Here is a 72089-nt window from a genome sequence, read left to right as displayed (position 1 = left end):
CTATCGGCGGTGCATTTCCATTGCACTCAAGCTAAAAAAGTCACCGATGGCCAGAAGATTCGTCGCTTCGGCATATTTTTCATATTTCCGATGGGAATAAAAGCAAACCTTTTTTGGCAGAGTGTTCGTAACTTCGCCTTTATTCAATTCAGCTCATAATAACTACGAAGGAGGCCGCAGGTAAGTAGAAATTAAGCGCTAATGAAGTGCCCCTTAAGCCTTTCGTATAGTTTCTTGAACGCAACGAAGGATACCTAAATGTATTCCTAGTTGAGCCACATGTGCACTCGTCATAAACTCAGGCAGTGAATACATGGCTGGAGGTGGCGCCGCAGTCGCTCTCCATTTTCTATCTGCGGTGTATTTCCATTGCGCTCAAGCTAAAAAAGTCACCGATGGCCAGAAGATTCGTCGCTTCGGCATATTTTTCATATTTCCGATGGGAATAAAAGCAAACCTTTTTTGTCAGAGTGTTCGTAACTTCGCCTTTATTCAATTCAGCTCATAATAACTACGAAGGAGGCCGCAGGTAAGTAGAAATTAAGCGCTAATGAAGTGCCCCTTAAGCCTATCGTATAGTTTCCTGAACGCAACGAAGGATACCTAAATGTATTCCTAGTTGAGCGACTTGTACACTCGTCATAAACTCAGGCAGCGAATACATGGCTGGAGGTGGCGCCGCCGTCGCTTGCCATTTCCTATCGGCGGTGCATTTCCATTGCGCTCAAGCTAAAAAAGTCGCCGATGGCCAGAAGATTCTTCGCTTCGGCATATTTTTCATATTTCCGATGGGAATAAAAGCAAACCTTTTTTGTCAGAGTGTTCGTAACTTCGCCTTTATTCAATTCAGCTCATAATAACTACGAAGGAGGCCGCAGGTAAGTAGAAATTAAGAGCTAATGAAGGGCCCCTTTAGCCTTTCGTACTGTTTCTTGAACGCAACGAAGGATCCCTAAATGTATTCCTAGTTGAGCCACATGTGCACTCGACATAAACTCAGGCAGCGAATACATGGCTGGAGGTGGCGCCGCCGTCGCTTGCCATTTTCTATCGGCGGTGCATTTCCATTGCGCTCAAGCTAAAAAAGTCGCCGATGGCCAGAAGATTCGTCGCTTCGGCATATTTTTCATATTTCTGATGGGAATAAAAGCGAACTTTTCTCTTCAGAGTGTTCGTCACTTCGCTTTTATTCAATTGAGCTCATATTAACTACGAAGGAGGCCGCAGGTAAGTAGAAATTAAGCGGTAATGAAGCTCCCCTTAAGCCTATCGTATAGTTTCTAGCACGCAACGAAGGATACCTTAATGTGTTCCTAGTTGACCCACATGTGTAATCGTCATAAACTCAGCCAGCGAATACACGGCGGGAGGTGGCGCCGCCGTCGCTTGCCATTTTCTATCTGCGGTGCATTTCCATTGCGCTCAAGCTAAAAATTCGCCGATGGCCAGAAGATTCGTCGCTTCGGCATATTTTTCATATTTATGATGGGAATAAAAGCAAACCTTTTTTGTCAGAGTGTTCGTAACTTCGCCTTTATTCAATTCAGCTCATAATAACTACGAAGGAGGCCGCAGGTAAGTAGAAATTAAGCGGTAATGAAGCTCCCCTTAAGCCTATCGTATAGTTTCTTGCACGCAACGAAGGATACCTTAATATGTTCCTAGTTGACCCACATGTGCAATCGTCATAAACTCAGCCAGCGAATACACGGCGGGAGGTGGCGCCGCAGTCGCTTGCCGTTTTCTATCGGCGGTGCATTTCCATTGCGCTCAAGCTAAAAAAGTCGCCGATGGCCAGAAGATTCGTCGCTTCGGCATATTTTTCATATTTCTGATGGGAATAAAAGCGAACTTTTCTCTTCAGAGTGTTCGTCACTTCGCTTTTATTCAATTGAGCTCATAATAACTACGAAGGAGGCCGCAGGTAAGTAGAAATTAAGCGGTAATGGAGCTCCCCTTAAGCCTATCGTATAGTTTCTAGCAGGCAACGAAGGATACCTTAATGTGTTCCTAGTTGACCCACATGTGCAATCGTCATAAACTCAGACAGCGAATCCACGGCGGGTGGTGGCGCCGCAGTCGCTTGCCGTTTTCTATCGGCGGTGCATTTCCATTGCGCTCAAGCTAAAAAAGTCGCCGATGGCCAGAAGATTCGTCGCTTCGGCATATTTTTCATATTTCCGATGGGAATAAAAGCAAACCTTTTTTGTCAGAGTGTTCGTAACATCGCCTTTATTCAATTCAGCTCATAATAACTATGTGACATTCCGTGTGTGCTACGAGGATCCACGTTCGACGGCGCGGCGTAGACGGAGACCCGTGACAGCGGCATCATCAATTACCCAGCCATGCTCTTTGAGTGACGACCAGAAAAACCGGACCCGCCGCCGCCCCGGGGAAACAGGCTTTATCCTCCCCAATTTCCGGTTACATTGTAGGACAAGGGAGCTGTCAGCGGGCCAGAGCGCGCCGTACCACAGCCGACGCTATGGGATACCGCGAAGACGACATTCTTTCCCTCCCCCCCCCCTTTGTCGTGGGCTATCGCCGGGAAGGCACCCACAGCTTCCCAGAAGGGCCGCGACGGACACCTGTCATGGCGGACAGGCAGTACTCGCCAAGAATGTGGAAAGACAGGCGCTAGTGAATTAGCTCCGAAGAGAGAGCCTGTGTATACTCTCACTTGAGAGAGAGTGGTGGCGTTTTTGTTGTTTATTTAGTTTGTATTGTTAACAGACTCTGGGTTCGAGGCTAAGCCCAACCCAAAGGGGTGGTCCCCATCTCGCATGTTATTTTGGATTGGAGAATTGATGCTTTGGGCGGGCCACTGGAAATGACCGCCCTTAGTCCTTTGTTAATCAAGTGCTTAAAAGCACATGTAAACGGATGCAGTCCAGTCTGAGCTGGGGCTCCATGCTTAGCATGTAATGTGATGCTACTTAGGCACTAACCTGCCCGGTCGATGAGTAAAGTAGTGCAAAGTTTGTTCTTTTGTAAATTCAGCTCTGCTTTTTCCAGTTTAACTCTCTGTATATGTATGTTGTAAAATTATGCTCTGCTGTCATCATCTACAAGCTCGCCTCCTGTTCATCTTCCAAGCCGAACGACACTAGAGGAAGGGTTTGTGAACCATCCTCGAAGAAACGGACGACTATTGAAATTCTACTGCATACACGCTGAGGACGACATCGTTCGCCAAGAGAGCCTTCAGTGCCGAAGCCCGACGGCGTGCAGCTTCTGCCAGCAACCGCTCGAGCCCAACTCCGGAGCCACTCCATCGCCCCCATGAAGTCGTCGGCACGTAAGCTCGGACGCCCCAGCCTCTGATGTATAACCTTAACCATGTGTAATTATTGAATATACCTGTTTGTTTAAACTGAGCCATACGGTGTCTCTTTGCCTCTCCGTCCCGTGTGGACCTGCGCATTATGGGGGTCATCACACTGGTGTCAGAAGTGGGGTCTCAAAAGCAAATGTCCTCTGAATGCTGTGACATTCATGACTTCAAAATTGTAATCAAAAGGGAATCACGGGACTGATTGTGGGACTTTTACCCCCATTTGAGAGGCTTGAGGCACTGGAGGGCTTGAAAAAAAAAATGACTGTATCTGAGGGAGCTCCCACTCCACAGCCGTCGCTCGGAGCAAGCATGCTGGCATTAGGAAGCGTCATTCCGACGTTTACGGGAGATAAGACAGGGGTTCCAATCTGCGATTTCTTTTCCATGCTAGAAGAGATTGGGAAAATGGGGGGATGGTCCGATGCTCAAATGCTGGGAATGGCGAGGTGTAAGATGGCAGGAGCTGCTCATGATTTTGCATGGCGAGACGAAAAAGTAAAATCCACAAAATCATTTGCGGAATTTAAGAAGCTCGCGTTTGAGCATTTTGACACTGAACCACGTCACGTGCGAGTACAGAGGTTCCGTGACGCCGGACAGATGGTAGGGGAGGACGTGCGAACGTTTGCGTCGCGGCTTCAGCGCTTAGCGCGCGATACGTTAAGCAGGGAGGAGGAAGGAGACCAGCTTAAGAAGAAATACGCGGAGGAGAGGATATACTTAAAGAGGAAATGACCGCTTTGTTCGTGGCTGGTCTGCAAGACCCCGTGCGCCGGTTCGTGCTCTCGCGCAAGCCGAGCAATTTCGACCAAGCCGTGGAGGCCGCATTGGATGAGGAACAAAATGAGGCGTTAACGACAGCCGCAGCGAGAGTACGCGTCATAGAGAGAGCGGTGCTCAACCCTGAGGTTGCTCTCTTGACAGAGCGGTTAGATCGCTTAGAACAGCTGCTATCTCAGCAGGTAGAATGCCAGGTTGAAGCGCGCGCTCAACAGCGCCCATTCGCTGGAAACCGGAGACCGCCACAAAGCTACAGGCGCGGTATGCGAGATTTTGAAGAAATCGTATGCTTCGCTTGCCAGGGTCGCGGACACATCGCCAGGTTCTGCCAAAACGTGCGCCGTGGGGAGCCACAAAGAGAAGCAGGCGAGACACGCCCTAAGCAAGCCTACAGCGGGGCTCCAGATACCGAGTCAAAAAACTAGTTAGTCCTCCCCAGCCTGAGGAGCGTGGGGAGGGAGCAGTAGATGATGAGGTGGTGGTAGTTTGTGTGGCCGACGAGGCATGCCCTGTTGTGCGTTGCAAGTTAAATGGTTGTTGTATGGAATTGTTGATAGATACGGGGTCAAAGGTGACATTGCTTAAGGAGAGCAGTTTTAACACGCTTCGAAGGAAGGGGGACCGCGAGGTGTTGGAAGCGTCTGGTGGTATGGCAACCAAATTTGTAGGCATAACGGGGGATCCTCTTGGCATAAGTGGACTCTACCGGTTACACTTCTCTCTCGGCGGAATTGCATTGGAGCACCCCTGCTACGTATGCCCGGACACGGTGTCTCTGCCAAACGGAGTGTCAGGTATATTAGGGCAGGATTTTTTGAGAAAAGGGAAGGTAGTAGTCTCATTCTCTGAGGAAGAGGTTAATGCGGGCGGCTCAAAAGTTCCGTTTTTGAACAGGAGAGGGGCTGAGATTCGCATTACCGATATTGACACCCGTCAAACAGTGGGATCATTGGAGAAGGTATATTCGCGGGTTGCCGTCCGGCTGGTCGAGGAGGCGGTCGTCCTTCCTTGGTCGGAGCACATTTTGTACGCGTTTGTGCCTTCAGATGTAGAAAGCGGCGCCGTGGGAGTGCTTGAGCCGGTCGACTCTCTCAGCAATGGCCTGAAGGCAGCCGCGTGCCTCGTGACAGTTAATGACGCCCACAGAGTGCCCCTACGGGTGGTTAACTGTAGCCAGCAGCCACTGAGCCTTCCCAAGAACAAAACATTGGCTTTCTTCACCTCTGCGATAGAGCAACGTGAGCCCACCGATACGGTACTCGCAACTGTAGAGCATGCTAGTCCTTCGGCTGCTCCAAAGGTGTCGTTCGATCTTTCTCACGTAAAATCCAGGGAGAGGGAGGCTCTGGCTGGTTTGCTGAACGACTACTCGGAGGTATTCGCCGCTTCCAACCTGGATTTGGGCTGCTGTGGCGTTATAAAGCACAGGATAGAAACCGGCACTTCATCGCCCGTTTACCAGCGTGCGTACAGGATTCCTTACTCCCAACGTGAGGAGATGGAGCGGCAGGTGCAGGACCTGATTGATCGCGGCATTGTCGAACACTCAAAGTCACCCTGGGGAGCACCAGCACTATTGGTGGAAAAGCCAGATGGCTCGTATCGATTGGTAGTGGACTACCGCAAACTAAATGCCGTAACTCGCATCGATCCATACCCCATCCCCAATATACAGGAGACGCTTTCTCAGCTGGGCTCTGCCAGGTACTTCACGGTAGTGGACATGGCGGCGGGATTCTGGCAGATAGCAATGGATCCGGCAGATGCCGAGAAAACGGCATTCAATACGCCCTCAGGGCACTATGAATGGAAAAGAATGCCGATGGGTCTGGCCAACAGCCCTGCTGTCTGGCAGAGAACCGCTGATGTTATCCTGGCAGGTCTTCTGGGGAGGCTGTGCTTCGTGTATATGGATGACATTATCATATACAGTGGCAGTTTTGATAACCATTTGCGCGATATTGAGCAGGTTTTGGTGCGACTAAGAGCAGCGGGTCTCAAACTGAAGCCCTCTAAGTGCCAATTCCTCAAAAACGAGGTGAAATACCTCGGGCACGTTGTTTCAGCTGACGGCGTGCGACCGGACCCTGAGAAACTAAGGTGTGTCTCGGATTTTCCATCCCCGACTAGCGTCCGCCAGGTCCGGCAGTTTCTCGGCCTGATCGGTTACTACCGAAGGCACATAGAGGAGTTCGCCAAGCTCGCTAAGCCGCTCACCGCCTTAACAGCCAAAAATGTCGCCTTTCGTTGGGACGAAAACGCGGAGAATGCTTTTGGGGCCCTGAAAAGGAAGCTAATGAGTGCACCGCTGTTACGCCACCCGGATTTTAGTTTTCTTCGTTATGGCCACAGATGCGTCAAAGTTCGCAGTTGGTGCCGTGCTATCTCAGGTTATCGAGGGCAAAGAACATCCCGTTGCTTTTGCTAGCCGACAGTTGAGCCCCACAGAGCAAAAGTACGGAGCTACGGAAAGGGAGTGCCTCGCCGTTGTCTGGGCAGTAAAGCACTTCAGATGCTACCTTTACGGCCGCAAATTCAAGCTAGTCACAGACTGCCATCCTCTGAAATGGGTGATGAGTGTCAGGGACCCTAGCTCGCGACTCGCTAGATGGAATCTACACCTGCAGGAATACTGCTTTGAAGTTGAGCACAAGTCAGGAAAGACACATCTGAATGCTGATGCACTCAGCCGCACAGCTGCCGTGGCAGCTATAGAAGAGTTTGTCCCCGTAGTCGACCCCGCCGAATTAAGCACAGAGCAGTGCAAAGATCCTGACCTGAAGCGAATAATCGAAAGCTTAGAGGGCGCACCGTCTCATCCCGAACAGCTAGGTTATTTCATTGACAAAGACGGCACCCTGTGTCGGCGCACGAGGCCAACCAGGAAAGGGAGACCAGAGAAAACCGCTTGGGAGAGAGTCGTCATACCTCGGTCGTGGACAGAAAGGGTTCTTCGCGCGTTTCACGATGCGCCATGCGCCGGTCATTTTGGCGTAGCGAAGACACGCAGGCGTGTGGAGCGTTTGTACTTTTGGAGTGGCATGCGACAGGATGTTAGAGACTACTGTGCGAAGTGTCATTCCTGTCTCGAAAGAAAAACACCCAAGGGACGAAGACCAGCTCCAATTCAGCCGTTCCCTGAGGTTTCGGCTCCCTTCGAGCGGACAGGTATGGACATAATGGGCCCATTGCCCACGACCACTTCCGGAAACAAGTACATTTTAGTATTTGTCGACCACCTTTCAAAATACGCGGAAGCGGTAGCACTCCCAGATCAGAAGGCAGACACGGTTGCAAGAGCATTTGTCGAACAGATCGTGCTCCGACATGGACCCCCGAGGCAACTCTTGACAGATCGGGGAACGAACTTCGTGTCGCAGCTAATGAGGAGAGTTTGCGAGCTGCTTAAGATCGCTAAGAAGCAGACAACACCGTACCATCCGGCTTGCAACGGCGCGGTGGAGCGACTGAACCAAACCGTGGCCGGGTTCCTGTCGCATTTTGTTTCGCGCGACCAGCGGGACTGGGACTTGTGGCTCCCGTATGCAATGTTTGCCTACAATTCCGCAGCACACGAGAGCACGGGCGAATCGCCATTCTTTCTTCTCTACGGCCGAGACCCGGACCAGCCTAGTGAAGTGCCAGAGGGCCCCCGTCGTGTCCCATACGCTTCACTGGACGACTATAAGGTTGAGCTAGAATCGCGCTTGCAAGTGGCGAGGGACATCGCAAAGGAGTCCTTAAAGAAAGCGGCGAAGCGCAGGAAGGAGGTGCACGATCGCAGTGCTAGAGACGCGCCGTTTGATGTGGGGGACAGCGTGTACATTGAAAACTGCCAAAGGCAGATTGGGCTAGCTCGTAAGTTCCAGACGAAGTGGAGAGGACCGTGCGAGGTTGTCGAGAAGCTTTCTCCGGTAAACTTCAGAGTCCGAGACGTGAACCGGCGTTTGATAAGGATACACGCAAATCGCCTCAAGTCGGCACCGGTTCAGTATTCACGAAATGAGGAAAGGGAAAGCGCGGATTTTGATGGGGACAGAAGTGAAGCGGAGCGCGCAGATAGTTCGCAAGAAACGCCCTCTCCTGCATTTGTTCGGCAGGCGCCCGAGGTGACGGCCGGAATGCCACCGGATTTACTTCATGCATTGCTAGAAGAAGAAGCGCGCGAGGTTGCCGCGCAGATAACGCCAGGAGAGGCTCCTGCCACGAGCCCTCGCGAGTCCCAAAGCAGACAAAGGGGCATAGACTTACTTAGTATGACTCATGAAGGCCGATATCCGCTGCGAAATCGGAAAGCTAAGTCGGACTAATGGCGTAAACAGAGCGGAGTTGTGAACTGGTTAGAATTGTGTAATGCCGCAGCTCATAACATTGCTATGTGCTTATGTGTTAAGTTATCGGAGTTGGTAGTAAAACCTTTCTGTCATTAAGTAACACCTGCACAGGAGAGCATGCGGAGCGCATGCAGAACCTGCCCTACTTCCTTTCGTTATCTATATTTTTGTCTGTGCCGTGATCGTGCTAGAAGTGGGAGCTCCTTTGTAACTGTGGTAAATTTATTTCGTCCAGTTTGGACTAGAAAGGAGAGGCTTGGGTGCTGAGTTTCATGTTTATCTGTAAAAGAAGATCAGTGCTGCCCCTGGAGACGCCAGTATTGACAGCGGAGGCATATGGTGTTGTGCAGTGGTGTTGAGTGCAGCGAAAAGTGTTTTGTCGGACGCACTGTGCGAGGCGATTCAGAAAGACAAGGGGAGCTGCGTGGACTCAAATGTTCGGAGAACATTCTTCTGGAGGGTGAGCGAGTGTGACATTCCGTGTGTGCTACGAGGATCCACGTTCGACGGCGCGGCGTAGACAGAGACCCGTGACAGCGGCATCATCAATTACCCAGCCATGCTCTTTGAGTGACGACCAGAAAAACCGGACCCGCCGCCGCCCCGGGGAAACAGGCTTTATCCTCCCCAATTTCCGGTTACATTCCAGGACAAGGGTGCTGTCAGCGGGCCAGAGCGCGCCGTACCACAGCCGACGCTATGCGATACCGCGAAGACGACATTCTTTCCCTCCCCCCCCCTTTGTCGTGGGCTATCGCCGGGAAGGCACCCACAGCTTCCCAGAAGGGCCGCGACGGACACCTGTCATGGCGGACAGGCAGTACTCGCCAAGAATGTGGAAAGACAGGCGCTAGTGAGTTAGCTCCGAAGAGAGAGCCTGTGTATACTCTCACTTGAGAGAGAGTGGTGGCGTTTTTGTTGTTTATTTAGTTTGTATTGTTAACAGACTCTGGGTTCGAGGCTAAGCCCAACCCAAAGGGGTGGTCCCCATCTCGCATGTTATTTTGGATTGGAGAATTGATGCTTTGGGCGGGCCACTGGAAATGACCGCCCTTAGTCCTTTGTTAATCAAGTGCTTAAAAGCACATGTAAACGGATGCAGTCCAGTCTGAGCTGGGGCTCCATGCTTAGCATGTAATGTGATGCTACTTAGGCACTAACCTGCCCGGTCGATGAGTAAAGTAGTGCAAAGTTTGTTCTTTTGTAAATTCAGCTCTGCTTTTTCCAGTTTAACTCTCTGTATATGTATGTTGTAAAATTATGCTCTGCTGTCATCATCTACAAGCTCGCCTCCTGTTCATCTTCCAAGCCGAACGACACTAGAGGAAGGGTTTGTGAACCATCCTCGAAGAAACGGACGACTATTGAAATTCTACTGCATACACGCTGAGGACGACATCGTTCGTCAAGAGAGCCTTCAGTGCCGAAGCCCGACGGCGTGCAGCTTCTGCCAGCAACCGCTCGAGCCCAACTCCGGAGCCACTCCATCGCCCCCATGAAGTCGTCGGCACGTAAGCTCGGACGCCCCAGCCTCTGATGTATAACCTTAACCATGTGTAATTATTGAATATACCTGTTTGTTTAAACTGAGCCATACGGTGTCTCTTTGCCTCTCCGTCCCGTGTGGACCTGCGCATTATGGGGGTCATCACAACTACGAAGGAGGCCGCAGGTAAGTAGAAATTAAGCGCTAATGAAATGCCCCTTAAGCCTATCGTATAGTTTCTTGAACGCAACGAAGGATACCTAAATTAATTCCTAGTTGAGCCACTTGTACACTCGTCATAAACTCAGGCAGCGAATACATGGCTGGAGGTGGCGCCGCCGTCGCTTGCCATTTTCTATCGGCGGTGCATTTCCATTGCGCTCAAGCTAAAAAAGTCGCCGATGGCCAGAAGATTCGTCGCTGCGGCATATTTTTGATATTTCCGATGAGAATAAAAGCAAACTTTTCTCTTCAGAGTGTTCGTCACTTCGCCTTTATTCAATTCAGCTCATAATAACTACGAAGGAGGCCGCAGGTAAGTAGAAATTAAGCGGTAATGAAGCTCCCCTTAAGCCTATCGTATAGTTTCTTGCACGCAACGAAGGATACCTTAATATGTTCCTAGTTGACCCACATGTGCAATCGTCATAAACTCAGCCAGCGAATACACGGCGGGAGGTGGCGCCGCAGTCGCTTGCCGTTTTCTATCGGCGGTGCATTTCCATTGCGCTCAAGCTAAAAAAGTCGCCGATGGCCAGAAGATTCGTCGCTTCGGCATATTTTTCATATTTCTGATGGGAATAAAAGCGAACTTTTCTCTTCAGAGTGTTCGTCACTTCGCTTTTATTCAATTGAGCTCATAATAACTACGAAGGAGGCCGCAGGTAAGCAGAAATTAAGCGGTAATGAAGCTCCCCTTAAGCCTATCGTATAGTTTCTAGCACGCAACGAAGGATACCTTAATGTGTTCCTAGTTGACCCACATGTGCAATCGTCATAAACTCAGCCAGCGAATACACGCGGGAGGTGGCGCCGTCGTCGCTTGCCATTTTCTATCGGCGGTGCATTTCCATTGCGCTCAAGCTAAAAAAGTCGCCGATGGCCAGAAGATTCGTCGCTTCGGCATATTTTTCATATTTCTGATTTGAATAAAAGCAAACCTTTTTTGTCAGAGTGTTCGTAACTTCGCCTTTATTCAATTCAGCTCATAATAACTACGAAGGAGGCCGCAGGTAAGTAGAAATTAAGCGGTAATGAAGCTCCCCTTAAGCCTATCGTATAGTTTCTAGCACGCAACGAAGGATACCTTAATGTGTTCCTAGTTGACCCACATGTGCAATCGTCATAAACTCAGCCATCGAATACACGGCGGGAGGTGGCGCCGTCGTCGCTTGCCGTTTTCTATCGGTGGTGCATTTCCATTGCTCTCAGGCTAAAAAAGTCGCCGATGGCCAGAAGATTCGTCGCTTCGGCATATTTTTCATATTTCTGATTTGAATAAAAGCAAACCTTTTTTGTCAGAGTGTTCGTAACTTCGCCTTTATTCAATTCAGCTCATAATAACTACGAAGGAGGCCGCAGGTAAGTAGAAATTAAGCGGTAATGAAGCTCCCCTTAAGCCTATCGTATAGTTTCTAGCACGCAACGAAGGATACCTTAATGTGTTCCTAGTTGACCCACATGTGCAATCGTCATAAACTCAGCCAGCGAATACACGGCGGGAGGTGGCGCCGTCGTCGCTTGCCATTTTCTATCGGCGGTGCATTTCCATTGCGCTCAAGCTAAAAAAGTCGCCGATGGCCAGAAGATTCGTCGCTTCGGCATATTTTTCATATTTCTGATTTGAATAAAAGCAAACCTTTTTTGTCAGAGTGTTCGTAACTTCGCCTTTATTCAATTCAGCTCATAATAACTACGAAGGAGGTCGCAGGTAAGTAGAAATTAAGCGGTAATGAAGCTCCCCTTAAGCCTATCGTATAGTTTCTAGCACGCAACGAAGGATACCTTAATGTGTTCCTAGTTGACCCACATGTGCAATCGTCATAAACTCAGCCAGCGAATACACGGCGGGAGGTGGCGCCGTCGTCGCTTGCCATTTTCTATCGGCGGTGCATTTCCATTGCTCTCAAGCTAAAAAAGTCGCCGATGGCCAGAAGATTCGTCGCTTCGGCATATTTTTCATATTTCTGATTTGAATAAAAGCAAACCTTTTTTGTCAGAGCGTTCGTAACTTCGCCTTTATTCAATACAGCTCATAATAACTACGAAGGAGGCCGCAGGTAAGTAGAAATTAAGCGCTAATGAAGGGCCCCTTAAGCCTATCGTATAGTTTCTAGCACGCAACGAAGGATACCTTAATGTGTTCCTAGTTGACCCACATGTGCAATCGTCATAAACTCAGCCAGCGAATACACGGCGGGAGGTGGCGCCGTCGTCGCTTGCCATTTTCTATCGGCGGTGCATTTCCATGGCGCTCAAGCTAAAAAAGTCGCCGATGGCCAGAAGAATCGTCGCTTCGGCATATTTTTCATATTTCTGATGGGAATAAAAGCAAACCTTTTTTGTCAGAGTGTTCGTAACTTCGCCTTTATTCAATTCAGCTCATAATAACTACGAAGGAGGCCGCAGGTAAGTAGAAATTAAGCGGTAATGAAGCTCCCCTTAAGCCTATCGTATAGTTTCTAGCACGCAACGAAGGATACCTTAATGTGTTCCTAGTTGACCCACATGTGCAATCGTCATAAACTCAGCCAGTGAATACACGGCGGGAGGTGGCGCCGTAGTCGCTTGCCGTTTTCTGTCGGCGGCGCATTTCCATTGCGCTCAAGCTAAAAAAGTCGCCGATGGCCAGAAGATTCGTCGCTTCGGCATATTTTTCATATTTCCGATGGGAATAAAAGCGAACTGTTCTTGTCAGAGTGGTCATCACTTCGCCGTTATTCAATTGAGCTCATAATAACTACGAAGGAGGCCGCAGGTAAGTAGAAATTAAGCGCTAATGAAGCGCCCCTTAAGCCTCTCGTATAGTTTCTTGAACGCAACGAAGGGTAACCTAAATGTATTCCTAGTTGAGATACATGTGCACTTGTCATAAACTCAGCCAGCGAATACATGGCGGGAGGCGGCGCCGCAGTCGCTTGCCATTTTCTATCTGCGGTGCATTTCCATTGCGCTCAAGCTAAAAAAGTCGCCGATGGCCAGAAGATTCGTCGCTTCGGCATATTTTTCATATTTCCGATGGGAATAAAAGCGAACTTTTCTTGTCAGAGTGGTCATCACTTCGCCTTTATTCAATTGAGCTCATAATAACTACGAAGGAGGCAGCAGGTAAGTAGAAATTACGCGGTAATGAAGCTCCCCTTAAGCCTATCGTATAGTTTCTAGGACGCAACGAAGGATACCTTAATGTGTTCCTAGTTGACCCACATGTGCAATCGTCATAAACTCAGCCAGCGAATACACGGCGGGAGGTGGCGCCGCAGTCGCTTGCCGTTTTCTATCGGCGGTGCATTTCCATTGCGCTCAAGCTAAAAAAATCGCTGATGGCCAGAAGATTCGTCGCTGCGGCATATTTTTCATATTTCCGATGGGAATAAAAGCACACTTTTCTTCTCAGAGTGGTCATCACTTCGCCTTTATTCAATTGAGCTCATAATAACTACGAAGGAGGCCGCAAGTAAGTAGAAATTAAGCGCTAATGAAGTGCCCCATAAGCCTATCGTCCAGTTTCTTGAACGTAACGAGGGATACCTAAAAGTGTTCCTAGTGGACCCACAAGTGCACTTGTCATAAACTCAGCCAGCGAATACATGGCGGGAGGCGGCGCCGCAGTCGCTTGCCATTTTCTATCTGCGGTGCATTTGCATTGCGCTCAAGCTAAAAAAGTCGCCGATGGCCAGAAGATTCGTCGCTTCGGCATATTTTTCATATTTCCGATGGGAATAAAAGCGAACTTTTCTTGTCAGAGTGGTCATCACTTCGCTTTTATTCAATTGAGCTCATAATAACTACGAAGGAGCCCGCAGGTAAGTAGAAATTAAGCGCTAATGAAGTGCCCCTTAAGCCTATCGTGTAGTTTCTTGAACGCAACGAAGGATACCTAAATGTATTCGTAGTGGAGCCACATGTCCACTCGTCATAACCTCAGCCAGCGAATACATGGCGGGAGGCGGCGCCGCAGTCGCTTGCCATTTTCTATCTGCGGTGCATTTCCATTTCGCTCAAGCTAAAAAAGTCGCCGATGGCCAGAAGATTCGTCGCTTCGGCATATTTTTCATATTTCCGATGGGAATAAAAGCACGCTTTTCCTGTCAGAGTGGTCATCACTTCGCCTTTATTCAATTGAGCTCATAATAACTACGAAGGAGGCCGCAGGTAAGTAGAAATTAAGCGCTAATGAAGGGCCCCTTAAGCCTATCGTATAGTTTCTTGAACGCAACGAAGGATACCTAAATGTGTTCCTAGTTGACCCACATGTGCAATCGTCATAAACTCAGCCAGCGAATACACGGCGGGAGGTGGCGCCGCAGTCGCTTGCCGTTTTCTATCGGCGGTGCATTTCCATTGCGCTCAAGCTAAAAAAGTCGAAGATGGCCAGAAGATTCGTCGCTTCGGCATATTTTTCATATTTCCGATGGGAATAAAAGCAAACCTTTTTTGTCAGAGCGTTCGTAACTTCGCCTTTATTCAATTCAGCTCATAATAACCACGAAGGAGGCCGCAGGTAAGTAGAAATTAAGCGGTAATGAAGCTCCCCTTAAGCCTATCGTATAGTTTCTAGGACGCAACGAAGGATACCTTAATGTGTTCCTAGTTGACCCACATGTGCAATCGTCATAAACTCAGCCAGCGAATACACGGCGGGAGGTGGCGCCGCAGTCGCTTGCCGTTTTCTATCGGCGGTGCATTTCCATTGCGCTCAAGCTAAAAAAATCGCTGATGGCCAGAAGATTCGTCGCTGCGGCATATTTTTCATATTTCCGATGGGAATAAAAGCACACTTTTCTTCTCAGAGTGGTCATCACTTCGCCTTTATTCAATTGAGCTCATAATAACTACGAAGGAGGCCGCAAGTCAGTAGAAATTAAGCGCTAATGAAGTGCCCCATAAGCCTATCGTCCAGTTTCTTGAACGTAACGAGGGATACCTAAAAGTGTTCCTAGTGGACCCACAAGTGCACTTGTCATAAACTCAGCCAGCGAATACATGGCGGGAGGCGGCGCCGCAGTCGCTTGCCATTTTCTATCTGCGGTGCATTTCCATTTCGCTCAAGCTAAAAAAGTCGCCGATGGCCAGAAGATTCGTCGCTTCGGCATATTTTTCATATTTCCGATGGGAATAAAAGCACGCTTTTCCTGTCAGAGTGGTCATCACTTCGCCTTTATTCAATTGAGCTCATAATAACTACGAAGGAGGCCGCAGGTAAGTAGAAATTAAGCGCTAATGAAGGGCCCCTTAAGCCTATCGTATAGTTTCTTGAACGCAACGAAGGATACCTAAATGTGTTCCTAGTTGACCCACATGTGCAATCGTCATAAACTCAGCCAGCGAATACACGGCGGGAGGTGGCGCCGCAGTCGCTTGCCGTTTTCTATCGGCGGTGCATTTCCATTGCGCTCAAGCTAAAAAAGTCGAAGATGGCCAGAAGATTCGTCGCTTCGGCATATTTTTCATATTTCCGATGGGAATAAAAGCAAACCTTTTTTGTCAGAGTGTTCGTAACTTCGCCTTTATTCAATTCAGCTCATAATAACTACGAAGGAGGCCGCAGGTAAGTAGAAATTAAGCGCTAATGAAGGGCCCCTTAAGCCTATCGTATAGTTTCTTGAACGCAACGAAGGATACCTAAATGTGTTCCTAGTTGACCCACATGTGCAATCGTCATAAACTCAGCCAGCGAATACACGGCGGGAGGTGGCGCCGCAGTCGCTTGCCGTTTTCTATCGGCGGTGCATTTCCATTGCGCTCAAGCTAAAAAAGTCGAAGATGGCCAGAAGATTCGTCGCTTCGGCATATTTTTCATATTTCTGATGGGAATAAAAGCAAACCTTTTTTGTCAGAGTGTTCGTAACTTCGCCTTTATTCAATTCAGCTCATAATAACTACGAAGGAGGCCGCAGGTAAGTAGAAATTAAGCGGTAATGAAGCTCCCCTTAAGCCTATCGTATAGTTTCTAGCACGCAACGAAGGATACCTTAATGTGTTCCTAGTTGACCCACATGTGCAATCGTCATAAACTCAGCCAGCGAATCCACGGCGGGAGGTGGCGCCGCAGTCGCTTGCCGTTTTCTATCGGCGGTGCATTTCCATTTCGCTCAAGCTAAAAAAGTCGCCGATGGCCAGAAGATTCGTCGCTTCGGCATATTTTTCATATTTCTGATTTGAATAAAAGCAAACCTTTTTTGTCAGAGTGTTCGTAACTTCGCCTTTATTCAATTCAGCTCATAATAACTACGAAGGAGGCCGCAGGTAAGTAGAAATTAAGCGGTAATGAAGCTCCCCTTAAGCCTATCGTATAGTTTCTAGCACGCAACGAAGGATACCTTAATGTGTTCCTAGTTGACCCACATGTGCAATCGTCATAAACTCAGCCAGCGAATACACGGCGGGAGGTGGCGCCGTCGTCGCTTGCCATTTTCTATCGGCGGTGCATTTCCATTGCTCTCAAGCTAAAAAAGTCGCCGATGGCGAGAAGATTCGTCGCTTCGGCATATTTTTCATATTTCTGATTTGAATAAAAGCAAACCTTTTTTGTCTGAGTGTTCGTAACTTCGCCTTTATTCAATTCAGCTCATAATAACTACGAAGGAGGCCGCAGGTAAGTAGAAATTAAGCGGTAATGAAGCTCCCCTTAAGCCTATCGTATAGTTTCTAGCACGCAACGAAGGATACCTTAATGTGTTCCTAGTTGACCCACATGTGCAATCGTCATAAACTCAGCCAGCGAATACACGGCGGGAGGTGGCGCCGTCGTCGCTTGCCATTTTCTATCGGCGGTGCATTTCCATTGCGCTCAAGCTAAAAAAGTCGCTGATGGCCAGAAGATTCGTCGCTTCGGCATATTTTTCATATTTCTGATTTGAATAAAAGCAAACCTTTTTTGTCAGAGTGTTCGTAACTTCGCCTTTATTCAATTCAGCTCATAATAACTACGAAGGAGGTCGCAGGTAAGTAGAAATTAAGCGGTAATGAAGCTCCCCTTAAGCCTATCGTATAGTTTCTAGCACTCAACGAAGGATACCTTAATGTGTTCCTATTTGACCCACATGTGTAATCGTCATAAACTCAGCCAGCGAATACACGGCGGGAGGTGGCGCCGTCGTCGCTTGCCATTTTCTATCGGCGGTGCATTTCCATGGCGCTCAAGCTAAAAAAGTCGCCGATGGCCAGAAGAATCGTCGCTTCGGCATATTTTTCATATTTCTGATTTGAATAAAAGCAAACCTTTTTTGTCAGAGTGTTCGTAACTTCGCCTTTATTCAATTCAGCTCATAATAACTACGAAGGAGGCCGCAGGTAAGTAGAAATTAAGCGGTAATGAAGCTCCCCTTAAGCCTATCGTATAGTTTCTAGCACGCAACGAAGGATACCTTAATGTATTCCTAGTTGACCCACATGTGCAATCGTCATAAACTCAGCCAGTGAATACACGGCGGGAGGTGGCGCCGTAGTCGCTTGCCGTTTTCTGTCGGCGGCGCATTTCCATTGCGCTCAAGCTAAAAAAGTCGCCGATGGCCAGAAGATGCGTCGCTTCGGCATATTTTTCATATTTCTGATGGGAATAAAAGCAAACCTTTTTTGTCAGAGTGTTCGTAACTTCGCCTTTATTCAATTCAGCTCATAATAACCACGAAGGAGGCCGCAGGTAAGTAGAAATTAAGCGGTAATGAAGCTCCCCTTAAGCCTATCGTATAGTTTCTAGGACGCAAGGAAGGATACCTTAATGTGTTCCTAGTTGACCCACATGTGCAATCGTCATAAACTCAGCCAGCGAATACACGGCGGGAGGTGGCGCCGCAGTCGCTTGCCGTTTTCTATCGGCGGTGCATTTCCATTGCGCTCAAGCTAAAAAAATCGCTGATGGCCAGAAGATTCGTCGCTGCGGCATATTTTTCATATTTCCGATGGGAATAAAAGCACACTTTTCTTCTCAGAGTGGTCCTCACTTCGCCTTTATTCAATTGAGCTCATAATAACTACGAAGGAGGCCGCAAGTAAGTAGAAATTAAGCGCTAATGAAGTGCCCCATAAGCCTATCGTCCAGTTTCTTGAACGTAACGAGGGATACCTAAATGTGTTCCTAGTAGACCCACAAGTGCACTTGTCATAAACTCAGCCAGCGAATACATGGCGGGAGGCGGCGCCGCAGTCGCTTGCCATTTTCTATCTGCGGTGCATTTCCATTGCGCTCAAGCTAAAAAAGTCGCCGATGGCCAGAAGATGCGTCGCTTCGGCATATTTTTCATATTTCTGATTTGAATAAAAGCAAACCTTTTTTGTCAGAGTGTTCGTAACTTCGCCTTTATTCAATTGAGCTCATAATAACTACGAAGGAGGCCGCAGGTAAGTAGAAATTAAGCGCTAATGAAGGGCCCCTTAAGCCTATCGTATAGTTTCTTGAACGCAACGAAGGATACCTAAATGTGTTCCTAGTTGACCCACATGTGCAATCGTCATAAACTCAGCCAGCGAATACACGGCGGGAGGTGGCGCCGCAGTCGCTTGCCGTTTTCTATCGGCGGTGCATTTCCATTGCGCTCAAGCTAAAAAAGTCGAAGATGGCCAGAAGATTCGTCGCTTCGGCATATTTTTCATATTTCCGATGGGAATAAAAGCAAACCTTTTTTGTCAGAGCGTTCGTAACTTCGCCTTTATTCAATTCAGCTCATAATAACTACGAAGGAGGCCGCAGGTAAGTAGAAATTAAGCGCTAATGAAGGGCCCCTTAAGCCTATCGTATAGTTTCTTGAACGCAACGAAGGATACCTAAATGTGTTCCTAGTTGACCCACATGTGCAATCGTCATAAACTCAGCCAGCGAATACACGGCGGGAGGTGGCGCCGCAGTCGCTTGCCGTTTTCTATCGGCGGTGCATTTCCATTGCGCTCAAGCTAAAAAAGTCGAAGATGGCCAGAAGATTCGTCGCTTCGGCATATTTTTCATATTTCCGATGGGAATAAAAGCAAACCTTTTTTGTCAGAGTGTTCGTAACTTCGCCTTTATTCAATTCAGCTCATAATAACTACGAAGGAGGCCGCAGGTAAGTAGAAATTAAGCGGTAATGAAGCTCCCCTTAAGCCTATCGTATAGTTTCTAGCACGCAACGAAGGATACCTTAATGTGTTCCTAGTTGACCCACATGTGCAATCGTCATAAACTCAGCCAGCGAATCCACGGCGGGAGGTGGCGCCGCAGTCGCTTGCCGTTTTCTATCGGCGGTGCATTTCCATTTCGCTCAAGCTAAAAAAGTCGCCGATGGCCAGAAGATTCGTCGCTTCGGCATATTTTTCATATTTCTGATTTGAATAAAAGCAAACCTTTTTTGTCAGAGTGTTCGTAACTTCGCCTTTATTCAATTCAGCTCATAATAACTACGAAGGAGGCCGCAGGTAAGTAGAAATTAAGCGGTAATGAAGCTCCCCTTAAGCCTATCGTATAGTTTCTAGCACGCAACGAAGGATACCTTAATGTGTTCCTAGTTGACCCACATGTGCAATCGTCATAAACTCAGCCAGCGAATACACGGCGGGAGGTGGCGCCGTCGTCGCTTGCCATTTTCTATCGGCGGTGCATTTCCATTGCGCTCAAGCTAAAAAAGTCGCTGATGGCCAGAAGATTCGTCGCTTCGGCATATTTTTCATATTTCCGATGGGAATAAAAGCACGCTTTTCTTGTCAGAGTGGTCATCACTTCGCTTTTATTGAATTGAGCTCATAATAACTACGAAGGAGGCCGCAGGTAAGTAGAAATTAAGCGCTAATGAAGTGCCCCTTAAGCCTATCGTGTAGTTTCTTGAACGCAACGAAGGATACCTAAATGTATTCGTAGTGGAGCCACATGTCCACTCGTCATAAACTCAGCCAGCGAATACATGGCGGGAGGCGGCGCCGCAGTCGCTTGCCATTTTCTATCTGCGGTGCATTTCCATTTCGCTCAAGCTAAAAAAGTCGCCGATGGCCAGAAGATTCGTCGCTACGGCATATTTTTCATATTTCCGATGGGAATAAAAGCACGCTTTTCCTGTCAGAGTGGTCATCACTTCGCCTTTATTCAATTGAGCTCATAATAACTACGAAGGAGGCCGCAGGTAAGTAGAAATTAAGCGCTAATGAAGGGCCCCTTAAGCCTATCGTATAGTTTCTTGAACGCAACGAAGGATACCTAAATGTGTTCCTAGTTGACCCACATGTGCAATCGTCATAAACTCAGCCAGCGAATACACGGCGGGAGGTGGCGCCGCAGTCGCTTGCCGTTTTCTATCGGCGGTGCATTTCCATTGCGCTCAAGCTAAAAAAGTCGAAGATGGCCAGAAGATTCGTCGCTTCGGCATATTTTTCATATTTCCGATGGGAATAAAAGCAAACCTTTTTTGTCAGAGCGTTCGTAACTTCGCCTTTATTCAATTCAGCTCATAATAACTACGAAGGAGGCCGCAGGTAAGTAGAAATTAAGCGCTAATGAAGGGCCCCTTAAGCCTATCGTATAGTTTCTTGAACGCAACGAAGGATACCTAAATGTGTTCCTAGTTGACCCACATGTGCAATCGTCATAAACTCAGCCAGCTAATACACGGCGGGAGGTGGCGCCGCAGTCGCTTGCCGTTTTCTATCGGCGGTGCATTTCCATTGCGCTCAAGCTAAAAAAGTCGAAGATGGCCAGAAGATTCGTCGCTTCGGCATATTTTTCATATTTCTGATGGGAATAAAAGCAAACCTTTTTTGTCAGAGTGTTCGTAACTTCGCCTTTATTCAATTCAGCTCATAATAACTACGAAGGAGGCCGCAGGTAAGTAGAAATTAAGCGGTAATGAAGCTCCCCTTAAGCCTATCGTATAGTTTCTAGCACGCAACGAAGGATACCTTAATGTGTTCCTAGTTGACCCACATGTGCAATCGTCATAAACTCAGCCAGCGAATCCACGGCGGGAGGTGGCGCCGCAGTCGCTTGCCGTTTTCTATCGGCGGTGCATTTCCATTTCGCTCAAGCTAAAAAAGTCGCCGATGGCCAGAAGATTCGTCGCTTCGGCATATTTTTCATATTTCTGATGGGAATAAAAGCAAACCTTTTTTGTCAGAGTGTTCGTAACTTCGCCTTTATTCAATTCAGCTCATAATAACTACGAAGGAGGCCGCAGGTAAGTAGAAATTAAGCGGTAATGAAGCTCCCCTTAAGCCTATCGTATAGTTTCTAGCACGCAACGAAGGATACCTTAATGTGTTCCTAGTTGACCCACATGTGCAATCGTCATAAACTCAGCCAGCGAATCCACGGCGGGAGGTGGCGCCGCAGTCGCTTGCCGTTTTCTATCGGCGGTGCATTTCCATTGCGCTCAAGCTAAAAAAGTCGAAGATGGCCAGAAGATTCGTCGCTACGGCATATTTTTCATATTTCTGATGGGAATAAAAGCAAACCTTTTTTGTCAGAGTGTTCGTAACTTCGCCTTTATTCAATTCAGCTCATAATAACTACGAAGGAGGCCGCAGGTAAGTAGAAATTAAGCGGTAATGAAGCTCCCCTTAAGCCTATCGTATAGTTTCTAGCACGCAACGAAGGATACCTTAATGTGTTCCTAGTTGACCCACATGTGCAATCGTCATAAACTCAGCCAGCGAATCCACGGCGGGAGGTGGCGCCGCAGTCGCTTGCCGTTTTCTATCGGCGGTGCATTTCCATTGCGCTCAAGCTAAAAAAGTCGAAGATGGCCAGAAGATTCGTCGCTTCGGCATATTTTTCATATTTCTGATGGGAATAAAAGCAAACCTTTTTTGTCAGAGTGTTCGTAACTTCGCCTTTATTCAATTCAGCTCATAATAACTACGAAGGAGGCCGCAGGTAAGTAGAAATTAAGCGGTAATGAAGCTCCCCTTAAGCCTATCGTATAGTTTCTAGCACGCAACGAAGGATACCTTAATGTGTTCCTAGTTGACCCACATGTGCAATCGTCATAAACTCAGCCAGCGAATCCACGGCGGGAGGTGGCGCCGCAGTCGCTTGCCGTTTTCTATCGGCGGTGCATTTCCATTGCGCTCAAGCTAAAAAAGTCGAAGATGGCCAGAAGATTCGTCGCTTCGGCATATTTTTCATATTTCTGATGGGAATAAAAGCAAACCTTTTTTGTCAGAGTGTTCGTAACTTCGCCTTTATTCAATTCAGCTCATATAAATACGAAGGAGGCCGCAGGTAAGTAGAAATTAAGCGGTAATGAAGCTCCCCTTAAGCCTATCGTATAGTTTCTAGCACGCAACGAAGGATACCTTAATGTGTTCCTAGTTGACCCACATGTGCAATCGTCATAAACTCAGCCAGCGAATCCACGGCGGGAGGTGGCGCCGCAGTCGCTTGCCGTTTTCTATCGGCGGTGCATTTCCATTGCGCTCAAGCTAAAAAAGTCGAAGATGGCCAGAAGATTCGTCGCTACGGCATATTTTTCATATTTCCGATGCGAATAAAAGCACGCTTTTCCTGTCAGAGTGGTCATCACTTCGCCTTTATTCAATTGAGCTCATAATAACTACGAAGGAGGCCGCAGGTAAGTAGAAATTAAGCGCTAATGAAGGGCCCCTTTAGCCTATCGTACTGTTTCTTGAACGCAACGAAGGATACCTAAATGTATTCCTAGTTGAGCCACATGTGCACTCGTCATAAACTCAGCCAGCGAATACACGGCGGGAGGTGGCGCCGCAGTCGCTTGCCGTTTTCTATCGGCGGTGCATTTCCATTGCGCTCAAGCTAAAAAAGTCGAAGATGGCCAGAAGATTCGTCGCTTCGGCATATTTTTCATATTTCCGATGGGAATAAAAGCACACTTTTCTTCTCAGAGTGGTCATCACTTCGCCTTTATTCAATTGAGCTCATAATAACTACGAAGGAGGCCGCAAGTAAGTAGAAATTAAGCGCTAATGAAGTGCCCCATAAGCCTATCGTCCAGTTTCTTGAACGTAACGAGAGATACCTAAAAGTGTTCCTAGTGGACCCACAAGTGCACTTGTCATAAACTCAGCCAGCGAATACATGGCGGGAGGCGGCGCCGCAGTCGCTTGCCATTTTCTATCTGCGGTGCATTTGCATTGCGCTCAAGCTAAAAAAGTCGCCGATGGCCAGAAGATTCGTCGCTTCGGCATATTTTTCATATTTCCGATGGGAATAAAAGCACGCTTTTCCTGTCAGAGTGGTCATCACTTCGCCTTTATTCAATTGAGCTCATAATAACTACGAAGGAGGCCGCAGGTAAGTAGAAATTAAGCGCTAATGAAGGGCCCCTTAAGCCTATCGTATAGTTTCTTGAACGCAACGAAGGATACCTAAATGTGTTCCTAGTTGACCCACATGTGCAATCGTCATAAACTCAGCCAGCGAATACACGGCGGGAGGTGGCGCCGCAGTCGCTTGCCGTTTTCTATCGGCGGTGCATTTCCATTGCGCTCAAGCTAAAAAAGTCGAAGATGGCCAGAAGATTCGTCGCTTCGGCATATTTTTCATATTTCCGATGGGAATAAAAGCAAACCTTTTTTGTCAGAGCGTTCGTAACTTCGCCTTTATTCAATTCAGCTCATAATAACTACGAAGGAGGCCGCAGGTAAGTAGAAATTAAGCGCTAATGAAGGGCCCCTTAAGCCTATCGTATAGTTTCTTGAACGCAACGAAGGATACCTAAATGTGTTCCTAGTTGACCCACATGTGCAATCGTCATAAACTCAGCCAGCGAATACACGGCGGGAGGTGGCGCCGCAGTCGCTTGCCGTTTTCTATCGGCGGTGCATTTCCATTGCGCTCAAGCTAAAAAAGTCGAAGATGGCCAGAAGATTCGTCGCTTCGGCATATTTTTCATATTTCTGATTTGAATAAAAGCAAACCTTTTTTGTCAGAGTGTTCGTAACTTCGCCTTTATTCAATTCAGCTCATAATAACTACGAAGGAGGTCGCAGGTAAGTAGAAATTAAGCGGTAATGAAGCTCCCCTTAAGCCTATCGTATAGTTTCTAGCACTCAACGAAGGATACCTTAATGTGTTCCTATTTGACCCACATGTGTAATCGTCATAAACTCAGCCAGCGAATACACGGCGGGAGGTGGCGCCGTCGTCGCTTGCCATTTTCTATCGGCGGTGCATTTCCATGGCGCTCAAGCTAAAAAAGTCGCCGATGGCCAGAAGAATCGTCGCTTCGGCATATTTTTCATATTTCTGATTTGAATAAAAGCAAACCTTTTTTGTCAGAGTGTTCGTAACTTCGCCTTTATTCAATTCAGCTCATAATAACTACGAAGGAGGCCGCAGGTAAGTAGAAATTAAGCGGTAATGAAGCTCCCCTTAAGCCTATCGTATAGTTTCTAGCACGCAACGAAGGATACCTTAAATTATTCCTAGTTGACCCACATGTGCAATCGTCATAAACTCAGCCAGTGAATACACGGCGGGAGGTGGCGCCGTAGTCGCTTGCCGTTTTCTGTCGGCGGCGCATTTCCATTGCGCTCAAGCTAAAAAAGTCGCCGATGGCCAGAAGATGCGTCGCTTCGGCATATTTTTCATATTTCTGATGGGAATAAAAGCAAACCTTTTTTGTCAGAGTGTTCGTAACTTCGCCTTTATTCAATTCAGCTCATAATAACCACGAAGGAGGCCGCAGGTAAGTAGAAATTAAGCGGTTATGAAGCTCCCCTTAAGCCTATCGTATAGTTTCTAGGACGCAACGAAGGATACCTTAATGTGTTCCTAGTTGACCCACATGTGCAATCGTCATAAACTCAGCCAGCGAATACACGGCGGGAGGTGGCGCCGCAGTCGCTTGCCGTTTTCTATCGGCGGTGCATTTCCATTGCGCTCAAGCTAAAAAAATCGCTGATGGCCAGAAGATTCGTCGCTGCGGCATATTTTTCATATTTCCGATGGGAATAAAAGCACACTTTTCTTCTCAGAGTGGTCATCACTTCGCCTTTATTCAATTGAGCTCATAATAACTACGAAGGAGGCCGCAAGTAAGTAGAAATTAAGCGCTAATGAAGTGCCCCATAAGCCTATCGTCCAGTTTCTTGAACGTAACGAGGGATACCTAAAAGTGTTCCTAGTGGACCCACAAGTGCACTTGTCATAAACTCAGCCAGCGAATACATGGCGGGAGGCGGCGCCGCAGTCGCTTGCCATTTTCTATCTGCGGTGCATTTGCATTGCGCTCAAGCTAAAAAAGTCGCCGATGGCCAGAAGATTCGTCGCTTCGGCATATTTTTCATATTTCCGATGGGAATAAAAGCACGCTTTTCCTGTCAGAGTGGTCATCACTTCGCCTTTATTCAATTGAGCTCATAATAACTACGAAGGAGGCCGCAGGTAAGTAGAAATTAAGCGCTAATGAAGGGCCCCTTAAGCCTATCGTATAGTTTCTTGAACGCAACGAAGGATACCTAAATGTGTTCCTAGTTGACCCACATGTGCAATCGTCATAAACTCAGCCAGCGAATACACGGCGGGAGGTGGCGCCGCAGTCGCTTGCCGTTTTCTATCGGCGGTGCATTTCCATTGCGCTCAAGCTAAAAAAGTCGAAGATGGCCAGAAGATTCGTCGCTTCGGCATATTTTTCATATTTCCGATGGGAATAAAAGCAAACCTTTTTTGTCAGAGCGTTCGTAACTTCGCCTTTATTCAATTCAGCTCATAATAACTACGAAGGAGGCCGCAGGTAAGTAGAAATTAAGCGCTAATGAAGGGCCCCTTAAGCCTATCGTATAGTTTCTTGAACGCAACGAAGGATACCTAAATGTGTTCCTAGTTGACCCACATGTGCAATCGTCATAAACTCAGCCAGCGAATACACGGCGGGAGGTGGCGCCGCAGTCGCTTGCCGTTTTCTATCGGCGGTGCATTTCCATTGCGCTCAAGCTAAAAAAGTCGAAGATGGCCAGAAGATTCGTCGCTTCGGCATATTTTTCATATTTCTGATGGGAATAAAAGCAAACCTTTTTTGTCAGAGTGTTCGTAACTTCGCCTTTATTCAATTCAGCTCATAATAACTACGAAGGAGGCCGCAGGTAAGTAGAAATTAAGCGGTAATGAAGCTCCCCTTAAGCCTATCGTATAGTTTCTAGCACGCAACGAAGGATACCTTAATGTGTTCCTAGTTGACCCACATGTGCAATCGTCATAAACTCAGCCAGCGAATCCACGGCGGGAGGTGGCGCCGCAGTCGCTTGCCGTTTTCTATCGGCGGTGCATTTCCATTGCGCTCAAGCTAAAAAAATCGCTGATGGCCAGAAGATTCGTCGCTGCGGCATATTTTTCATATTTCCGATGGGAATAAAAGCACACTTTTCTTCTCAGAGTGGTCATCACTTCGCCTTTATTCAATTGAGCTCATAATAACTACGAAGGAGGCCGCAAGTAAGTAGAAATTAGGCGCTAATGAAGGGCCCCTTAAGCCTATCGTATAGTTTCTTGAACGCAACGAAGGATACCTAAATGTGTTCCTAGTTGACCCACATGTGCAATCGTCATAAACTCAGCCAGCGAATACACGGCGGGAGGTGGCGCCGCAGTCGCTTGCCGTTTTCTATCGGCGGTGCATTTCCATTGCGCTCAAGCTAAAAAAGTCGAAGATGGCCAGAAGATTCGTCGCTTCGGCATATTTTTCATATTTCCGATGGGAATAAAAGCAAACCTTTTTTGTCAGAGTGTTCGTAACTTCGCCTTTATTCAATTCAGCTCATAATAACTACGAAGGAGGCCGCAGGTAAGTAGAAATTAGGCGCTAATGAAGGGCCCCTTAAGCCTATCGTATAGTTTCTTGAACGCAACGAAGGATACCTAAATGTGTTCCTAGTTGACCCACATGTGCAATCGTCATAAACTCAGCCAGCGAATACACGGCGGGAGGTGGCGCCGTAGTCGCTTGCCGTTTTCTGTCGGCGGCGCATTTCCATTGCGCTCAAGCTAAAAAAGTCGCCGATGGCCAGAAGATGCGTCGCTTCGGCATATTTTTCATATTTCTGATGGGAATAAAAGCAAACCTTTTTTGTCAGAGTGTTCGTAACTTCGCCTTTATTCAATTCAGCTCATAATAACTACGAAGGAGGCCGCAGGTAAGTAGAAATTAGGCGCTAATGAAGCTCCCCTTAAGCCTATCGTATAGTTTCTAGGACGCAAGGAAGGATACCTTAATGTGTTCCTAGTTGACCCACATGTGCAATCGTCATAAACTCAGCCAGCGAATACACGGCGGGAGGTGGCGCCGCAGTCGCTTGCCGTTTTCCATCGGCGGTGCATTTCCATTGCGCTCAAGCTAAAAAAATCGCTGATGGCCAGAAGATTCGTCGCTGCGGCATATTTTTCATATTTCCGATGGGAATAAAAGCACACTTTTCTTCTCAGAGTGGTCCTCACTTCGCCTTTATTCAATTGAGCTCATAATAACTACGAAGGAGGCCGCAAGTAAGTAGAAATTAAGCGCTAATGAAGTGCCCCATAAGCCTATCGTCCAGTTTCTTGAACGTAACGAGGGATACCTAAAAGTGTTCCTAGTAGACCCACAAGTGCACTTGTCATAAACTCAGCCAGCGAATACATGGCGGGAGGCGGCGCCGCAGTCGCTTGCCATTTTCTATCTGCGGTGCATTTGCATTGCGCTCAAGCTAAAAAAGTCGCCGATGGCCAGAAGATTCGTCGCTTCGGCATATTTTTCATATTTCCGATGGGAATAAAAGCGAACTTTTCTTGTCAGAGTGGTCATCACTTCGCTTTTATTCAATTGAGCTCATAATAACTACGAAGGAGGCCGCAGGTAAGTAGAAATTAAGCGCTAATGAAGTGCCCCTTAAGCCTATCGTGTAGTTTCTTGAACGCAACGAAGGATACCTAAATGTATTCGTAGTGGAGCCACATGTCCACTCGTCATAAACTCAGCCAGCGAATACATGGCGGGAGGCGGCGCCGCAGTCGCTTGCCATTTTCTATCTGCGGTGCATTTCCATTTCGCTCAAGCTAAAAAAGTCGCCGATGGCCAGAAGATTCGTCGCTTCGGCATATTTTTCATATTTCCGATGGGAATAAAAGCACGCTTTTCCTGTCAGAGTGGTCATCACTTCGCCTTTATTCAATTGAGCTCATAATAACTACGAAGGAGGCCGCAGGTAAGTAGAAATTAAGCGCTAATGAAGGGCCCCTTAAGCCTATCGTATAGTTTCTTGAACGCAACGAAGGATACCTAAATGTGTTCCTAGTTGACCCACATGTGCAATCGTCATAAACTCAGCCAGCGAATACACGGCGGGAGGTGGCGCCGCAGTCGCTTGCCGTTTTCTATCGGCGGTGCATTTCCATTGCGCTCAAGCTAAAAAAATCGCTGATGGCCAGAAGATTCGTCGCTGCGGCATATTTTTCATATTTCCGATGGGAATAAAAGCAAACCTTTTTTGTCAGAGCGTTCGTAACTTCGCCTTTATTCAATTCAGCTCATAATAACTACGAAGGAGGCCGCAGGTAAGTAGAAATTAAGCGCTAATGAAGGGCCCCTTAAGCCTATCGTATAGTTTCTTGAACGCAACGAAGGATACCTTAATGTGTTCCTAGTTGACCCACATGTGCAATCGTCATAAACTCAGCCAGCGAATACACGGCGGGAGGTGGCGCCGCAGTCGCTTGCCGTTTTCTGTCGGCGGTGCATTTCCATTGCGCTCAAGCTAAAAAAGTCGAAGATGGCCAGAAGATTCGTCGCTTCGGCATATTTTTCATATTTCTGATGGGAATAAAAGCAAACCTTTTTTGTCAGAGTGTTCGTAACTTCGCCTTTATTCAATTCAGCTCATAATAACTACGAAGGAGGCCGCAGGGAAGTAGAAATTAAGCGGTAATGAAGCTCCCCTTAAGCCTATCGTATAGTTTCTAGCACGCAACGAAGGATACCTTAATGTGTTCCTAGTTGACCCACATGTGCAATCGTCATAAACTCAGCCAGCGAATCCACGGCGGGAGGTGGTGCCGCAGTCGCTTGCCGTTTTCTATCGGCGGTGCATTTCCATTTCGCTCAAGCTAAAAAAGTCGCCGATGGCCAGAAGATTCGTCGCTTCGGCATATTTTTCATATTTCCGATGGGAATAAAAGCACGCTTTTCCTGTCAGAGTGGTCATCACTTCGCCTTTATTCAATTGAGCTCATAATAACTACGAAGGAGGCCGCAGGTAAGTAGAAATTAAGCGCTAATGAAGGGCCCCTTTAGCCTATCGTACTGTTTCTTGAACGCAACGAAGGATACCTAAATGTATTCCTAGTTGAGCCACATGTGCACTCGTCATAAACTCAGCCAGCGAATACACGGCGGGAGGTGGCGCCGCAGTCGCTTGCCGTTTTCTATCGGCGGTGCATTTCCATTGCGCTCAAGCTAAAAAAGTCGAATATGGCCAGAAGATTCGTCGCTTCGGCATATTTTTCATATTTCCGATGGGAATAAAAGCAAACCTTTTTTGTCAGAGTGTTCGTAACTTCGCCTTTATTCAATTCAGCTCATAATAACTACGAAGGAGGCCGCAGGTAAGTAGAAATTAAGCGGTAATGAAGCACCCCTTAAGCCTATCGTATAGTTTCTAGCACGCAACGAAGGATACCTTAATGTGTTCCTAGTTGACCCACATGTGCAATCGTCATAAACTCAGCCAGCGAATCCACGGCGGGAGGTGGCGCCGCAGTCGCTTGCCGTTTTCTATCGGCGGTGCATTTCCATTTCGCTCAAGCTAAAAAAGTTGCCGATGGCCAGAAGATTCGTCGCTTCGGCATATTTTTCATATTTCTGATTTGAATAAAAGCAAACCTTTTTTGTCAGAGTGTTCGTAACTTCGCCTTTATTCAATTCAGCTCATAATAACTACGAAGGAGGTCGCAGGTAAGTAGAAATTAAGCGGTAATGAAGCTCCCCTTAAGCCTATCGTATAGTTTCTAGCACGCAACGAAGGATACCTTAATGTGTTCCTAGTTGACCCACATGTGCTATCGTCATAAACTCAGCCAGCGAATACACGGCGGGAGGTGGCGCCGTCGTCGCTTGCCATTTTCTATCGGCGGTGCATTTCCATTGCTCTCAAGCTAAAAAAGTCGCCGATGGCCAGAAGATTCGTCGCTTCGGCATATTTTTCATATTTCTGATTTGAATAAAAGCAAACCTTTTTTGTCAGAGTGTTCGTAACTTCGCCTTTATTCAATTGAGCTCATAATAACTACGAAGGAGGCCGCAGGTAAGTAGAAATTAAGCGCTAATGAAGGGCCCCTTAAGCCTATCGTATAGTTTCTTGAACGCAACGAAGGATACCTAAATGTGTTCCTAGTTGACCCACATGTGCAATCGTCATAAACTCAGCCAGCGAATACACGGCGGGAGGTGGCGCCGCAGTCGCTTGCCGTTTTCTATCGGCGGTGTATTTCCATTGCGCTCAAGCTAAAAAAGTCGAAGATGGCCAGAAGATTCGTCGCTTCGGCATATTTTTCATATTTCCGATGGGAATAAAAGCAAACCTTTTTTGTCAGAGCGTTCGTAACTTCGCCTTTATTCAATTCAGCTCATAATAACTACGAAGGAGGCCGCAGGTAAGTAGAAATTAAGCGCTAATGAAGGGCCCCTTAAGCCTATCGTATAGTTTCTTGAACGCAACGAAGGATACCTAAATGTGTTCCTAGTTGACCCACATGTGCAATCGTCATAAACTCAGCCAGCGAATACACGGCGGGAGGTGGCGCCGCAGTCGCTTGCCGTTTTCTATCGGCGGTGCATTTCCATTGCGCTCAAGCTAAAAAAGTCGAAGATGGCCAGAAGATTCGTCGCTTCGGCATATTTTTCATATTTCTGATGGGAATAAAAGCAAACCTTTTTTGTCAGAGTGTTCGTAACTTCGCCTTTATTCAATTCAGCTCATAATAACTACGAAGGAGGCCGCAGGTAAGTAGAAATTAAGCGGTAATGAAGCTCCCCTTAAGCCTATCGTATAGTTTCTAGCACGCAACGAAGGATACCTTAATGTGTTCCTAGTTGACCCACATGTGCAATCGTCATAAACTCAGCCAGCGAATCCACGGCGGGAGGTGGCGCCGCAGTCGCTTGCCGTTTTCTATCGGCGGTGCATTTCCATTGCGCTCAAGCTAAAAAAATCGCTGATGGCCAGAAGATTCGTCGCTGCGGCATATTTTTCATATTTCCGATGGGAATAAAAGCACACTTTTCTTCTCAGAGTGGTCATCACTTCGCCTTTATTCAATTGAGCTCATAATAACTACGAAGGAGGCCGCAAGTAAGTAGAAATTAGGCGCTAATGAAGGGCCCCTTAAGCCTATCGTATAGTTTCTTGAACGCAACGAAGGATACCTAAATGTGTTCCTAGTTGACCCACATGTGCAATCGTCATAAACTCAGCCAGCGAATACACGGCGGGAGGTGGCGCCGCAGTCGCTTGCCGTTTTCTATCGGCGGTGCATTTCCATTGCGCTCAAGCTAAAAAAGTCGAAGATGGCCAGAAGATGCGTCGCTTCGGCATATTTTTCATATTTCTGATGGGAATAAAAGCAAACCTTTTTTGTCAGAGTGTTCGTAACTTCGCCTTTATTCAATTCAGCTCATAATAACTACGAAGGAGGCCGCAGGTAAGTAGAAATTAAGCGGTAATGAAGCTCCCCTTAAGCCTATCGTATAGTTTCTAGGACGCAAGGAAGGATACCTTAATGTGTTCCTAGTTGACCCACATGTGCAATCGTCATAAACTCAGCCAGCGAATACACGGCGGGAGGTGGCGCCGCAGTCGCTTGCCGTTTTCTATCGGCGGTGCATTTCCATTGCGCTCAAGCTAAAAAAATCGCTGATGGCCAGAAGATTCGTCGCTGCGGCATATTTTTCATATTTCCGATGGGAATAAAAGCACACTTTTCTTCTCAGAGTGGTCCTCACTTCGCCTTTATTCAATTGAGCTCATAATAACTACGAAGGAGGCCGCAAGTAAGTAGAAATTAAGCGCTAATGAAGTGCCCCATAAGCCTATCGTCCAGTTTCTTGAACGTAACGAGGGATACCTAAAAGTGTTCCTAGTAGACCCACAAGTGCACTTGTCATAAACTCAGCCAGCGAATACATGGCGGGAGGCGGCGCCGCAGTCGCTTGCCATTTTCTATCTGCGGTGCATTTGCATTGCGCTCAAGCTAAAAAAGTCGCCGATGGCCAGAAGATTCGTCGCTTCGGCATATTTTTCATATTTCCGATGGGAATAAAAGCGAACTTTTCTTGTCAGAGTGGTCATCACTTCGCTTTTATTCAATTGAGCTCATAATAACTACGAAGGAGGCCGCAGGTAAGTAGAAATTAAGCGCTAATGAAGTGCCCCTTAAGCCTATCGTGTAGTTTCTTGAACGCAACGAAGGATACCTAAATGTATTCGTAGTGGAGCCACATGTCCACTCGTCATAAACTCAGCCAGCGAATACATGGCGGGAGGCGGCGCCGCAGTCGCTTGCCATTTTCTATCTGCGGTGCATTTCCATTTCGCTCAAGCTAAAAAAGTCGCCGATGGCCAGAAGATTCGTCGCTTCGGCATATTTTTCATATTTCCGATGGGAATAAAAGCACGCTTTTCCTGTCAGAGTGGTCATCACTTCGCCTTTATTCAATTGAGCTCATAATAACTACGAAGGAGGCCGCAGGTAAGTAGAAATTAAGCGCTAATGAAGGGCCCCTTAAGCCTATCGTATAGTTTCTTGAACGCAACGAAGGATACCTAAATGTGTTCCTAGTTGACCCACATGTGCAATCGTCATAAACTCAGCCAGCGAATACACGGCGGGAGGTGGCGCCGCAGTCGCTTGCCGTTTTCTATCGGCGGTGCATTTCCATTGCGCTCAAGCTAAAAAAGTCGAAGATGGCCAGAAGATTCGTCGCTTCGGCATATTTTTCATATTTCCGATGGGAATAAAAGCAAACCTTTTTTGTCAGAGCGTTCGTAACTTCGCCTTTATTCAATTCAGCTCATAATAACTACGAAGGAGGCCGCAGGTAAGTAGAAATTAAGCGCTAATGAAGGGCCCCTTAAGCCTATCGTATAGTTTCTTGAACGCAACGAAGGATACCTTAATGTGTTCCTAGTTGACCCACATGTGCAATCGTCATAAACTCAGCCAGCGAATACACGGCGGGAGGTGGCGCCGCAGTCGCTTGCCGTTTTCTATCGGCGGTGCATTTCCATTGCGCTCAAGCTAAAAAAGTCGAAGATGGCCAGAAGATTCGTCGCTTCGGCATATTTTTCATATTTCTGATGGGAATAAAAGCAAACCTTTTTTGTCAGAGTGTTCGTAACTTCGCCTTTATTCAATTCAGCTCATAATAACTACGAAGGAGGCCGCAGGGAAGTAGAAATTAAGCGGTAATGAAGCTCCCCTTAAGCCTATCGTATAGTTTCTAGCACGCAACGAAGGATACCTTAATGTGTTCCTAGTTGACCCACATGTGCAATCGTCATAAACTCAGCCAGCGAATCCACGGCGGGAGGTGGTGCCGCAGTCGCTTGCCGTTTTCTATCGGCGGTGCATTTCCATTTCGCTCAAGCTAAAAAAGTCGCCGATGGCCAGAAGATTCGTCGCTTCGGCATATTTTTCATATTTCCGATGGGAATAAAAGCACGCTTTTCCTGTCAGAGTGGTCATCACTTCGCCTTTATTCAATTGAGCTCATAATAACTACGAAGGAGGCCGCAGGTAAGTAGAAATTAAGCGCTAATGAAGGGCCCCTTTAGCCTATCGTACTGTTTCTTGAACGCAACGAAGGATACCTAAATGTATTCCTAGTTGAGCCACATGTGCACTCGTCATAAACTCAGCCAGCGAATACACGGCGGGAGGTGGCGCCGCAGTCGCTTGCCGTTTTCTATCGGCGGTGCATTTCCATTGCGCTCAAGCTAAAAAAGTCGAATATGGCCAGAAGATTCGTCGCTTCGGCATATTTTTCATATTTCCGATGGGAATAAAAGCAAACCTTTTTTGTCAGAGTGTTCGTAACTTCGCCTTTATTCAATTCAGCTCATAATAACTACGAAGGAGGCCGCAGGTAAGTAGAAATTAAGCGGTAATGAAGCTCCCCTTAAGCCTATCGTATAGTTTCTAGCACGCAACGAAGGATACCTTAATGTGTTCCTAGTTGACCCACATGTGCAATCGTCATAAACTCAGCCAGCGAATCCACGGCGGGAGGTGGCGCCGCAGTCGCTTGCCGTTTTCTATCGGCGGTGCATTTCCATTTCGCTCAAGCTAAAAAAGTTGCCGATGGCCAGAAGATTCGTCGCTTCGGCATATTTTTCATATTTCTGATTTGAATAAAAGCAAAATTTTTTTGTCAGAGTGTTCGTAACTTCGCCTTTATTCAATTCAGCTCATAATAACTACGAAGGAGGTCGCAGGTAAGTAGAAATTAAGCGGTAATGAAGCTCCCCTTAAGCCTATCGTATAGTTTCTAGCACGCAACGAAGGATACCTTAATGTGTTCCTAGTTGACCCACATGTGCTATCGTCATAAACTCAGCCAGCGAATACACGGCGGGAGGTGGCGCCGTCGTCGCTTGCCATTTTCTATCGGCGGTGCATTTCCATTGCTCTCAAGCTAAAAAAGTCGCCGATGGCCAGAAGATTCGTCGCTTCGGCATATTTTTCATATTTCTGATTTGAATAAAAGCAAACCTTTTTTGTCAGAGTGTTCGTAACTTCGCCTTTATTCAATTGAGCTCATAATAACTACGAAGGAGGCCGCAGGTAAGTAGAAATTAAGCGCTAATGAAGGGCCCCTTAAGCCTATCGTATAGTTTCTTGAACGCAACGAAGGATACCTAAATGTGTTCCTAGTTGACCCACATGTGCAATCGTCATAAACTCAGCCAGCGAATACACGGCGGGAGGTGGCGCCGCAGTCGCTTGCCGTTTTCTATCGGCGGTGCATTTCCATTGCGCTCAAGCTAAAAAAGTCGAAGATGGCCAGAAGATTCGTCGCTTCGGCATATTTTTCATATTTCCGATGGGAATAAAAGCAAACCTTTTTTGTCAGAGCGTTCGTAACTTCGCCTTTATTCAATTCAGCTCATAATAACTACGAAGGAGGCCGCAGGTAAGTAGAAATTAAGCGCTAATGAAGGGCCCCTTAAGCCTATCGTATAGTTTCTTGAACGCAACGAAGGATACCTAAATGTGTTCCTAGTTGACCCACATGTGCAATCGTCATAAACTCAGCCAGCGAATACACGGCGGGAGGTGGCGCCGCAGTCGCTTGCCGTTTTCTATCGGCGGTGCATTTCCATTGCGCTCAAGCTAAAAAAGTCGAAGATGGCCAGAAGATTCGTCGCTTCGGCATATTTTTCATATTTCTGATGGGAATAAAAGCAAACCTTTTTTGTCAGAGTGTTCGTAACTTCGCCTTTATTCAATTCAGCTCATAATAACTACGAAGGAGGCCGCAGGTAAGTAGAAATTAAGCGGTAATGAAGCTCCCCTTAAGCCTATCGTATAGTTTCTAGCACGCAACGAAGGATACCTTAATGTGTTCCTAGTTGACCCACATGTGCAATCGTCATAAACTCAGCCAGCGAATCCACGGCGGGAGGTGGCGCCGCAGTCGCTTGCCGTTTTCTATCGGCGGTGCATTTCCATTGCGCTCAAGCTAAAAAAATCGCTGATGGCCAGAAGATTCGTCGCTGCGGCATATTTTTCATATTTCCGATGGGAATAAAAGCACACTTTTCTTCTCAGAGTGGTCATCACTTCGCCTTTATTCAATTGAGCTCATAATAACTACGAAGGAGGCCGCAAGTAAGTAGAAATAAGCGCTAATGAAGGGCCCCTTAAGCCTATCGTATAGTTTCTTGAACGCAACGAAGGATACCTAAATGTGTTCCTAGTTGACCCACATGTGCAATCGTCATAAACTCAGCCAGCGAATACACGGCGGGAGGTGGCGCCGCAGTCGCTTGCCGTTTTCTATCGGCGGTGCATTTCCATTGCGCTCAAGCTAAAAAAGTCGAAGATGGCCAGAAGATTCGTCGCTTCGGCATATTTTTCATATTTCCGATGGGAATAAAAGCAAACCTTTTTTGTCAGAGTGTTCGTAACTTCGCCTTTATTCAATTCAGCTCATAATAACTACGAAGGAGGCCGCAGGTAAGTAGAAATTAAGCGCTAATGAAGGGCCCCTTAAGCCTATCGTATAGTTTCTTGAACGCAACGAAGGATACCTAAATGTGTTCCTAGTTGACCCACATGTGCAATCGTCATAAACTCAGCCAGCGAATACACGGCGGGAGGTGGCGCCGTAGTCGCTTGCCGTTTTCTGTCGGCGGCGCATTTCCATTGCGCTCAAGCTAAAAAAGTCGCCGATGGCCAGAAGATGCGTCGCTTCGGCATATTTTTCATATTTCTGATGGGAATAAAAGCAAACCTTTTTTGTCAGAGTGTTCGTAACTTCGCCTTTATTCAATTCAGCTCATAATAACTACGAAGGAGGCCGCAGGTAAGTAGAAATTAAGCGGTAATGAAGCTCCCCTTAAGCCTATCGTATAGTTTCTAGGACGCAAGGAAGGATACCTTAATGTGTTCCTAGTTGACCCACATGTGCAATCGTCATAAACTCAGCCAGCGAATACACGGCGGGAGGTGGCGCCGCAGTCGCTTGCCGTTTTCTATCGGCGGTGCATTTCCATTGCGCTCAAGCTAAAAAAATCGCTGATGGCCAGAAGATTCGTCGCTGCGGCATATTTTTCATATTTCCGATGGGAATAAAAGCACACTTTTCTTCTCAGAGTGGTCCTCACTTCGCCTTTATTCAATTGAGCTCATAATAACTACGAAGGAGGCCGCAAGTAAGTAGAAATTAAGCGCTAATGAAGTGCCCCATAAGCCTATCGTCCAGTTTCTTGAACGTAACGAGGGATACCTAAAAGTGTTCCTAGTAGACCCACAAGTGCACTTGTCATAAACTCAGCCAGCGAATACATGGCGGGAGGCGGCGCCGCAGTCGCTTGCCATTTTCTATCTGCGGTGCATTTGCATTGCGCTCAAGCTAAAAAAGTCGCCGATGGCCAGAAGATTCGTCGCTTCGGCATATTTTTCATATTTCCGATGGGAATAAAAGCGAACTTTTCTTGTCAGAGTGGTCATCACTTCGCTTTTATTCAATTGAGCTCATAATAACTACGAAGGAGGCCGCAGGTAAGTAGAAATTAAGCGCTAATGAAGTGCCCCTTAAGCCTATCGTGTAGTTTCTTGAACGCAACGAAGGATACCTAAATGTATTCGTAGTGGAGCCACATGTCCACTCGTCATAAACTCAGCCAGCGAATACATGGCGGGAGGCGGCGCCGCAGTCGCTTGCCATTTTCTATCTGCGGTGCATTTCCATTTCGCTCAAGCTAAAAAAGTCGCCGATGGCCAGAAGATTCGTCGCTTCGGCATATTTTTCATATTTCCGATGGGAATAAAAGCACGCTTTTCCTGTCAGAGTGGTCATCACTTCGCCTTTATTCAATTGAGCTCATAATAACTACGAAGGAGGCCGCAGGTAAGTAGAAATTAAGCGCTAATGAAGGGCCCCTTAAGCCTATCGTATAGTTTCTTGAACGCAACGAAGGATACCTAAATGTGTTCCTAGTTGACCCACATGTGCAATCGTCATAAACTCAGCCAGCGAATACACGGCGGGAGGTGGCGCCGCAGTCGCTTGCCGTTTTCTATCGGCGGTGCATTTCCATTGCGCTCAAGCTAAAAAAGTCGAAGATGGCCAGAAGATTCGTCGCTTCGGCATATTTTTCATATTTCCGATGGGAATAAAAGCAAACCTTTTTTGTCAGAGCGTTCGTAACTTCGCCTTTATTCAATTCAGCTCATAATAACTACGAAGGAGGCCGCAGGTAAGTAGAAATTAAGCGCTAATGAAGGGCCCCTTAAGCCTATCGTATAGTTTCTTGAACGCAACGAAGGATACCTTAATGTGTTCCTAGTTCACCCACATGTGCAATCGTCATAAACTCAGCCAGCGAATACACGGCGGGAGGTGGCGCCGCAGTCGCTTGCCGTTTTCTATCGGCGGTGCATTTCCATTGCGCTCAAGCTAAAAAAGTCGAAGATGGCCAGAAGATTCGTCGCTTCGGCATATTTTTCATATTTCTGATGGGAATAAAAGCAAACCTTTTTTGTCAGAGTGTTCGTAACTTCGCCTTTATTCAATTCAGCTCATAATAACTACGAAGGAGGCCGCAGGGAAGTAGAAATTAAGCGGTAATGAAGCTCCCCTTAAGCCTATCGTATAGTTTCTAGCACGCAACGAAGGATACCTTAATGTGTTCCTAGTTGACCCACATGTGCAATCGTCATAAACTCAGCCAGCGAATCCACGGCGGGAGGTGGTGCCGCAGTCGCTTGCCGTTTTCTATCGGCGGTGCATTTCCATTTCGCTCAAGCTAAAAAAGTCGCCGATGGCCAGAAGATTCGTCGCTTCGGCATATTTTTCATATTTCCGATGGGAATAAAAGCACGCTTTTCCTGTCAGAGTGGTCATCACTTCGCCTTTATTCAATTGAGCTCATAATAACTACGAAGGAGGCCGCAGGTAAGTAGAAATTAAGCGCTAATGAAGGGCCCCTTTAGCCTATCGTACTGTTTCTTGAACGCAACGAAGGATACCTAAATGTATTCCTAGTTGAGCCACATGTGCACTCGTCATAAACTCAGCCAGCGAATACACGGCGGGAGGTGGCGCCGCAGTCGCTTGCCGTTTTCTATCGGCGGTGCATTTCCATTGCGCTCAAGCTAAAAAAGTCGAATATGGCCAGAAGATTCGTCGCTTCGGCATATTTTTCATATTTCCGATGGGAATAAAAGCAAACCTTTTTTGTCAGAGTGTTCGTAACTTCGCCTTTATTCAATTCAGCTCATAATACCTACGAAGGAGGCCGCAGGTAAGTAGAAATTAAGCGGTAATGAAGCTCCCCTTAAGCCTATCGTATAGTTTCTAGCACGCAACGAAGGATACCTTAATGTGTTCCTAGTTGACCCACATGTGCAATCGTCATAAACTCAGCCAGCGAATCCACGGCGGGAGGTGGCGCCGCAGTCGCTTGCCGTTTTCTATCGGCGGTGCATTTCCATTTCGCTCAAGCTAAAAAAGTTGCCGATGGCCAGAAGATTCGTCGCTTCGGCATATTTTTCATATTTCTGATTTGAATAAAAGCAAACCTTTTTTGTCAGAGTGTTCGTAACTTCGCCTTTATTCAATTCAGCTCATAATAACTACGAAGGAGGTCGCAGGTAAGTAGAAATTAAGCGGTAATGAAGCTCCCCTTAAGCCTATCGTATAGTTTCTAGCACGCAACGAAGGATACCTTAATGTGTTCCTAGTTGACCCACATGTGCTATCGTCATAAACTCAGCCAGCGAATACACGGCGGGAGGTGGCGCCGTCGTCGCTTGCCATTTTCTATCGGCGGTGCATTTCCATTGCTCTCAAGCTAAAAAAGTCGCCGATGGCCAGAAGATTCGTCGCTTCGGCATATTTTTCATATTTCTGATTTGAATAAAAGCAAACCTTTTTTGTCAGAGTGTTCGTAACTTCGCCTTTATTCAATTCAGCTCATAATAACTACGAAGGAGGCCGCAGGTAAGTAGAAATTAAGCGGTAATGAAGCTCCCCTTAAGCCTATCGTATAGTTTCTAGCACGCAACGAAGGATACCTTAATGTGTTCCTAGTTGACCCACATGTGCAATCGTCATAAACTCAGCCAGCGAATACACGGCGGGAGGTGGCGCCGTCGTCGCTTGCCATTTTCTATCGGCGGTGCATTTCCATTGCGCTCAAGCTAAAAAAGTCGCTGATGGCCAGAAGATTCGTCGCTTCGGCATATTTTTCATATTTCTGATTTGAATAAAAGCAAACCTTTTTTGTCAGAGTGTTCGTAACTTCGCCTTTATTCAATTCAGCTCATAATAACTACGAAGGAGGTCGCAGGTAAGTAGAAATTAAGCGGTAATGAAGCTCCCCTTAAGCCTATCGTATAGTTTCTAGCACTCAACGAAGGATACCTTAATGTGTTCCTATTTGACCCACATGTGTAATCGTCATAAACTCAGCCAGCGAATACACGGCGGGAGGTGGCGCCGTCGTCGCTTGCCATTTTCTATCGGCGGTGCATTTCCATGGCGCTCAAGCTAAAAAAGTCGCCGATGGCCAGAAGAATCGTCGCTTCGGCATATTTTTCATATTTCTGATTTGAATAAAAGCAAACCTTTTTTGTCAGAGTGTTCGTAACTTCGCCTTTATTCAATTCAGCTCATAATAACTACGAAGGAGGCCGCAGGTAAGTAGAAATTAAGCGGTAATGAAGCTCCCCTTAAGCCTATCGTATAGTTTCTAGCACGCAACGAAGGATACCTTAATGTATTCCTAGTTGACCCACATGTGCAATCGTCATAAACTCAGCCAGTGAATACACGGCGGGAGGTGGCGCCGTAGTCGCTTGCCGTTTTCTGTCGGCGGCGCATTTCCATTGCGCTCAAGCTAAAAAAGTCGCCGATGGCCAGAAGATGCGTCGCTTCGGCATATTTTTCATATTTCTGATGGGAATAAAAGCAAACCTTTTTTGTCAGAGTGTTCGTAACTTCGCCTTTATTCAATTCAGCTCATAATAACCACGAAGGAGGCCGCAGGTAAGTAGAAATTAAGCGGTTATGAAGCTCCCCTTAAGCCTATCGTATAGTTTCTAGGACGCAACGAAGGATACCTTAATGTGTTCCTAGTTGACCCACATGTGCAATCGTCATAAACTCAGCCAGCGAATACACGGCGGGAGGTGGCGCCGCAGTCGCTTGCCGTTTTCTATCGGCGGTGCATTTCCATTGCGCTCAAGCTAAAAAAATCGCTGATGGCCAGAAGATTCGTCGCTGCGGCATATTTTTCATATTTCCGATGGGAATAAAAGCACACTTTTCTTCTCAGAGTGGTCATCACTTCGCCTTTATTCAATTGAGCTCATAATAACTACGAAGGAGGCCGCAAGTAAGTAGAAATTAAGCGCTAATGAAGTGCCCCATAAGCCTATCGTCCAGTTTCTTGAACGTAACGAGGGATACCTAAAAGTGTTCCTAGTGGACCCACAAGTGCACTTGTCATAAACTCAGCCAGCGAATACATGGCGGGAGGCGGCGCCGCAGTCGCTTGCCATTTTCTATCTGCGGTGCATTTGCATTGCGCTCAAGCTAAAAAAGTCGCCGATGGCCAGAAGATTCGTCGCTTCGGCATATTTTTCATATTTCCGATGGGAATAAAAGCGAACTTTTCTTGTCAGAGTGGTCATCACTTCGCTTTTATTCAATTGAGCTCATAATAACTACGAAGGAGGCCGCAGGTAAGTAGAAATTAAGCGCTAATGAAGTGCCCCTTAAGCCTATCGTGTAGTTTCTTGAACGCAACGAAGGATACCTAAATGTATTCGTAGTGGAGCCACATGTCCACTCGTCATAAACTCAGCCAGCGAATACATGGCGGGAGGCGGCGCCGCAGTCGCTTGCCATTTTCTATCTGCGGTGCATTTCCATTTCGCTCAAGCTAAAAAAGTCGCCGATGGCCAGAAGATTCGTCGCTTCGGCATATTTTTCATATTTCCGATGGGAATAAAAGCACGCTTTTCCTGTCAGAGTGGTCATCACTTCGCCTTTATTCAATTGAGCTCATAATAACTACGAAGGAGGCCGCAGGTAAGTAGAAATTAAGCGCTAATGAAGGGCCCCTTAAGCCTATCGTATAGTTTCTTGAACGCAACGAAGGATACCTAAATGTGTTCCTAGTTGACCCACATGTGCAATCGTCATAAACTCAGCCAGCGAATACACGGCGGGAGGTGGCGCCGCAGTCGCTTGCCGTTTTCTATCGGCGGTGCATTTCCATTGCGCTCAAGCTAAAAAAGTCGAAGATGGCCAGAAGATTCGTCGCTTCGGCATATTTTTCATATTTCCGATGGGAATAAAAGCAAACCTTTTTTGTCAGAGCGTTCGTAACTTCGCCTTTATTCAATTCAGCTCATAATAACTACGAAGGAGGCCGCAGGTAAGTAGAAATAAGCGCTAATGAAGGGCCCCTTAAGCCTATCGTATAGTTTCTTGAACGCAACGAAGGATACCTAAATGTGTTCCTAGTTGACCCACATGTGCAATCGTCATAAACTCAGCCAGCGAATACACGGCGGGAGGTGGCGCCGCAGTCGCTTGCCGTTTTCTATCGGCGGTGCATTTCCATTGCGCTCAAGCTAAAAAAGTCGAAGATGGCCAGAAGATTCGTCGCTTCGGCATATTTTTCATATTTCTGATGGGAATAAAAGCAAACCTTTTTTGTCAGAGTGTTCGTAACTTCGCCTTTATTCAATTCAGCTCATAATAACTACGAAGGAGGCCGCAGGTAAGTAGAAATTAAGCGGTAATGAAGCTCCCCTTAAGCCTATCGTATAGTTTCTAGCACGCAACGAAGGATACCTTAATGTGTTCCTAGTTGACCCACATGTGCAATCGTCATAAACTCAGCCAGCGAATCCACGGCGGGAGGTGGCGCCGCAGTCGCTTGCCGTTTTCTATCGGCGGTGCATTTCCATTTCGCTCAAGCTAAAAAAGTCGCCGATGGCCAGAAGATTCGTCGCTTCGGCATATTTTTCATATTTCTGATGGGAATAAAAGCACGCTTTTCCTGTCAGAGTGGTCATCACTTCGCCTTTATTCAATTGAGCTCATAATAACTACGAAGGAGGCCGCAGGTAAGTAGAAATTAAGCGCTAATGAAGGGCCCCTTAAGCCTATCGTATAGTTTCTTGAACGCAACGAAGGATACCTAAATGTGTTCCTAGTTGACCCACATGTGCAATCGTCATAAACTCAGCCAGCGAATACATGGCGGGAGGCGGCGCCGCAGTCGCTTGCCATTTTCTATCTGCGGTGCATTTCCATTTCGCTCAAGCTAAAAAAGTCGCCGATGGCCAGAAGATTCGTCGCTTCGGCATATTTTTCATATTTCCGATGGGAATAAAAGCACGCTTTTCCTGTCAGAGTGGTCATCACTTCGCCTTTATTCAATTGAGCTCATAATAACTACGAAGGAGGCCGCAGGTAAGTAGAAATTAAGCGCTAATGAAGGGCCCCTTAAGCCTATCGTATAGTTTCTTGAACGCAACGAAGGATACCTAAATGTGTTCCTAGTTGACCCACATGTGCAATCGTCATAAACTCAGCCAGCGAATACACGGCGGGAGGTGGCGCCGCAGTCGCTTGCCGTTTTCTATCGGCGGTGCATTTCCATTGCGCTCAAGCTAAAAAAGTCGAAGATGGCCAGAAGATTCGTCGCTTCGGCATATTTTTCATATTTCTGATGGGAATAAAAGCAAACCTTTTTTGTCAGAGCGTTCGTAACTTCGCCTTTATTCAATTCAGCTCATAATAACTACGAAGGAGGCCGCAGGTAAGTAGAAATTAGCGCTAATGAAGGGCCCCTTAAGCCTATCGTATAGTTTCTTGAACGCAACGAAGGATACCTAAATGTGTTCCTAGTTGACCCACATGTGCAATCGTCATAAACTCAGCCAGCGAATACACGGCGGGAGGTGGCGCCGCAGTCGCTTGCCGTTTTCTATCGGCGGTGCATTTCCATTGCGCTCAAGCTAAAAAAGTCGAAGATGGCCAGAAGATTCGTCGCTTCGGCATATTTTTCATATTTCCGATGGGAATAAAAGCAAACCTTTTTTGTCAGAGCGTTCGTAACTTCGCCTTTATTCAATTCAGCTCATAATAACTACGAAGGAGGCCGCAGGTAAGTAGAAATTAGCGCTAATGAAGGGCCCCTTAAGCCTATCGTATAGTTTCTTGAACGCAACGAAGGATACCTAAATGTGTTCCTAGTTGACCCACATGTGCAATCGTCATAAACTCAGCCAGCGAATACACGGCGGGAGGTGGCGCCGCAGTCGCTTGCCGTTTTCTATCGGCGGTGCATTTCCATTGCGCTCAAGCTAAAAAAGTCGAAGATGGCCAGAAGATTCGTCGCTTCGGCATATTTTTCATATTTCCGATGGGAATAAAAGCAAACCTTTTTTGTCAGAGCGTTCGTAACTTCGCCTTTATTCAATTCAGCTCATAATAACTACGAAGGAGGCCGCAGGTAAGTAGAAATTAAGCGCTAATGAAGGGCCCCTTAAGCCTATCGTATAATTTCTTGAACGCAACGAAGGATACCTAAATGTGTTCCTAGTTGACCCACATGTGCAATCGTCATAAACTCAGCCAGCGAATACACGGCGGGAGGTGGCGCCGCAGTCGCTTGCCGTTTTCTATCGGCGGTGCATTTCCATTGCGCTCAAGCTAAAAAAGTCGAAGATGGCCAGAAGATTCGTCGCTTCGGCATATTTTTCATATTTCTGATGGGAATAAAAGCAAACCTTTTTTGTCAGAGTGTTCGTAACTTCGCCTTTATTCAATTCAGCTCATAATAACTACGAAGGAGGCCGCAGGTAAGTAGAAATTAAGCGGTAATGAAGCTCCCCTTAAGCCTATCGTATAGTTTCTAGCACGCAACGAAGGATACCTTAATGTGTTCCTAGTTGACCCACATGTGCAATCGTCATAAACTCAGCCAGCGAATCCACGGCGGGAGGTGGCGCCGCAGTCGCTTGCCGTTTTCTATCGGCGGTGCATTTCCATTTCGCTCAAGCTATAAAAGTCGCCGATGGCCAGAAGATTCGTCGCTTCGGCATATTTTTCATATTTCCGATGGGAATAAAAGCAAACCTTTTTTGTCAGAGCGTTCGTAACTTCGCCTTTATTCAATTCAGCTCATAATAACTACGAAGGAGGCCGCAGGTAAGTAGAAATTAAGCGCTAATGAAGGGCCCCTTAAGCCTATCGTATAGTTTCTTGAACGCAACGAAGGATACCTAAATGTGTTCCTAGTTGACCCACATGTGCAATCGTCATAAACTCAGCCAGCGAATACACGGCGGGAGGTGGCGCCGCAGTCGCTTGCCGTTTTCTATCGGCGGTGCATTTCCATTGCGCTCAAGCTAAAAAAATCGCTGATGGCCAGAAGATTCGTCGCTGCGGCATATTTTTCATATTTCCGATGGGAATAAAAGCACACTTTTCTTCTCAGAGTGGTCATCACTTCGCCTTTATTCAATTGAGCTCATAATAACTACGAAGGAGGCCGCAAGTAAGTAGAAATTAAGCGCTAATGAAGTGCCCCATAAGCCTATCGTCCAGTTTCTTGAACGTAACGAGGGATACCTAAAAGTGTTCCTAGTGGACCCACAAGTGCACTTGTCATAAACTCAGCCAGCGAATACATGGCGGGAGGCGGCGCCGCAGTCGCTTGCCATTTTCTATCTGCGGTGCATTTGCATTGCGCTCAAGCTAAAAAAGTCGCCGATGGCCAGAAGATTCGTCGCTTCGGCATATTTTTCATATTTCCGATGGGAATAAAAGCGAACTTTTCTTGTCAGAGTGGTCATCACTTCGCCTTTATTCAATTGAGCTCATAATAACTACGAAGGAGGCCGCAGGTAAGTAGAAATAAGCGCTAATGAAGGGCCCCTTAAGCCTATCGTATAGTTTCTTGAACGCAACGAAGGATACCTAAATGTGTTCCTAGTTGACCCACATGTGCAATCGTCATAAACTCAGCCAGCGAATACACGGCGGGAGGTGGCGCCGCAGTCGCTTGCCGTTTTCTATCGGCGGTGCATTTCCATTGCGCTCAAGCTAAAAAAGTCGAAGATGGCCAGAAGATTCGTCGCTTCGGCATATTTTTCATATTTCCGATGGGAATAAAAGCAAACCTTTTTTGTCAGTGTTCGTAACTTCGCCTTTATTCAATTCAGCTCATAATAACTACGAAGGAGGCCGCAGGTAAGTAGAAATTAAGCGCTAATGAAGGGCCCCTTAAGCCTATCGTATAGTTTCTTGAACGCAACGAAGGATACCTAAATGTGTTCCTAGTTGACCCACATGTGCAATCGTCATAAACTCAGCCAGCGAATACACGGCGGGAGGTGGCGCCGTCGTCGCTTGCCATTTTCTATCGGCGGTGCATTTCCATGGCGCTCAAGCTAAAAAAGTCGCCGATGGCCAGAAGAATCGTCGCTTCGGCATATTTTTCATATTTCTGATTTGAATAAAAGCAAACCTTTTTTGTCAGAGTGTTCGTAACTTCGCCTTTATTCAATTCAGCTCATAATAACTACGAAGGAGGCCGCAGGTAAGTAGAAATTAAGCGGTAATGAAGCTCCCCTTAAGCCTATCGTATAGTTTCTAGCACGCAACGAAGGATACCTTAATGTGTTCCTAGTTGACCCACATGTGCAATCGTCATAAACTCAGCCAGCGAATCCACGGCGGGAGGTGGCGCCGCAGTCGCTTGCCGTTTTCTATCGGCGGTGCATTTCCATTTCGCTCAAGCCACAAAAGTCGCCGATGGCCAGAAGATTCGTCGCTTCGGCATATTTTTCATATTTCCGATGGGAATAAAAGCACGCTTTTCCTGTCAGAGTGGTCATCACTTCGCCTTTATTCAATTGAGCTCATAATAACTACGAAGGAGGCCGCAGGTAAGTAGAAATTAAGCGCTAATGAAGGGCCCCTTTAGCCTATCGTACTGTTTCTTGAACGCAACGAAGGATACCTAAATGTATTCCTAGTTGAGCCACATGTGCACTCGTCATAAACTCAGCCAGCGAATACACGGCGGGAGGTGGCGCCGCAGTCGCTTGCCGTTTTCTATCGGCGGTGCATTTCCATTGCGCTCAAGCTAAAAAAAGTCGAAGATGGCCAGAAGATTCGTCGCTTCGGCATATTTTTCATATTTCCGATGGGAATAAAAGCAAACCTTTTTTGTCAGAGTGTTCGTAACTTCGCCTTTATTCAATTCAGCTCATAATAACTACGAAGGAGGCCGCAGGTAAGTAGAAATTAAGCGGTAATGAAGCTCCCCTTAAGCCTATCGTATAGTTTCTAGCACGCAACGAAGGATACCTTAATGTGTTCCTAGTTGACCCACATGTGCAATCGTCATAAACTCAGCCAGCGAATCCACGGCGGGAGGTGGCGCCGCAGTCGCTTGCCGTTTTCTATCGGCGGTGCATTTCCATTGCTCTCAAGCTAAAAAAGTCGCCGATGGCCAGAAGATTCGTCGCTTCGGCATATTTTTCATATTTCCGATGGGAATAAAAGCAAACCTTTTTTGTCAGAGTGTTCGTAACTTCGCCTTTATTCAATTCAGCTCATAATAACTACGAAGGAGGCCGCAGGTAAGTAGAAATTAAGCGCTTATGAAGTGCCCCTTAAGCCTATCGTATAGTTTCTTGAACGCAACGAAGGATACCTAAATGTATTCCTAGTTGAGCCACTTGTACACTCGTCATAAACTCAGGCAGCGAATACATGGCTGGAGGTGGCGCCGCCGTCGCTTGCCATTTTCTATCGGCGGTGCATTTCCATTGCTCTCAAGCTAAAAAAGTCGCCGATGGTCAGAAGACTCGTCGCTTCGGCATATTTTTTATATTTCCGATGGGAATAAAAGCCCACTTTTCTTGTCAGAGTTGCCATCACTTCGCCTTTATTCAATTGAGCTCATAATAACTACGAAGGAGGCCGCAGGTAAGTAGAAATTAAGCGGTAATGAAGCTCCCCTTAAGCCTATCGTATAGTTTCTAGCACGCAACGAAGGATACCTTAATGTGTTCCTAGTTGACCCACATGTGCAATCGTCATAAACTCAGCCAGCGAATCCACGGCGAGAGGTGGCGCCGCAGTCGCTTGCCATTTTCTATCGGCGGTGCATTTCCATTGCTCTCAAGCTAAAAAAGTCGCCGATGGCCAGAAGATTCGTCGCTTCGGCATATTTTTCATATTTCTGATGGGAATAAAAGCAAACCTTTTTTCTCAGAGTGTTCGTAACTTCGCCTTTATTCAATTCAGCTCATAATAACCACGAAGGAGGCCGCATGTAAGTAGAAATTAAGCGGTAATGAAGCTCCCCTTAAGCCTATCGTATAGTTTCTAGTACGCAACGAAGGATACCTTAATGTGTTCCTAGTTGACCCACATGTGCAATCGTCATAAACTCAGCCAGCGAATACACGGCGGGAGGTGGCGCCGCAGTCGCTTGCCGTTTTCTATCGCCGGTGCATTTCCATTGCGCTCAAGCTAAAAAAGTCGCTGATGGCCAGAAGATTCGTCGCTGCGGCATATTTTTCATATTTCCGATGGGAATAAAAGCACACTTTTCTTGTCAGAGTGGTCATCACTTCGCCTTTATTCAATTGAGCTCATAATAACTACGAAGGAGGCCGCAAGTAAGTAGAAATTAAGCGCTAATGAAGTGCCCCGTAAGCCTATCGTCCAGTTTCGTGAACGTAACGAGGGATACCTAAAAGTGTTCCTAGTGGACCCACATGTGCAATCGTCATAAACTCAGCCAGCGAATACACGGCGGTAGGCGGCGCCGCAGTCGCTTGCCATTTTCTATCTGCGGTGCATTTCCATTGCGCTCAAGCTAAAAAAGTCGCCGATGGCCAGAAGTTTCGTCGCTTCGGCATATTTTTCATATTTCCGATGGGAATAAAAGCGATCTTTTCTTGTCAGACTGGTCATCACTTCGCTTTTATTCAATTGAGCTCATAATAACTACGAAGGAGGCCGCAGCTATGTAGAAATTAAGCGCTAATGAAATGCCCCTTAAGCCTATCGTATAGTTTCTTGAACGCAACGAAGGATACCTAAATGTGTTCCAAGTTGAGCCACATGTGCACTCGTCATAAACTCAGCCAGCGAATACATGGCTGGAGGTGGCGCCGCAGTCGCTTGCCGTTTTCTATCTGCGGTGCATTTCCATTGCGCTCAAGCTAGAAAAGTCGCCGATGGCCTGAAGATTCGTCGCTTCGGCATATGTTAAATATTTCTGATGAAAATAAAAGCGAACTTTGCTTGTCACAGTGTGGGTCACTTCACTTTTATTCAATTGACCTTATAATAACAACGAAGGAGGCGGCAGGTAAGTAGAAATTAAGCCCTAATGAAATGTCCCGTTTAGCATCATCACCAGTTTTTTGCAGTTGACGAAGCATTCCTAAAACCATTCCTAGTTGAGACATACGTGTACTCGTCATGAACACAGATGAGCGAATACGTGGCGGCAGGTGGCGCCGCAGACTTAAGCCGTTTACTATCTAGAGTGCGCTGCCATTAGGCCAAATAACGGAAGCTCTGAAGAATAATTTGCTAAAACGACCAATCTTCAGGCGTTCGGTGACTTTTTTTGCTGGAACCCCATGGCGGCGCACTCCAGATAGAAAACGCCTAGCGTCAGCGGCCACACCTGCCGCCGTGTATTCGCTGGGTTGAGTTAAAGACGAGTGCAGAAAGGGCTCAACCAAGAACCTTTTTAGGAATCCTTCGTCGGGTGCAAGAAACTGGACGTGCGGCCACACGGGCCATTTCATTAACGCTTATTGGCTCCTCATCTGCGGCCTGTTTCGTTGCGTCTATGAGGTGAATAGAAGAAACGTGATATGGCGGAAGCTCTGATGAATAAAACTCTTTTATTCTGGTCGCAAATGAGTAAAATGTGTACCCCCCCCCCCCCCCCCCCCCCTCGGGAATGTCGTATTTTTTGTTCTCCTGTTATGTCGGAGAATTAAATCCCGTACCACGCGTATCTGAAAACAAACAACATGTCGACAGGCACTTTCTGTCGTATCTCCTTACCTGATCTCCAGTCCCGTCCTTTGCACCGTTCCAAGATGACCGAACACTGATGGGCCCAGGTTTGCAATGTTGTTGTGTGCAATGTGTTGCGTGAATGTTGTGCAATTTGCACTCAGCTGGAATTATTCGTGGGGTATTGTTGGAGAATTTGTGCGGTTTCCAGCGCGGTTTGGACCCTGCACACAGAGCCAACTCCACTCCGCTAGCTCGAACCACAGCTGTGGCCGCGAAGAACAGCACCACTGATGAATAGCCCGCAGGCAAATCCGTTTATTGGGATCCCCCAAATTCGGACGGCTTCCCTCATTCGCGGTCAAGGAGCAGCGCCGCACCAGGCAGGCAGCAGGCACGGGAGACGAGTTCTGGTCGCCTGGGCCCGCTAGCCGACGACTTGAGGGGGAAAGGGGGGCTGCCCACGTGATGGCGCGGGCACCTCTTCGCCGCTTACTCCGCTGGGGGCCGGTAGGGGAAGAGCCGCGGCATGCAACAAGAGGCAGATAAAGGGGCCTTTGGCGGGCAAGGGGCAACGTGGATTCCCATAAAGTCTGGAAAGGGTAACACTTTAACGCTCTCACCCACTGTTTTTGTGGAAAAATATTTTTTTCCAATGTGAACAGAACTTGTTTTGTAACGAGAAGGGTCAATTTTTTTATTTTCTGCAGGTATGTAGTGTCAAAGATTTGTAACATGAGCCAATGTAGAATACCATAGGCTTTAATTTTATTCTGTTTGATTGTCATCACCCTCGGCGATATGTGGCGCTCCTTGGTTCAAATGACGATGCACCAATATGATTTACAAGGATCACCAATATGATCTTTCGATTAAAATAATTATTCACGCTTTTCAGCAGTGAATTACCAGGAGTAACTTTTCTTTAACACGCAATGTAACCTTGCTGAACATTACCGAACGGTTTCTTTGAAACTCATAAAATTATCGAAATCACTTTCGAGATTTCAAAGTTTACGGCCAGCAGCTTACGCCGGTCAAGTATGTATTAGCGCCAAGATGCGGCCCATGTGGCTTCCATTATCGATAGAGCAGACACTAACGGAGGTTTCTATTCATGCAGCATTGTATTCCATTCGCGTGAGGAAACAGTCTAGTTTCAGGACACAGCTCGCAGAATGTCGTGGCCGACGCTGCCACTAGATAAAGGTCTGGAAATTGCATTTCTCCTTCAGAGATTTCACAGATGATGTTGCTCACGCGGCTGCCTACGCTGTGGCAGGGTTCCAAGATATCATTGCTTTGCAGTAACGTACGAAAGGGCGGGGGGGGGTCTTTGAAAGCAAAGGGCTCAGACACAAATCTTCTGACACCAATAGCTAGCACCTAGCGTTTTTTTTTTGCATGAGCTCTCAGCTCGAGAATAGGGAAATACGTTTTGCTTTTCATCGCAAATCCTTCCTAAAATCCTTGCGGCGAAGTTCTCTCCTCAAGACATCGGTTTTTCAATTTCTTATAGCTGGTGGAAGCGTTGCAGTCATGTTCCGTAAATTTATTGTTTTACTCCACAGTCCACATGTGGGATCGTTCCATATCTGGTGCAAAATAGCTTGCGATCTTAATCTTTGCAGCATACCGTGGTTTTTTTTTCGATATAAGCTGACGTACAAAGCAGCCCAGAATGTATTTTAGACAAAAGCACAGCGCATCTTTTTTCGTCCATGGCAGGGAGCACACGCTTTTACTCCATTTTAACAGTGGCCATGCACTATATACTGTGGGGAAAGACAGCCGCTCTTTGTTAGTGGCTGTTAATTGTCCGATATGTACTGTAAGAAATATACGATAAAGTAATCATTTTACCGAAGATGAGCTTTTCATCGTAAGGTCGAAATAAATATGAAAATCAACGAGAACATAAAACTGGGCATGTTGTAACGGATTCATCTCAAAGCAGCGCGAAACACAGGACGTAATGGAAGAAACAATGGACGACACGAGCGCTACCTAACAACTGAATTTTTATTTCTACAAGGGTTATTTATATAAGCACCAAAACAACAACCGAAAAAGAAAACATCTTAAAATCCCGATAGCCCTTAAAAACCGCACGCGCATGCAGCGGGAGGTTAATCGCCACATCTTAACAAAGCCAACCAGCAATCTTAGCGCATTTCATACACCTGCTATCAACCTGCCGTCACACATTCCCTGAGGGCGCGAATCTCTTTTTTCCACGAGATTGATAGACGGAGAAGCGACACATGTTTCTGACGCCTGCCTGGTGTTTCTGGTGCATGCCATGCGTCAAGATTGCTGGTTGGCTTTGTTAAGATGTGGCGATAGACCTCCCGCTGCATTCGCGTACGGTTTTTAAGGGCTATCGCGATTTTATGATATGTTTTCTGTTTCGGTTGTTGTGTTTGGTGCTTATACAACTAAACCTTCAAGAAATCAGAATTCAGTTGTTAGCTCTCGTGTCGTCCATTGTTTCTTCCACTACGTCCTGTGTTTCGCGCTGCTTTAAAATGAAAATCAAGCTGCGAAGTATCTGCGAGGCAGGCGCATCCAAGCTCAACTTTTATGTCGCCTACATATTGCAGAAAAAAAGCGCCTCAACCAATATTTTTGAATTCGCACGCAACAGCGGAGTAAGTGTTGAGTGCAGCGCACTAATAATGGTTAAAGCAGTGACTTGATAATACGCATAACTGTGACAATATGCATGAAAGGGTTGGTTCGTTTGCTCAAGATGAAGTTCTGAAGCGCGTTATTACACTGTCTCTGCCCTGAGGGTACTGTGATCACAGGCTCGTCGGTTGCAGAATACCCGGTCACATGAAGAGGCAAACAAAGCGACGACTAAGACATACCTGTTGCATCCCTTCCGCGGCCAATCAGTCGAGCGGAATCCACCTGCAAAGCACGAAAAGAAGGAAAAGCTATAAAGAAACCGAATGAAGATTTATCACCGAGATGGGCCGATAAAGTACAATGGCAGTGGTAAGCGCTGATGACAATGCTCAGCGCTTCGTCTGGGCTGGCGCGCGGGATTTGGCGAGACTTGTCCTAGGCCTAACAGTCGGCAAAATGGGACGGCCGACAGACCGGCTCCACCCTTCAAACTGCGGTTGGATGGCGTTCGTTCTTCACGCCGTTCGAGACTGACGTTGACTGGCCAGACTATAGTGAAACAATAACCGCCGCTACACTGTGAACTGAGAACCCGGAATCCGTAATCGAAGTTGCAACTTCGTCTCCCGGCTGTAACCTGTGCTCGGCAAAGTTGTGTTCGTACCAACCCTTAACCCGGCAGCCACCTTGTCTCCTCCACCGTCGTGGGCGAAAGAACTTGTGCCGACGTGTAATATCGGCCGGTCTTGGAGGTGCTGTGTCGTAGGCGGTGCACGTGAAATCTGCTTGATTCATCGAAGTCTTCTCGAAACTTGCTGCTCCTCGACCACCGGGCCAAAACCAGTAAGTGGGATGTCGATCGGCCAGTTTTGCCGCTTGCATCTTCGAACGTGCAACTCTCTTAGTTTTAGTCTGGAACATCGATCCCGTTGTTAACCTGAAATACTTGCTAAAATCTCGGACCTACACGCGCAGCCAGCACTAAGTCGCGTGTCGAAGGAGGCCGGTCGCACGTCTGAGGCTGATATACAAACTGGAGGCATTGCCGTCGTTTTTGTTCACCGAAGGGGTCACCTGGCAGACTCCCTAACGGGTCTAGTTATCTCCGTATACACTTGACTTTCTAAGAGGGGCAACGCTGTTCAGACTTTGAAGAACTGCCACGCACTTGCATTTTGCCCCTCGTGTTGTTTGAACTTTGTACGTCTGTATACTTCGCAAAAGCCGCTAGGTGAACACAGCGAGTGCGACACTTTCAACTGATGGCCCGGCTGCGGCGGACATGGCACCTGCAGGTCGCTCCCCGCCTGCCTCAGCTTAGTTTACCATTCCACGATCGCCTCCCAAAGCACAGCCGCAGTTGAGTCTCGCTATGTTAAATTTTTTCGCGGGGCTGTACCAAGTGCTTCGGGTTAAACGTTCTACTCTCCTGCTTAGCCGTATGGGACCGCATCATGCATATTTATATGCCAACAAGTTGGCGCTGACTGGATGCGGGAAAAAATTTACCATACCTGACGTGAAGAACCGCGTAAGCAGAATGCGCGTTTAGGATGACGCATTTTCACTGCATGATATTCTAATGGATGTTTTTTTCTCTTCTTTTTGCCGCAACCCATTGCTTGGAAGCTTCGCGCCGATTAATTTCGCTTCGCCTCAGGCCGCATATTATGTGTCGCTAATGAATGTGTGGTTTATATTTGCTGCATTTACACAAAGAATTATTTTGGCTGTATTTACTGTTAAGCAGTAATTTCTTATGCTTTCACATTTCTTGGATTAAACATATTTCGCCTTAGTGCACCACATTGAACCAGCTGATGACTTGCGCTCGCTTTCCCTCTCTCCACAATCGCCGCTCGCTAGCGGTTGTCGGTGCGCCCACCTCTCTCAATCTCGAGAGTTGTCTAAATGGGAAGAAAATTGGCAGGTAATGCGAAGATATTAAGCAGGCTAGGAATTAATGGCTAGGTGAAACTTTTCGTCACCCCGATACAAAGGTGATGCTGATAATTTTTTATCTCTCGCCTCTCCGCTTCACCCGTTGCAGATTTTCCCTCTCAGCTCACTGCAGGCGCCGGAGGCTTCACTCGGCGGCCACACAGACACACACGCTGGCGCTTTTCCCCGAATGGCACTCATGCTGCTCACGCAGTAAAAAAAAAAAAAAACAACGTTGGAGCTTCTTGTATTGGCTTTTGGACACCCATAAAAGAAAGCGTTATATTCATTAATGCTATCACTGGCGTCATCGGCGAACGATTCGCTATTGTCACTGATTGGGTGTAAGGTGTCGCCGTGAAGCTTTTTCTCATTAACACTTTCGTTCTTTGGAACCAGCACGTCACCTAACCGTTTCCTGTTCTCCACGGTTGCTACATATATATCGTGTATGCCTTTTAACATGACTTCAGATTACCAGTAAAAGAGCGCTATCAGGCGAAGGCTATATTGCGATTGTCGTGCTATTCGCAATGGTGTATAAACCCGATGACATTTGTTCAGTGTTGCCGAGCGGCCCTCCGAACTTCGCGTGCGGCGCCTCTTTTACATGGGTTTGAGATCGGTTGGCCAAGAGCGCAGATGCGGCGTGCGTTGGTGGCCAATCAGTATAGACACCGTTAGCATACCGTGTACCGTGTTACCGGTACCGGAGCACCGGAAGCCCGCGCGCAGCCAATGCGCATACGCAAATCGGCTTCATGGCGACATATGGCGCCAGGCACCAGGCAGCTGTAAGCAGCTGCGCGCGCGCCTGGGGCATCGGGACCAATCAGCGTGGGCTCACAGGCGGTGGGCGGGCTCTCAGTAGTCCGCTCACGGTATCTGTAACACGGTATGCTAAATGTCTCTAATATGTGGGCCTGCGTGATTTGATTGATTAATGCGGTGCATGTCCGTGACCCACGTGATTTGCATCTGTCTCGAAAATTTTTCAAAACTGCTCCATGTTTCGGCGGAAAACTCGTCCCACGGAGCACGCTCGCATCCGTGCCCATTAATTCTCGACAAGCGCGTTTTTAAACGGGAAGTTCTTTATGAAAGCATTTTTTTTCATATATCTTACGATTCCAGTAAAACAGTGAATATATTCGAATATATCCCGACGGCAGGCTAGCATTTTTTTTTGTACTAACGTTTTTACAGCTGTCAAAAACGTTACAAATTGGTTTTCTATGGGAGTTTAAACTGCTCGATGCAAGCGATGGACAAACTTTAAAAGAATGATTTTGCCTCGCAATGCAAGAATTGACCGTTGCCTACAATATTTCCATAATGGCACCTTACAATATTCCACAGTTTCTTACGCGGGTTAGATTCCAGTCGCGGCGGTCGAATTGCGATGGAGGAGAAATTCCAGAGGCCCGTGCACTGTGCGATGTCAGTGCACGTTAAATAACCCCAGGTGGTCGAAATTTCTGAGGTCTTCACAGCGGCATCCCTCATAGCCCGAGTCGTTCTGGGACGTTAAACACCCACAAAAGATAAACCATCCTTCATAATTAAAACTCATATGCATGCAGTGGCTTGTTTCTGGAGACACCTTCTTAAATAAATATAGCCTTAAAGTGAACGATACAGCCCTATAAAAGTTAGCTACCCTGCATCAGTGATTTCAGTGAAGACACAAATGAGTGGTACCAGTAAAAGTATTGCTCCATAGAAAGCTGTGCTTTATAAACTCAAAATTACTCACTCAGATGCGACGTGACATAAAAATTATATAAACCTTGAGCGGTAGGAAGGTGACCACCGTCCATTCAACTGCCATGGAGTCTTCAGAAGTAGACCTTGATGGTAGTAAAACGATCTAAGCGTATGTCTGTAAACGATACGTGGTCTGACTATAAAAGTGTCACACTTACGGACCAGTGATGTACAGTCACGGACAAAAGTTTGCCGGGTGCGCATTCGCGAAAAGGAATTAATTTCGGCGTCACTTCACTAGACGGTCAACTGATATTTGTTTCAGCTGACGTAGCAAGTATGTACCCTAATGCATTTACGCTTTTCGTTGACCGGCTTTGTCCGACCACGCAGAAAAAAATTACATTTTTTTTTACAGTCAATCCGCATCACGCGAACTTTTGTCCACGACTGCATATCATCAATCTCAAAAGAAATGCGGACAGGATAATGAAGGCGCGTGTGCGAAAACGCAGAAATATAAGCTCCTGGACAGGAAATTCAAATGGGGTTCGTTACCACTGAAACAGAGCTGTTATCGAGCCCTGGTATTGAAAGTCAACTGCTCTACTTTCCGGTTTCCTTCAAGTGAGGCCTCGTCATGCCTTGCCGGATCCAATTAGCTCTTGTTTCAATTAACGCTGACAGAAGTCAGTGTAAGCTAAAACGCAAACAGCTTAAAACGCACTGGGCTTGCACAACAGCGGGAACCTAAATGTTTAAAAAATAGGTTGAGGTCCATGTCGTCTTTTGCGCATGCGGGTTTTATTGCATCATTGAATGTAGGGTGGTTGAAAGGGAGCACTGATGCATGACGGATGGACCGAACTCCGTTTGTAGTAGCTACTTTAAAAATTACACCATTAAGCGCTGTAATTTTAGGTCGACTTCGGCGCTTAATTTACTCTCGTAAAACTACCGGTCGCATCCAATCCGCCAGTAACAACTGCTTGAAAGCATTCAGCTGATGCTGGTTCGCTACTCTGACACAGAAATCGAAACGCATACACTCTAAACATAGATGAGTAAAAGGAGAGTAAGCTACGCTCTCGCGCACTCCTTTTCAATAAAAGAGTGTGTGCTAGAGGAGACAGCTTACTTCCTTTTAACTCCCATGTAGGCGTATTTGTGTTGAGTGTAGCAAAGGGAACGAACGGAAGGATTGGCGGAATCCGACGCGCGTCCAGAGAGAAATAAAACCTCACCCTCAGTTTTAAACTGCCAAAGTAATTTGCGATTAGCTTATGACAGTGCCTTGCTAAGCCACGCAGCAGATGAGCTGCAAAGCATGGTAAATTAGTTAAACAGGCAAAGCAGTACGGTAGGTCTTAAAATTAGCATGCAGAAAACAAAAGTGATGTTCAACAGTCTCGTAAGGAAAGAGCAGCTCACAGTTGGTAGCGAGGTGCTGGAAGAGGAAAGGGAATAGGTCTACTTAGGGCAGATAGTGGCCGCTGAAAACAATGATGAGAGGGAAATAACTCAAAGAATAAGAATGGGCTGGAACGCGTATGCAGGTTCTCTCAGTTCATGAATGGCAGTTTACCAGTATCCCTCACGGGAAAAGTATACAACTGCTGTATCTTACCAGTACTCACCTACGGGGCAGAAACGTGGAGGCTAACGAAAAGGGTTCAGCTTAAGTTAAGGATTACGCAGCGAGCTGTGGAAAGAAAATGATAGGTGCAACGTTAAGAGACCGGGAGCGGCAAGAGTGGGTGAGGGAACAAGCGCGGATTAATGTCATCCCAGTCGAAATCAAGAGGAAGAAATTGGCTTGGGCAGGGCATGTAATGTGAAGGCAAGATAACCGCTGGTCCTTAAGGGTAATAATAATAATAATTGGTTTTTGGGGAAAGGAAATGGCGCAGTATCTGTCTCATATATCGTTGGACACCTGAACCGCGCCGTAAGGGAAGGGATAAAGGAGGGAGTGAAAGAAGAAAGGAAGAAGAGGTGTCGTAGTGGAGGGCTCCGGAATAATTTCGACCACCTGGGGATATTTAACGTGCACTGACATCGCACAGCACACGGGCGCCTTAGCGTTTTTCCTCCATAAAAACGCAGCCGCCGCGGTCGGGTTCGAACCCGGGAACTTCAGATCAGTAGTCCTTAAGGGTAGCGGAGCGGATTCCAAGAGAAGGCAAGAGTAGCAGGGGGCGGCAGAAGGTTAGGTGGCCGGATGAGATTAGAAGTTTGCGGGGACAAGGTGGTCGCTGCTGGCAAAGGAAAGGTTTAATAGGAGAGACCTGGGAGAGGCCTTTGCCCGGCAGTGGGCGTAGTCAGGCTGATGATGACATGGAAGGTTGACTAGCTTGTTAGTGCAATCGATTCTTACTAACTTCACACTTGTTTTTTTTTTATGCATACTTAATTACTCTGCGCGTCATGCTCACAGTTATCACTGCCGAACTTCTTATCTCGCGATCGTAGCGTCGTGGCCCAACGGTGTAGGCGACAGACAGTGCAGCACTGCGCATGCTCCGTTTCGGGCTACCTTGCTCCTCTCGAACCAGCAGACGCTGCCAGCACTACGAAGCCGTGCCGCTCCGTGGCCGAGCTCGCAAGGTGCCCAGCTCCCGCCTACGAGGACGCGTGTTCGAATCACACTGTCGGCACAGCCGATCCGCGGATCTAATTCCTCGGATGGTATGGGCCCATGTCCGGGTGTGCAACTTGGCCGCGGAGTGTGGGGACAAGGGGGGTACTGTGCTTTTCGCACAGCACCTTTCTCGCTGTCCCCCCCCCCCCCCCCCCCCCCCGTATCCAAAGGGCGGATGCCCGTTGTTGCAGTTAATGTTCCCGGTGGGGTGGAGAGTTTTTCGTTTTTATTCCTCGGAACGTGTAATTCACGGGAGAGGCGCGCGCGCTGCTGCCGGTACCGCGGAAGTCCGCAGTAAGCGCGCACACACACCGGCGAGACGTCAGAGAGATACGCTTTTTTTTTTCATGCACCTGCTTAAATTTGCATGAAATACGTGCTTAAGTACCCGGATGTCCATTCCAGGAAGAAAACAAAAGCGTGTGTGGTGTCTCCCAGATGTCTTGTCGGTGTGTGCGCTTACTGCGGACTCTAGCGGTACCTGCAGCAGCGAGCCCATTGATATAGCACATACATGCATCTCCATTCATAAAACTCAGTTCAGACTGCCCGGTGTCCTCATGTTCTCCTCAAATCACACCCTCGAATGAGCTTGCACTTCCGTTATTTTGAACAACTACTTTACTCGCACGTCGGATGAACAAACCCTGTTACCGGGTCAGCCACCGTGAAAAATTGGAGCGGACATTTAAGCTCCGCCTTTACGGTACGACGCAATATCTATAGTGGGTTAACGTCCAAATACGCGGAATTGGTCATTCTGGACTTAGCTTCCTGGGAGTCCTCGCAGTAGTGCAGCTGTTAAGCTATGGCCCTGCATGCGATGGCAGGTGCTGACATCGGTGAGCCTCGTGCGACACAGCTTGCTCTTCCCTAGAGACCAATCATTAATTTAATTGCCACCTGCCAAAATCCGATGGGCAGCTTGTGATGACGCGACAATGTCACGTGACCTAAGTTGCACACCTAGGTTTTTTTTTTCTCCGGGAATTTTTCGCTCAAAACGCTGACACCGACACGGGATTTTCTGCACAACGGGACCTTAACGCTATCACGTTAGTAAGTAACTAAATAGATTGATAAGCGGCTTAGTGTCCGCAACGTCTCAGCCAACTTATTCTGCTCACCTGTAAATTCTATAATATTTAAAGCCAAGAAGGAATGCAACTGTCGCTACTGGGAGCCCGCAGAACACTCGCCCTCATCTCCCCCCCCCCCCCCCCCTTGCCCAACCGTAACGAGACTGGATTAACACCTAGGACGATCTGCAAGTCCATCACCAGTCCCATTTTTGCTTAGTGGAACTGGTGGAGTTGCACGAGGAGCTAGACTTTAGGACAGTTAGGTTAAGTTCCATATCACCGCTTCGAAAGAGGCGACTTGTGAAATGTGACGCGTGTGAGCACGTGAACACAAGATTATGCAGAAAAAGAAAAAGCAATTGAGAGCGACCACCAGATCGAATACACTCAGTATTAGGATGGTAACATAAGTGCAGTAGCGATTTGTACCTAAACAACGGCGAAATGCTCCTTTTTGTGATACACATCTTGTTCTTTCATTACGGGAGACTGCGTGTTTTTATCTGCAAAACACAAGCGTTTAATAACACTTACGATGGACGGCTGGTATTGTTGATTGGTTGAACAGTCCTGGTTACCTGCACTGGCGGCGGGTATCTCCAGGCGCGGTTGGTTCCGGCCACAGAGGTCGATGAACTTGAGAACCCACGCTAAGCCTGCGTTTGAGAAAGGGGGCACAGCACACGTGACCATTTGAGCACAAACGCTGCAAGCGTACTATTTTCCTCGAGGCTGTTTCTTGGACAAGTCGGCTGCGCTTATTGTCTCTCTGATGTCCCCGTCTTCTGGTGCGCTTTCGTTTCCATCACTGTTCGCTTTTGCTCATTCCCCTGTAGCTTCCTTTGGTTTGTCAATCTGTGAGTGTTTGATGTTTATTTTTCATTTATTTTGCGTAGCTTTTCTTTGTATTAACGAAAATGTCTGTTAGGGAAGAAAACCCACGCCTTCAAAAGTTGGCGGCTTATGGTGGGGAGCCAGCGCCTTTTTCGAAGTGTGCGGACAACTAAATAATGACGTCGTAATTAAAAAACATGACATCATAGCAATGTGATTTTTGGCGGGAGAAATAAATCCTCTACCGTTGGTCAGCTGAGACCTGTGCGTTCAAATCCGGGCCATTGAATGGGCTACTCAGGTCGCTGTCAGCCGTGGACTGATAGCCACCTGGCACGGATCATCGGCATTTTGCCTTTTCTCACGAAATGAATGCTTTGCAATCCAATAAGCACTACACACGAGACAAAGAAGAAAGAATACTAGCAACGTTATTGCGTCCGCGCTCGTTGTGTGTTCTCCCTCCGTCGTTGTCTCGTGTCTGTCACGCTGAAGCTCCAGATGTGAACTTAGGGGCAGCTCGACTCTGTCTTTATGCCCAAGAGGTACACTTATAGCCATAATCATGGCTCCTTTTTTGACAGCAGTTATTGAGCACTCGAGTTTGCGAGCAACGATTATGAGAGAATTGTGCCCATTGAGTTTAGCTCACATAAAAAGAGACAATTTAATATTTTAAAGCCCCTACATACACGATTCGCAATAGGGCCGCACCAAGAGGCTGCTAAACTAACACACGAGACGAGTTTTAACACTGCACTAATAGATAGCCAGCTAGTTGCCTGCAGTGCATAAATGGCATAAGAGTGCTGTAAATTTCGATGCACTTTACCGATGAAAATAGGGCTGCCTTTTGGAACACATGGAGGCCAGACATTTTCCTCAATACAATGAAAAGCTACGCAAGCCAAATTAAACAATATCAAGCGCCCACAGATTGAAAAAGCAAGGGAAGGCATGGGTGAATAAACGAAAACGGATAGTGAGCTAGCATTTAGAGGAGACTTTCAAGCAAGCATTTGCTGCAGGAGGTTCATCATCATCATCAGCCTGACTACTCCCACTGCAGGGCAAAGGCCTCTTCCATGTCTCTCCAATTAACGCTGTTAATTGCCAGCTGCGCCCATACGTATGCCCGCAAACTTCTTAATCTCGATCCACCCAACTTTCTGGCGTCCCTGATACGCTTGCCTTCTCTTGGAATCCACTCCGTTACCCTGTAGGACCAGCGGTAATCTTGCCTTCGCATTACATGCCCTGCCCAAGCTCATTTATTCCTCTTGATTTCCACTAGGATGTCACTAACCCGCGTTTGTTCCCTCACCCAGTCTGCCCGCTTCCGGTCTCTTAACGTTACACCTGTCATTTTTCCTTCCATAACTCGCTGTGTTGTCCTTGACTTAAGCTGAACCCTTTTCGTTATCCTCCACGTGTATGTCCCGTTGGTGAGTACCGGTTACCGAGGAACATTTCAATAAAACAGTTGAGCTCATTAAACACTGCTCTTTGGCTAGCATGCAAATACAAACAGCATCTGGGCACGCGACATGATGCAAAGACGATGACATGTGACATGGAGTACTCTCTCCTCTGGTCTATAATAATAAGAGGGCAGTATCGCGTCATAATAACATCTACAAAACTCAATGTGCACAAAACCATCTTCAGCCGCAGTTTTTAGTACTCAGTAACAGGCAGGTAGCGCAAACGTTCCAGTCATCATTCACTTCATTTTCGGAATCGATAGCGCTGCAGATGTTTCTATTATGAAAGCAGTGCACCACATTTAAAGGGATATTAAACATCTGTATATTTTAGACCACTGCAAAGTGCACTGTAATCATAGGGTTTCGTCACCACGATCACCTATAATTATCATCCATTATTTCACTAAGTACAGTCAACACATAGCGCAGTCATTCAGTCCTACTGCAGGTGCGAGGAAATTAACAGTATTCGCTACAGAATAAGCGCTTTCTCACAGACTACCAAGCGATCATTCGAAAGTCACATCTGAAATCTCCCACACAGACGTTAGAAGACATGTTTCTGGCTGGTACAGGCGCTCTGTGGCCACAGCATACTACAGTACCAAAACGAGTGTAACACCATATATTGTTGCAGTGTGTGATGCCGGCGGAGCAGTCCTCACTTGTACACTTTCCTACGAAGCACCAGTAATTGTTTTAATATTTGTAGTTGCTATATCAATTAGGAGCTGAACTGGGACTCGCTAGAGTAGCGCCGATTGCGAATTAGGCTGAAATTTCTCTATCGTATCTATTTCAATAAAACTGCTATTAACCCTAACATTTATTAGCTGCCACAGCATTTCATATCAAGAAGGTGCAACTATGAATGAAAATCACGCGAAACAAAATGCCGCGCTGATGCTTTCAAGCACTCCTATTTTTCCGGATGCCATCAATGAATCGAACAAGCTGCCCCATCCTGTTGAATGCCAGTATACGAGGCTCACTTCCGAGCACTGTTGTCGGACTTGTGACGTGCTTCATACTCGTTTAGTGCTTGCCGGTTTTTCTTCTTTTTTATCTCCTCATAGCCAGAACTTTGAGGGATGGAAATGAACAGTTCACCTTCTCTTTGCATTCATTGTATCTTGTACAATTGATTAGGCCATGCCATATGTTCGACTTGTGAATCTATGTAGGCCCTGAAATAAATAAATAAACAAATAAAAATCATTACGTATTTCTGAAGGCAGCACCATCAAAACCGCACAACTATAACTGTGGCCGGTACGATAAAATATTCGTGCACACGTAGCCTACAAGAACGTACCACGAGGGCAAAAAAAAAAGGTCACTTAAGACTGCTTAAGTACTTTGAATGCGAAAACATTGTCTCATCGTGAGCTCTTTTCCAAAATTCAATAAACATGCCTTCCTTTCTAATGACACACCTGCCCATTAGCATACAGTTGTAAGAATACACTATGTCCACCTTTATTCGCCAAGAAATAAGGTGACTTTGTCGCCTGTGGACTGCGCGCTCACCTGGCAATCTGAAGGTCCTTGGTTCCCTTCCCGCACCTTCGGAAGAAGCTATTCTTTCTTTGCTTGAGACCTCACTGTCTTATGGTCTGCTGCTGACGTCATGCGAGAGCATGGTGACGTCACTGAGGAATTTTCGCGCCATGGATGGTGACGGACGGCGGCTTATGTGCTGATGGGACATGCATTGACTTAGTACTAAATGTAACCAAGTTCTTGAATTTAACGCTGATAACATGCGAGCAGCCGCACGCAACGAAGCCACGAGATGACGAGATGCGCGGGATTATCACGGCATTGAAAGCAATTCAGCCTTGCGACGCCCTTTTGCGCATTTTCGTAGTTTCTTGTATATTTGTTCTTTTCATGATCGGCCTCTTGGATGCACCAGCCAACCCAAGCGACCCGTGATTAAGGTACACGAAAAAATGAGGCAACCACGTTGTAACCGCATCAACACCAATAGCCGATTAAAAGATTTGTTTCAAAGACACTTTTTGGAACACCATTTAGATATAAAGTTTGTTGCTGTGCTCATCATTCAGGTCGCATAACGACGCTTGTCACGATGTTGTGGCACGGCCGAATTTTCGCTATTTCGACGAATTACGTGCCCTGGAAGCGTTGCTTTGGCTGCAAGCTTCTCGAAAGCTCGTGTCTATTGCCGCGATCTAGGCAAAATTTGTTAGGCCACATCGCTGAGAGTAACTGGGTTTTCAAATTCTAAAAACTGATATGGATACTGCTTACGAAGGTCTACACGCCTCTCAATCAATACGGCGACTAAGAGTAATAATTACAAAGTTACCTATGGAGCATTAGTTAACCATCGTACTAGTTAACACGTCTTAGCTACACTCTGATGTGCTGTACGGAAAAAAGCGCCCTTCTCACTAAAAAAAGCCGATTTTTAAAAACAGCTGAACCTCACAGGTGAAACACCCTGTATTTTATGCACGGACCGTACATACATCTTCGCGAACAGTTTCGAACATTGAGAAATCACCTGCGAAAAACCAATATTTTGACAGCCTTCTAGTCACTTCTGGCGCATATACGAGGCGTGGCGAAAAGACAGTGCTAATGCGGCGACGACTAAAAATGCTAAGAATAAAGTTAAACAATATCCTCCTATATTTTCTATGCATGCGGCGCCAAGATCAAAGAATGCCGACCGTCGCACTTTTGGATGGATGGATGGATGGATACGGCTGAACCCTTTACATCGGGCGGTGGCTCAAGCCACCTAGCCATGTCTTGTGAAATTTTACTCCTGCCTTGCTTTTAGCCACCAATCAGATAACCTTCGCTTGGTTACTTCTAACCTCTTAAAATCCACTTTCCCTTCACTATCCCTAAACCCCAATGCCTTGGGTAAGTCAGCCCCGCTGCCTTCCACTGTAGGGTGAAGCCCTTTACAGAAAAGTATCAAGTGTTCAGCCGTTTCCTCCTCCTCTCCGCACGCAATGCACAAAGTGTCTATCTCCTGGTACCTGACTCTATACTTCTTAGTCCGCAAAACTCCAGTCCTGGCCTCAAACAACAAAGAACTTCCCCTACAATTATCATAGATATTTTCTTTGACAATTTCCTGTTTAAAGGTCCGGTATGTTTCTAGTGCCGATTTCGTCAGCATCCCTGTTTTCCACAAAGCTCTCTCTGTTCCTTTAACCTTTTTCTTAACCGATAATTGCTGATTTGCCCCCTTACTGCTGTCCAGATATTTGCTTGTCAATTTTCTAGTTCGCTTTCTCCATTTCGTGTCAACATTCTTTATATACAGGTATCTGAAAACTTTCCTAGCCCACCGCTTTTCCTCCATCCTTCTCAATCGTTCCTCAAATGCTATCTTACTGCTAGCCTCTCTGCTCTCGAAAGACGCCCATCCCATATCACCCTGTACCCCCTGATTTGGTGTATTGCTATGTGCTCCCAAAGCTAACCTCCCTACTCCCCGTTGCCTAATTTCCAGCCTTGCTTGAACATCTGGCCTCATACACAGGACCGCATTCCCGAAGGTCAGGCTAGGGACCATCACCCCTTTCCAGATCCCTCTTACCACCTCATACCTATTGTAATTCCACAGTGCCCTATTTTTCATGACAGCTGCATTCCTACTAGCTTTATTCATTACATATTTTTCATGCTCTGTCAGATACTCAACACTGTTATTTATCCACACCCCAAGATACTTGTACTCATTCACTACCTTTAGCACGAACTCCTGTATTCTATGCTCGCCGCCCTCTTCATTAAATGTCATGACTGCAGATTTTTCCTTACTATACTTGAAGCCTAATCTATCTCCCTCTGTACTGCATATGTCTAGCAACTTCTGCAGGTCTTCCTTGTTGTCAGCCATTATCACTATATCGTCCGCATATATTAGTCCCGGTAATGTCTGTTTAATCAATTCCCCTTGCTTGAAAAAAGATAGGTTGAAACCTAGTCCGCTCCCCTCTAGCTTGGCCTCCAAACCTTGCAGGTACAACATGAACAACAAAGGGGACAGAGGACATCCTTGTCTAAGCCCCCGCTGTATCTCTACAGGCCCTGATACATTTTTTTCCCATTTTATGAGCACTCTGTTACCTCTATATATATCTTTTAAAAGAATAATTACTCCATTTTCCACATCCAATGTGCCCAATATGTCCCACAAATGCTCCCGAGTAACGTTGTCATAGGCTCCCCTAATATCCAGAAATGCTAGCAATAAGGGCCTATGTTCCTTTTCCGCAATTTCTATACACTGTGTCAATGAAAATAGATTGTCCTCCAACCTCCTTTGTTTCCGGAACCCATTCTGTAGTTCCCCTAGCACCCCCTCGTTCTCCACCCAAGCATGCAGTCTATCCTTTATAATTTGCATCACCACCCTGTAAACCACAGACGTCACTGTTATGGGGCGATAGTTACTTACGTCTGCTTTGTCCCCCTTTCCCTTATATATCATGTTCATTCTACTTAATCGCCATTCATCGGGGACTTTCTCATCCACTATCATTTTGTTCACTACCTGTATTAATGTTTGCTTGGATTTTGGTCCTAACTTCTTTATCAACATAATCGGGATACCATCTGGTCCTGTTGATGTGCCACTAGGAACCTTCTTCTCTGCCCTTTCCCACTCTCCTTGCTCAAGTGAAGCTATTGCTGTAACCGGTCTATCCTCCTTCGATAAATTATGTACCACGTGCTTTGCTGAAAATTTTTCCGTCATCCTTGTTCCTATGTGTTTTATTGCTTCATCCCCTTCTAGTCGAATACCCTCATCTGTAACAATAAACCTTTGTTCTAGCCTAGTTTTATTACTCATTGCATTTAGATGTTTCCAGAATTTTTGGGCTGCTTTTCTATCCTTTTTATTTACTTTTGACATCCATTGGGCACCCTTTCTTCTAATTTTCTCATTAATCAAATAGGATGCGTCCCTTCTACACTTTATGAAGGTATCCCATTTTCTGTCTACTTCGGGTTTTGGTTCCCCCCTCTTCTTGGAATATCTGTGTTCCCTGGATGCTTCCTTGCGCTTTTCTATTGCCCTCTTGACCTCCTCATCCCACCAACTCTTGGGTTTGCATCTTTTCCCTTTTAGCTTTACTCCCACCTTAGCTAGCTCTAGCTCCAGTAATCGAGTTAATTTGGTATAAGTCCATTCTGTTTCACTATCCTCAAAAATTACTTTCTCGATTTGTTTGGCTGCTACTTCCAATTGCTTTTCTGAGTAAAAATTTCCCCCTGATTGTTTATCTTGATTCAGTCCTACATTGCTTTTTCTTCTGAAGCTCAACTTGATACGCTTGTGGTCACTACCTAGACTTCTGGAACCATCTTCATCTATGCTCATTACCCCTAATCTGTTATACATCCTCTGTGACATTAGTGCATAATCTATCGTCGAGTGCAGACTCCCCGCCTCCCATGTTATGAGCCCTTCACACTTCTCGGTGCTGTTGCATACAACTAAATCATGCCTGTCACACATGTCCAGCAGCATGCTTCCTGTCGAATCCGTGTACCCATCCAGGTCTTCTATGTGTGCATTCATGTCGCCTAATATAATTATCTCGCCCTGTCCTCCTAGCTCATCAATGTCGCTTGCAATACATTCTAACATTTTCCTGTTTTCCTCTTTGGAATTAACCCCTGTCCACAGGTATACAAAGCCAAGGAGTGTTTGCTTGCCTGCCACTGTTCCTTTTAGCCATAAATGTTCCCTGCATCCCAGTCTAACCCTTTGAAAATTCATACTTTTATGAATGAATGCCCCAATTCCACCTCCCTTTCTGCTGCCCTCTGTTCTATTGCAATATTCCCATGCGTAGTCTGGGTTACAGGGTGGTTGCTCCATGTCTCTAAGATGTGTTTCCGCTAAACCATATACCATTAATTCCTCCTGTCTTAACTGTTCTTCTATTTCCTCCCATTTCAGTCTATTCCTGCCACCTTGCATGTTAATGAAACCTATATCTGAATTAACTTGGCCCTGGCGCTTGCGTCTCTTTCTTCCCCTATGGTTCCATTGTCCGTTTGATCTTAATTCTTCCTTCTCTACACTGGTTCCTTCAGAGCTCTGGGTCCCCCCAAAAAAGCTGTTGCCTGGCGACCTATCCTACTACCCACCTTCTTGCCAGTGGCACCACCGTAGTGGATGCCATCCTGTGCAAAAGGGTGGGGCCTAACCTCGTACACTTCCCTGTTGACCTCCATCACCTCGTATCTTAGTCGTCGACTCAATAGCCTAATTACCCGATTAGTCTCCACGACCCTCCTTTCCGTTTCGCGAGCCTGTCTCTGGACCTCTGGGATTGTGCATATGGTCACATGCACACTCTCAGAGGCCTCTCTAAGCCTACGCATCCCCACCTCCAACTGCGTCTCAAGATTCTGGCTCCTACCCTGCAGTACATCATTGAGACCAGCATGGATGACCACAAGGTGTTCGCCATCCATGCTACCCACCACCACCTCCCGGGCTCTGGCCATTGCATCCACCATGCACTTTCCCGACTGGGCCTCCACCTGCACCCGCCTGTCTGCCTTCACTGCCGTCAGAACGCCTCCCTCAACCCTCGCTACATTCGAGTCCCCGACCACCAGAACTCTCCTGTGCCCCAAACGTTCGCTTCCTAATTCCATCTGTTGGCCTCCGGATCGCTCTAGCTGACTCTCCTGCCGCTGTACGCTATTGTCGCGAGTTTCCATGCCCGCTTTAACCTTTTTCATTTCGTTCGCATTTTTCTCACTCAATGCTCGCTGCACTACAGCACTGTACGATCGACGAGCCTCGTCCTCCACCTGACACTTCTCCGAACTGGGGTGCCCAGCCGGCCGCGACCTGAGCGCTTCAACCTGTTTTTCTAGCTGGGTCCGCTTTTCCCGCTCTTCTTTAATCTCGCCCACCATTCGCTTCAACAGGGCGGCATTATTCTCCTCCTTTTTAATCAAATCGGCGACCTGAGCTTCCAGCTTAATCCGATCCTCTCGTTCGACCTGCCGGTCCGCATTAAGTGCATTAAACCCAGCTTCCCATTCCCCTTTTAACGCATGAACGGCGTCCCCAAACCGCTTGCACATCTTACACACGAAGCTAGCCTCACCCGCCTCGGCTAAGCTCCCGAACCCTGTCTCATCTAAGTAACACCAACGGTCGCACTCCTGGCACTGTACTAACTCCCCGTCCTTGTCCTCCTTAACTTTCCTAGCTTGCCGACCCATCGTCCGGCCGACTACGCCTTGTGAAAGCTGTGAGCGCCGCTTCTCGGCGATAGGCAAAACTACGCGTGGGGCGATGCATGAAGTACTCGCCACGAAGAGGCGCCCGCATCGGAAAATACCTGAAAACTAGTTCATCGCTGGTTCATCGCAACGCTCTTAGTTTTGCCGCTGGCCGTGATGAGGCGTTAACGTCGCAGACAACCTAAAGACAACCCACCGGCGGCACAGATTAAAGTTCGCGCGAACCAGCAGCACGCGCCCATCGGCGCGTGGTGAAACCCTCCAACACTTCGCCCGGGAGGAGCGCTGGTAGCCTTGATTTGCTTCAACTGCCGCTTTTGAGCCGATGCCCAGGCATTGAAAATATAGCAGGCTATGGCCGCGATGAACAAACCTTCAGGTTGGACGGATGGATACGGCTGAACCCTTTAAATCGGGCGGTCGCTCAAGCCGCCTAGCCATGACATGAAATTTTACTCTTCTCTTGATTTTATCCACCAATCAGATGACCTTCGCTTGGTTACTTCTACCCGCTTAAAATCTACTTTCCCTTCACTGTCCTTAAACCCCGATGCCTTGGTTAAATCAGCCCCGCTGCTTTCCACTGTAGGGTGAAGCCCTTTACAGAAAAGTATCAGGTATTCTCCGACTCGAGCGCCTCATGCAGCGCCGCATGTGTATTTTTGCTGATCGCCGAGAAGCGGCGCTCGCAGCCTTGACGAAAAGTGCGGCGGTCGGCATCTCTTGATCTCGGCGCCGATGACTAAGCATGGAAAATATAGGAGGCTACTGTTAAGCGCAACAAAGCGCGTGATAGCCGAATGAACTCCGATAGCGTTGGAACTTGGCAGCGTATCGCGTCTACGATAGCTTGCACGAATGTGGTCCTGCTTCTGGATGCGGCCGATCAAAATTTATCAACAAAGGAACGCAGCAGTGTTTTCTTACGCGACGAGTTAATGACGACTTGTGCGACACGGGATACCTTAGTGTAAGCCAGTGCTGGCCAGTTGGGCATTACACGCCAATGGCTTGTGACAACGTGACGAAGGCTCTTCGCTTCTGCCTATTAATTTCGACTTATTAACGCGGTGTGTACGGAGTAGTGCGAACGTAGAATGACACATCAAGCTGAAACGGGAAGCCGGCAGTAAAATGGGCTCCACAAAGAGCTCATGTTAGTGTAAAAGCAGAGGGTTTCACTACGCTCCAGTGGGAGCGTGCTGCTAGCTGGTTCACGCGAACTTCAATATCCCTGCCGCGAGCGGGTTATTAAGTTCGATAAGGCTGAGCCATTTGAATAGGGCGGTGGTTCAAGCCGCCTAGCCATGACTTGTGAAATTTGACTCTTGTCTCGGTTTTAGCCGCCAGTCAGATAACCTCCGCTTGGTTACTTCTACCCACTTAAAATGTACTTTTTCTTGAGTGTCTTTAAACCCCAATGCTTTGGATAAATCAGTCCCGCTGCTTTCCACTGTAGGGTGAAGCCCTTTACAGAAAAGTATCAAGTGTTCAGCTCTTTCCTCCTCTCCGCATGCAACGCACAACGTCTATCTCGTGGTACCTGACTCTATATTTCCGAAAAACTCCCGTCCTAGCCTCAAATAACAAAGAGATTCCCCTATAATTATCATAGATATTTTCTTTGGCAATTTCCTGCTTAAAAATCCTGTATATTCCCAGTGCCGATTTCGTAGCCATCTGTTTTCCACAGGTTGGATGGATGGATGGATGGATGGATGGATGGATACGGCTGTACCCTTTACATCGGGCGGTGGCTCAAGCCACCTAGCCATGTCTTGTGAAATTTTACTCCTGTCTTGCTTTTAGCCACCAATCAGATAACCTTCGCTTGGTGCCTCATCACGGCCAGCGACAAAACTAGGCCCACCGCGATGAATCAGGCGATATCTTAGTAGTAGCTCTATGCAGGCGATGGCCGAGGTTTTAGGTTGGATGGATGGATACGGCTGAACCCTTTACATCGGGCGGTGGCTCAAGCCACCTAGCCATGTCTTGTGAAATTTTACTCCTGTCTTGCTTTTAGCCACCAATCAGATAACCTTCGCTTGGTTACTTCTAACCTCTTAAAATCCACTTTCCCTTCACTATCCCTAAACCCCAATGCCTTGGGTAAGTCAGCTCCGCTGCCTTCCACTGTAGGGTGAAGCCCTTTACAGAAAGGTATTTTCTGGTGCGAGCGCCTCTTCGTGGCGAACACCTCATCCATATCCCCACCCGTACTTTTGTCAATCGCCGAGAAGCGGCGCTCGGAGCCTTGGCGAATAGTGAGACGGTCGGCATCCTTCGGTCTCGGCCCCCACGCCCAGGCATGGATAATATAGGATTCCATGGCTGAAGTCTCGACGAAACTTGGGGCCTCCTCCTCAACTTATGCGTGTCAGTGCAATCGATATGAAAGACAGAGCAGGCGAACTCATGCCGATGCGATCCAACCGCGTGCCTATACTGCTGACCCAAAAACTAAAGACCTCTCCGATGCTATGAAAGAAAGCGGCTTTCCAGTTATTATAAAAAAGCGCTTTGCCGCTTCTCATACACCTTCACATCACCTCAGCCATTTCCTCCACTGCATGGTAGCAAACCGGTACCCTCTCCTGGTTAACCTCCGCGCCTTCCGTA

The 72089-nt window shown here is 47.0% G+C and overlaps 1 long non-coding RNA gene across 1 annotated transcript; it reads right to left on the bottom strand.

Annotated features, from left to right (window-relative positions):
- Nucleotides 1-50163: 50163 nt before the first annotated feature.
- Nucleotides 50164-52783, bottom strand: LOC144110253 (uncharacterized). The gene is made up of 2 exons (XR_013309776.1): nucleotides 52746-52783; nucleotides 50164-50372 (listed from the first exon to the last, which is right to left on the bottom strand). It is a non-coding gene; the product is annotated as an uncharacterized LOC144110253 (long non-coding RNA).
- Between the last annotated feature and the right edge of the window lie 19306 nt (nucleotides 52784-72089).

Source organism: Amblyomma americanum, chromosome 11, assembly GCF_052857255.1.
Source record: "Amblyomma americanum isolate KBUSLIRL-KWMA chromosome 11, ASM5285725v1, whole genome shotgun sequence".
Taxonomy (NCBI): Eukaryota; Metazoa; Arthropoda; class Arachnida; order Ixodida; family Ixodidae; genus Amblyomma; species Amblyomma americanum.
The sequence above is the reverse complement of the archived record's forward strand: the minus strand, read 5'-3'. Positions and strand labels throughout refer to the sequence as shown.